The 72089-nt window shown below is 40.2% G+C and overlaps 1 long non-coding RNA gene and 1 other non-coding gene across 2 annotated transcripts; both read left to right on the forward strand.

Annotated features, from left to right (window-relative positions):
- Positions 1 to 20465: 20465 nt before the first annotated feature.
- Positions 20466 to 20572, forward strand: LOC141644980 (small nucleolar RNA R71). Its single transcript, XR_012544578.1, has one exon. It is a non-coding gene; the product is annotated as a small nucleolar RNA R71 (small nucleolar RNA).
- Positions 20573 to 44501: 23929 nt separating this feature from the next.
- Positions 44502 to 46518, forward strand: LOC141631509 (uncharacterized). The gene is made up of 2 exons (XR_012537641.1): positions 44502 to 44609; positions 46316 to 46518. It is a non-coding gene; the product is annotated as an uncharacterized LOC141631509 (long non-coding RNA).
- The last annotated feature ends 25571 nt before the right edge of the window (positions 46519 to 72089 follow it).

Genomic DNA, 72089 nt, shown 5'->3' on the forward strand with positions numbered 1-72089 from the left:
AGCAGACAAACACAAACACAAACACAAAACACACACTTTCTCATCGTCTCTTTCTCTCTTTCTCATCGTCTCTTTCTCTCTTTCTCATCGTCGCTTTATCTTCTCGCCGTCACTGTTGATTTCATCGTCTCTTACTTTCTCTAATTATCAGGTAAATCTCGTCGTCACTGTTGGTTTCATCGTCGTTCATCGTCATTATTTTCTTTTTCTAATTATTTCATTTGCATGTGTATGTGTTTTGATTGACCATTATGTTATTTCTTTAAGTATTATTCACTTAATTAGCTAGTAAAACAAATTAAATAAACTAAAACAAAGAAGAAGCAATTTTTATGATAGAGAGGAATGCATGATAAACATAATTAATATATATATATATATATATATATATATATATATATATATATATATATATATATATATATATATACATAAATTAAAAAAAAATTACATGAATAAAAATGCAATTCTTATATTTTCATAGAGAGTCTTATTCTCCTCTATGATATCCGTCCTCTCCTCCTTGGCTATTTGGAGGTTCCGTTCAGCAGTTGTTATATCGTCATATAGCTGCAACTGCTGCTGCTCTGTCAAGCCATCTTCTTTGGCGTCCTTCTGTATGGATCGAGCATCCGCAAGGTAGCTCCTGAAACTTTCCTCAATGTGGAGCAACCGGCGGATGAAACTGTTGTTGTTCTCGATCATAGTAAGAGTCTTAAGGATGATATCATTAATTTTGTTGGAGTTTGGAGTTTGTTTGAAAGATTAAGTAGGGTTTATTTGGAGTTTGTTTTAGCAGTTAGGGTTTGGAGATGTATAGTGAGATAATGCATGTATTTATACTAAGCAATGTGTGGTTTGAGTTATTTTTTAATTAATATATATGTTAGGAAGTTGTGCCATAATCATCATCATATCTCTCTCTGCTGCTTCAAATCTTATTACTAACCCTTCTCATTCCATATTGACCGTTCATATGCACAGGGATGGCAGTAATAATGCATGCATCGGAATTATAACGGTCCGTAATTATGCATGCATCTAGTAATATTTAATTTAATTTTTTTTATTTTTTAAGAACAAACAACAACGGTTATTTATAAAAAACCTGTTGTCTTTAGTTATAACAACGGTTTTGTATATTAAAACCCGTTGTTATAACTTTCCCCCCAAAATTGAGTCACATTTTCCACAACGGGTTTTTATACTTAAAACCGTTGTTAATAGTTTTAACAACGGGTTCCTTAAGAAAACCAACCGTTTTTAAAACCTTTTACAACAGACGCTTTAACAACATCCGCTTTTTTATTTAACAACGGTTTTTAACCGTTGTTATAGCCTGTATCTGTAGTAGTGGAGGCTTGGCCAACCCAAGGTGAGAAGCAAAGAGGTCCATAGACAACACAAAACTCGTGTTCATAAGACGGAACTCAACAGACTGTTCAGCTGGCTCGTATTTAAACGAGCTCATAAACTCCAAAGTCAGAAAAGGATAGGAATGCTTCCTCAAACGATACAACCCCGTGAACCCCAAGGTCTCAAAGATATGACGGACATCCGTCTCAATTCCTAGGTCATTAAGAAGTGTGGTATCCACACAACGGGTGGGTCTCATCTTGCGTTTCTGTAACGCTACAAATCTCTCTCTCTGTTTGAAGTCTACAAAGACTACCGAAGGATACTCGGGTACGGACGGTACGACCGGTACGCTACCCTCCCCAATTTCGGGCTGTGAAGCCCCCCCCCCCCCCTCTTACTCTGGCGGGTCCCCAAGTTTAGCCTCGGCATTTGTTTCAGTCATACAATTTAAACATACTAGCATAGGCACTTAAAGCATGTAATTTACACAAATTGAACATTGAATAATTATCTATGTACACCATTTCACCAACCAATTCCCAATTTGATATATAAATTCAGTTTATAGCGTTTCAGACGATCTCTATAGCTGTGAAAAATTTAGCATGGATAAACATGGTTTATTCGACTACTTCAACTGTCAAGACATGGCTCAAACACTACTACATATATACTTGAAAACATGTGACACATTCATGTATGCTCATAAAAGGGCAACTAAGTACACACCATTACAAACATTCAACATTAGGAGCAAACTGCTCAATTCAAATAGTCAGACGGTCTCTATAGCTGTAACAATTTGGACATATTTCTCAAGATTTAACATCACCACTACTATATCAAAGGCTTTACTCTTACATATACATTCATATTCGACCCAAAATCTCAATTATAGAAAACGAATTTCAATTTGAGGAACTTTTAAGACGGAGTTTTAAGACAACTTTTAAGGTGAAAATCACAAAATCCAACTTCCAACATGATATATGCAACATATAGTACTCAATTTCATCATCCAACATGTAGGGAACGCCCAAAACCAATTTGATTTCCCAAACCCTAGAAAAATTCGTCTCCAAATTGCAATTTCTATTCTATTTTCTAGTACAATAAACATCAACAATCATGAAAGGAAAGCATGTGGATCATATTACAACAATTACAAGCAATTTTTCGCCCATATGAATCAAAATTTCAGACTATTCTATCATTCCAAATAGATTCTAAGTGATGGAAACATAAAATTAAGAAAGAAATTCATACCTTTATCAAGTAGGAAGTGAAAGAACGAAATTAAACAAAGAAACCCACCCAAATTAATCACCCCAACCACAAAGATATGAGAGTTCTTGAGAGGTTTGAGAGATTAGGTTTCGAAATAAGAAGAGAGAATAGGAAGAATGAGAAGGAATAAGGGTTTTAAGAAACCCATAAAAGCCACTGTACTGTAGCCTACTCGATCGAGTGCCTAGGGTACTCGATCGAGTGCCCTCTACTCGATCGAGTAGGTGCTATTTCGTCGTGTATCCGCAGAAAATTCCTACATCTCGACGTCATAGCTTCCTAACTAGATCGATTGAGGTCTACTCGGTCTAGTAAGCACTCGCACTCGGTCAAGTAAGGTTGAGTACTCGGTCAGAATTATAAGACTAACTGAAGATTCCTGCAAAACAATATCATGTGTCGATTCCAAATCAAGTTCGGAAATTGTCACTGGTTATCGTACTCACTCATATATCACCATTTCTACTCAAATATATCATATGGTCTCATCAGATAGGATTCAAATCACATTACGCTACAACAAACTTTACGCAACATGGTTTACCTGCTATCGAGTCATCCGTATACGCAATTATGTCATTATGTCACGTCTAAGCTCGTCTTACCACATCGCTAGCAACTTATACTTACGTTAATTAAAACATATAATTAACGATGAATTTTCCACATGTCATCCAAGTGTATTACTATCATGTTCCAGTTTCAACATAAACAAATTATTCTACACAAATTAATCACCACGCAAGCGGAAACTTTCAGCCATTAAACATTGCATATACGCATCACTATTTGCTATTTCTCATACTATAACTCAACACTTCTTTAACTATCATCATTATAGCTACGATAAGACTTATAAACTCATATAGGATCACCATCACTAACAACCTGAAGCAACCACCAACGCGACCACTTTTCATACTACAGCACACACTTATACACTTTTCACGCATTTCGATTAAATAAAACCTTTTTTTTTTACGTTTTTCATTATCATCACATATACTCACTAATTCTACCAAAACTTCACCGTGCACGGTCCGGATGCAACTATCATGCCTATATCAACTTCAACAAAGACTCAACCACAGATAGTTCCAACGTAATCAACATACTCGTTAAGCACATACTCACGGACTCCACATTCCCATACCCAGTGACTGGCTTAAGTACAATGGGGCCAAGATTTTGAAATGAGGGCGCCTACTCACCCAAAATCTAGCATCAGCTGGGGCTCCCATCATACATACACCAGGTTCATTTTATTAGACTCACTACGTTCATTAGGTTCATTTGTTACAGGTTCCAAAATCGTCGCTCTGATACCACTTTGTAACACCCTCATATACCGAGGAGCCTTAACTAGACCTTCCTTAGCATATGAGGGCGTTACCATCTCGGTTGCCCGAGGTAAGTAATCATCAAAAGTCGATAAAAGAACAATTATAGTTAAATTACAAGTGTTACATCCAACTAACAAACTAAAGATACAACTCGTCAGCTACACACTATCTCTAGCATAACTCGTGACGACTCATCCCCGCCAGAACTCCAGCTATCAACCATATCAACACCTGCTAAGACTGACTGCTCACCATAAGGGATCACGGCAGACACATAAACAAACAAAACAACCACGCAAGGTCAGCAACTGAGGTAAGACAGAACACAAACCAACAACAATCGTCAACACAATATAAACACAACCAGTCACACACGATCACACCCACTCCAATCAATCTCCATCACCGACTGTCCACTGGACCAGCCCTGCCAGTGGGGGACCGCAGTCGTTCCCACCTAAGCCCCGCTCATCATACCGAGAGATAACCCTGTCCCATTAATGTGCACATCCCCTCTCGTGGCGGGTTCCACGGAGGGCGAAACTAGGGCGTGAAGCCACTCCCGCAAGTGACTCCACTCAGCCGAAGATGCACCTCGAGAACCAGAGACAATCAAACACAGACAGCTGCAATACAACAACAACCAACAAACTGTATACATCAACCGACTACCGCATATACTCTGCCACACAACACAACAACCACGACACAACAACCGACACACTAGACCATCCACAGAAACTGAGTAGGCGAACCTACCTTTAAGCGACTACAACGATTCCATGCCCATATACGCAATACTCAGCAATCAAGCAACACCTATATACACAATACAAACATCTATCGCTACCAAGCTAACCCTAACTTCAAAGACAAAGATACGGGTGATGATGACGACATACCTACAAGAGGAAACCTGGCAAAGGACCGCTACCCGACTCAAGCTATGCACTCCTAAGGCACAAGGAACTTCAATGGCCTCCATGGAAGGTATATGGTGAAGGGAAGGGAAGGAGGCGACCTAAAGGGCTGAAGAAATGAGGCGGAAATGATTTGCGGTTTTAACAAAACGCGATTATAAACCCTCGCTAAAAAGACGCTACTCGATCGAGTAACCCGCTTACTCGATCGAGTGGCCCCTACTCGATCGAGTACCCAAGCTACTCGATCGAGTAGCCTCTACTCTATCGAGTACCACCTATAAAACAAGACACAAGATAACTTTGGTACGCACTTCTAAGGGCTATTACCCCTCCCAAGGTCGGTCAACGCTGGTCAACGGGTCTCTAAAAGGGCGGGTATTACAGGAACACCTTGTTGTTTTTGGGGACCATTTTCCACTATCTCCCAGAGTGCATTTGCTTTTAAGAAGAGCTTCATTTTAATGCACCAATGGTCGTAATTTTCTCCTCTAAATAAATCTAGAAAATCTAGAGGAGCGGGCAATGCAGTGTTTGATGCGGAAGCCATAGTTTTATTTTGTTGCCCTAAGATCTTTAGAGCTCTTGATACCACTTGTTGGTGTATGGGGGAGTATAAGAAGTAGAGTGGAGATTAGTTGTTTGTTTAGTTGATTAGTTGAAGGTTGATTAGTTGGAGTTTAGTTTAAAGGAATTAGTTTGTGTATTGATTTGTTGTGAATTTGTTGGGATACACTTGGTTCATACAAATGAGGGGAGAGGTCCTCTATTTATAGAACTCCTCCTCCTTCTACAACCCAAGAACACTCTAGAATGGAGCATTCTAGAGTGACCTAGACACGGAACTCTCTAGAGTTCCTTATCACTTATACACATGTCTAGAAGGTTCTAGGTTGTTCTACATAAATCTAGAACATACACGACTCTTCTAGATCCTTCTAGACTCTTCTAGATTATTCTAGTTGTTTCTATATTATTCTAGCACATTCCGGATAAATCTAGAACATTCCGGAAACTTCTAGAATACACTAAAAGTCTTATACTTCAACAATGCTTTATTTATTTCCTTTGGGAGGAAGAACTGAGTACACTAGAGCCCCTCTAGTAGCCTGTGATAATGTGTGCTCACCCAAACATGAAGGAAGTTTAGGGCTTAAGAATATTATTTTATGGAACCTTGCTGTGTAGGTAAGTTTAGGCTATTAACACAAAAGCTAAATTAAAGAATCTGGGAATAAAAGTGATAGTGGAAGCTGCTGTCTATGTGAAAGTAAGGAAGAAACAGACTGTGAATACAACTCCCTAATCCTTGCCTACCTGAAGAAGTGGTTGGGACTGAGATAATACTCTTGGGTGGACTATTACAATTTACATGCGGACTTACCAGACTGAAGAAAAGAATCATGTGTGATGTACGTAATGAATACAAGCATATACTATATATGGTATCAAAAAAATTTATGCAGGCTGGAGTGAAAACTTGACAGGTCTCAGACTGTAGAGGCTCAAATTAAGAAGATAATAATGAAGCTCAAATGCCTACCTCTGATCCAACACCCTGGTCCCTGTGAAAGGCTATGACAGTATGACAGGAGATAAGACGGTGTCCCTCTGATTTTGGGCACAAACCAAAAATCAAAGAAGTAATTCAGAAGTATTGTGTGTAGATTGTTAGATCATTCTATGATGCAAATATGAGATTCTTTTTCTGTGTGTCATCTTCACATTCCCCATGTCTATTTATATAGATATGAAGGGGAAAAGGGGAGAATGTATTTATTAATAGTTATTACTCTTCATAAATTCAACCAGATTCAACCCCGTCATAGTTATTCGAATGAAAACTATACCGTAATTCCGTAATAATTATGCAAGTGTACTCTCCGTACTTCCCGAACTCACATTATATCATTTAGAAATTACCCATCGACGAACCAAACTTAAATACGCCAAAATGAACTGGTAATTACACTTAAATTACCAACATTCCTCCCCCATTTAAGCGTAATTCAAGATTTTTAAAAAAGCTAACAAACATACCAATTTATGCATAAATGAAAATGTCACGAAGATTGAATTTCCACTTAGTGAAATTACACATTCCAAATATTCGAGTATCGGGGTGTGACTAAGCATTGAACCCTTTCTACCCATTTTGAATACATGAAGATAACTCACACATAAATTAATTTACTTCTAAAGTTACAAAACCGAGACTTATTTACAAGCCTATCCTAGTGTCCCATATCTATTCATGAACATAGCAGGAGTCAAACCCATACTCCCTTGAAGCGGCTGTACTTCATGTTCACGTAGGTTGATTTTTTTCATCGTGTCCTTGCAAACACACTTTTTCAAAAGATCAACCTTACAACATGCAAGTCTGCGCACACACCTCGGTATATAAATTATCGTGTGCTTCAATCTCTTAACAATAGGCCTTCCACATTGAATTCAACCTCTAATATTGTATTAGAGGGGAATTTGGTATCCTATCGCCAAGTATCTTATACGAGTTTTAGTCTCATCTCGTCAACCGACTTTATAACCAAGTCCCTAATTGATCCGTTATGCAAAATGATCAACTAAAAATGAGATCTCACAAAACAACCAATATCAATTCCCATTTATGATAGTCCACAAACGGTGTTATAACAAACACCTCGGTGCACACCGTTATTCACTATCAAAATTATATTAATGAAATTGGTTAAATACTTTAAGGAACTGATGGGTAAGAATTCAACGGTGAGGGTCAACACACTTACCACCAACAAGAATAACCCAATTTAGTCTAAAATCGGGGTCGAACACGAAGACGGCGGGGGTTTCTACTTAGCCTAATTAAAAGTCAAGTCTAGTCGAAAATAAAGAGAAAGTGTTTTGATTTACCTACTTGATGCAACTAAACAAAGTATTATGAAGTATGTATTCGATTGATTAAAGGACTAGGGTCTTCGGGGTCATCTAAATGGACTATGGGCGACAAGTCGATTAAAGTAGTCTAAGGTGAGGGGTTTGTCCAAGGGGTGGTTACCAACTTTCATTGAGCAACAACTATTTCAAAACATGCAACAAGACCACCAACAAACTTTCATTCAAAGGAGGAATTAAGCTACTAAGACAAAAGGCACAAGCTTTCACTCACACAATTCGTCAAACACCTTGTATGCAATGCTAAGAAAGACAATTTCCTACACCAAAGACTCAAAACTATCAACCTATCATGCCCAATAATCCTATTTAGACTCCCCCTAAACCCTAGAAGGGTAACTACTCACTCATGTCACTAAAGGTAAGATAAAGAATAAAGATGGAGTCTTTAAGCATAAACATGGTGGGAGGATGAATTCTACTTCTAAACATGCAACAATCCAACAATAGTTATAAAGAAAGATGGTTTAATTAAATAATGAGGATGAGTAAACTAAAAGACACAATCTTTAACACAATCAACTCAAAGATAAAATCTTTGGGTGTAAATAACAAGGATGAACAAAGAAAAGATGAACAAGAGTAAAAACAACAACAATCAAACAACAAGGATGCAAATTTAACAAAACAATTAAACAAACTTAAAGGGAAAGCAAATGTAAACTAATGAAAATAGGGAAAGAAATAATACCAACTCAATAGCAAGGAAGGAATTAGGATAGAATAACAAAGAAGGAGAAACCTTCAATCTTCTTACAACCCAATTTCTATTGCTAACTTAATTGAAGAACTTGTCTAATTAAGGAATGATTAACAAAATGATTAACAAAGTTTTAAACTTGGAAAATGAAATAATCTGAGATCTAGGGTTGTATGTACAAAGGGTTTAAGGAGGGGGTATTTATAGTCTTGCCCAAGATTTAGAAGAAAAGAAGAGTAAAGAGAAGAAAAGCCCAAATTCGTCAGCTGTCGCGTCCTGCCGGTGGACCGGCTGCCGGTCCTCCTACCGGCAGGGCGGTCAAAATAACTTCAACTTTGGAAATTTAGCTGACAAGTGTGTTCTGCCGGTGGACCGGCTGCCGGCCTGCCGGCAGAACACTACCTTCAAAGTCTTCAAATTCCTTTGATGTTGCGTCTTGCCGGTGGACCGGCTACCGGTGCTCCAACCGGTAGCGAGGTCAAGCTTCTTTTTCTCTTCCAATTCAATTTAATTCAGGATGCTGTCTTCTACCGGTGGGCCGCTGCCGGCAGAACACAATACTCAGGTCATTTCTTCATTTTCTTTGGCAAGGCTTGGGACGTGTTCTGCCGGTGGCCAGACCGGCTGCCGGTCTGCCGGCAGAACACAACATTCAGTATTTTTCACCTCTTCTTCATGTAAAGGCATTGGAATGCCCTTTCTTGCCCCAATTCCTCTATACTCGACTCGGTTCCTGCAAAAGGATACACAAAATAACAAGTACGGGGATTGGGCACAAAATGCAAGGAAAGGCACACGAAACCGACTCGATATGAGTCGGAATGCATAAAAGAAAGAGGGAAATTAGGTGTAAATAAATCATATATCAAACCTCCCCACACTTAAACCTTACTCGTCCTCGAGTAAGTCCAAAATCAATGTACAAGTCCCTACTATAATAGATATGGCGAGTGGGTGCACAATATAAGCATCACTCAACTAAGCTACTACCTAAACTGATCGAGTATTAGCGCACTCAACGCCCCTTCAACTCACAATTTGACACTCATGAGGGAAAAGCGCCCTATTGCAAGGCAAGTTGGGTCTTGCTACAAAAATGCGATGCAACTATCATGAAAGCATGTAACCAAACAATAGAATGCATCTAACAAAATGGTCCACTTTCCTCATCTAAGTGGCCGAATTTTCAAGCAACTAAACGTGGTCGTGGTCGGGAGTACCGTCTCAGAAGTTCCAATGGAGGTGCCAACCCCCTAAGCATGACTCAAGCAACCCTCGTGTGACCAATGCTCAAGAAACACATTCAAGAGCGGGGAAAGGGGAAGTAGGCAAGTCCGCAGAGAATTACCGAACCGACACGAGATTCAACCAACGGGCCCATGACTAAGGGGACTTAGGCAACGACATCCTCGCGGTTTTCACTCGTCACTCAATGAAAGAACAAGGTGATTTTTGTGCAAAAAGTAACCAAAATCACTCTCCTAACTCGACTAGCGAAAACGTGCCCGCAATCTAATGTGTAAGATCGTCCTATGTCCAACGAAATGCAAACAAAAGTAAAGTGCACACGATATGAAGCAAGGGTTGTAACGGGGCGAGGGAGTAGGTCAAAACGGGATTGGTGCAAGCATCGTTTGGATATGTGGAGTTCAAATCAAGAATTGCCGACACATCATAACCCATTTCTTATTGCAACACATGAGACACGTCTATGCCCTAACATAGCAAGGATCACCCAAACTATGCAAAAATTGCATAAACCCAACTCAAATTGGAAAAACTTTGAAAGTACTCCTCTTATTTCAACAAATGGTAACGTCTACACCGTAACAAAGGCTCGGTTTCCCAAACCATGCAAAAAATGTGTAAACCCGACTCATTTTGGAAAAACATCAATTTGCCCTTTTATTTAGCAACGGCTTTTTCTACCCCGTTTAATGATGAGGAGGGGTGTTGCTTGCCTTTTTCTTTTCTTGACAACAAATATATACAACACGCATGACTTAATTCTTTTGGATTTTCCACAACCTTTTCATTTTTCTATTTTGTTTTCCATTTCTTTTTCAAAACCTCTTATTTATTTACAATGCCAAACATACACCGAATTCCGACCCAAGTGGACATGTACACTATCCACCATCAAGACCCAAATCACCTCCTACAACACAACTACAAGACCGACCAATTCTTGATTAAGGAAGGGTGGTTATGGGATGTAGCTATTTTGGTGGGTTTGCCAAATGAAAAGGCTAAAGCTCAAAGGGGGTGAAACAAAAAGGGAAATAATGGAAGGGACAAAACAAGGCTATTTGGCTATGTGAGGTTCATACAAACTGATTTTCCTTCATATCACGTGCACAAAATGTAATGCAATTTCACGGTCTAAGGACAAAATGACACACTTATGCGTCTTGATGTGACACGCCTCGCGAGGAGGCCTACTCTCAAACCTAGATGAGGGCGGGGTATGAATGTACCCACCCTAGGAGGCTCTACCCTTACCTTTGAGTAGCTAAGTCGAGCCTTAGGTCTAGCCTACGGCCCTAGGCTTCACAAGGTCGGTCCAAACTCGTTGGTCGAGCCCGCCTCCCTCGGCTAACTAAGAGGTCACGGGTGCGAGTCACGGGGAGGGGAAAGGCACAATTGGACGCATAACTCATCACGGGGGTACTTGGTTCCCTTCATAGACCACATTCATGCAAAACATTTATATACAAACGGATGTGAAACTTTAAATTGAAAAACATGTATACTTTGACTAGTCCTAGCATCACATCAACACCAACAATCCACAAGTTCCCCAAGGGAACATCCAAGGCACAAAATCCCATTCTCCTTCATATATTCAGGAGATAAAAAGAAAGAACGGTAAAGGAGTAAGAGATTAGAACGAGTTTACCAAGCGTCTTCTAGCTCCTTTTTGCCTCGAATGGTCGATGTCTATGCCAAAGGTTAGCCAACAAACAACATATATATACAATGCAATGTTTTTTGTAATTTTTAAAAATTTTCAATTTTTAGGCATTTTTTGAATTTTTATCAAATTTAAAGGTATATACAAATATAAACAAATATTCACAAAGTGGATATTTCCCTCCCCACACTTGAAATTTACATTGTCCTCAATGGAACAAAGTATAGGGAGAGAATAGGGAAAATAAACAACATATTTTTGGATTTTCTATTTTTGAAAAAGAAATACATATTTTTTGTATTTTTTTAATATTTGAAAAAGTAAGAACATATTTTTGTTGTTTTGAATTTTTGAAAAAGTAAAGGACTTATTGTTGGCTTTTTGAATAAATGAATTTCCTCCCCACACTTATTTATTTACATTACTTCCAAATGGAAATAAATGTGTAGAGGAAATTAAAATGAAAATGCATGTTTTTGTTTTTTTTTTTTTTTTTTTTTTTTTTTTTTTTGGGCCCTCCCCACACTTATTCATTTACATGGGAGGGCAAATTGGAGAAATAAAAGAACTTGTTTTTTGGATTTTTGAAATTTTTTTGAAAAGAAATAACATGTTTTTGCATTTTTTTTTTAAAAAAATTGGTGGAAATTTATTGTTTTTCAAATGAAATACATGTTTTTGGTGATTTTTGATTTTTCGAATTTTTAGTGGTTTTCAATTAAGAATGCAATGCATGATCTACTCTATATGCAATATTTAAAATACGATGCAAGCTATACTATATGGATGCAATAACTAAATGTGACAATATATTACAAATTTGAAATCTAATGCAATCTTATATGAATGCAATTATATGAATTTCTAACTAAATGCATGCGAAAAATTAAACATGAATGAGAGAATTTGGATTAAGGGAAGGGATCATACTTGTCATTTTGGATTGAAAATGGAGGAAATTGGGCCACCAACTCGGCCCTCAGAACTAGGAGTCCATCTCATCATCATCATCATCATCATTTTCTCCGGTAGTAAACTCGGAGCCATGAATCAAGTCATCGGGGTTGAAGGTGAAGTCACCTCCACTACCGCCGCCCATGAGACCTCCCGTGAAGTCTCCACTCATATTTATCACACCGCCATCACCTCCCGTAGAGACACCTCCCATAAAGCCCCCACCGGACCCCGAAGCACCTACGTCACTAGCAAAGTAGGGTCGGACACCCTCCACCCAATGGGCGTCTTGCCCCTCCGGTCAAAACTCGGGCCTAGGGGGGAAAATCGGGGCGGCAAAGTAGTCCGGTTGGAGGTTGAGACCTCCATGAACCATCTTCCCGTCCGTAGGGTAGTTCCCATCGGGCCAAGTAAAGTAAGAAGGGTGTGGGGGCATCAAAGGGGACGTAGTCCCGTCTACAAAAGTCATCGTAGACCGGGTAGGAACCGGTGGCTTGATCATAGTATATGCGGTCCAATTTCCGCCCCAAAATATCCCTCTCACTAGTGGCCTTGGCCGTAGCAATATCCATCCTCTCCATCCACTCGGTGAGGGAAGGTGGTTAGGGAGGATAGGAAGGTTGGCTCGAGGAGGACCCCTCACCTTGTTGGAATTGCCAAGGTGGGGGTTGGTGGGTTTGAGGCACGGTGTATTGGAGGGTGGAAGGGGTGTCCATTCTACGATCTCGTGTATATACACGTGGAATATTAGGAGGAGGCTGGTCGGTGGGTGGTTCTTCTTCAATATCAAGGAGGTAATAATCCTTGTCCTTCTCAATTTTTATGGCCATGACATTGGGAAGCCGGATAGAATTCTTGTAATTGATTTGCCAATACTCCTTATCATCGATGGGGTTGACCTTAAGCCAACCAAGCTTGGTGCTCAAGTAATGCTTGGTTAAATAAGTGTCCCCGGGTATCCAATTCATGGTAGAAAGGTCTACCGGACGGTCCAAGTTACGGGCAATGCGAGTGATGATGCCACCTACATGTATTGGGACTTTTTGCCCCGGGGAACTAGCAATCTTTGACAAATGAATGGCAAGGTGGTGAGCCACATTGATTTTGAAGGCGGTGGGTTTTTTAAACAAGTAGGACTCCAAAATTTCAAGTTCATTGGTCCGGAAAACCCACGGCTCATCCACCGCAAGAACAGTGCAACCCATAAATCGATGCCACACCCGAATGACGGGATTGTGGCAACTAATCGCGGCCCTCTTCACTCCAACTTTATCCTCTAGGCCGGAGATTGCTTGCCACACTCGGGAATAATGAAAATCAGCGGGTGGGTTATGTGATGGGGCATTTTCCAACCCAAACATGCTAGCCAACCGACCCAACGTAATATTGTGCTCCCGGTTCATAAGGCGGAAACTAAGGGTAGCCACCAAATTTGTTTGTCGGTGCTTTGTAATCCGCAAACTACTCAAAAATTCCCAAGTGATACGGGGGTAAGTATATTCATGCATTGAGTACATTCCCCTCATTCCTACCCCGGCAAAAACGGATTCCGTTTCCCTAGGTAACCCAAGGGCCGACAAGGACGGATGATGAAGAAACTTAGTGGGGGTTAGGGGACGATTTTTGAATAAAATAAACTTACCCTTTTGAGTTTGGGTGGCAAACTCAACCGTAGGGAAATCCGAGTCGGAATTTGTGTCATTGGCGGCTCGAGCAATCAACTCCGCTTGGTCCCTTGCTATGTCGGCTCTAGTCCTTCTTCCCGACATTGTGAAGATTAGAGGAGATTGGTGAAGGTAGGGGGAAGTTTGATTGAGATTTGAGGGAGTTAGGGTTGAAATAGGGGAAAAATGATGGAGGAATGAAAGAGGAATGAAGGAGGAATTTAGGAAATGAAGAAATAAATAAGGGTTTCACGGGTTAAATTTGGGTCTGTTGGGTGTGTTCTGCCGGTATGCGAACCGGCTGCCGGTCCACCGGCAGAGCACAGTCCCATTTTTTTCAATTTTCGTGATTTTTTCTTGAAAATTTTGACCTCGCTACCGGTGGACGAACCGGCTGCCGGTCCACCATTAGAACGCTCCTCTCATTTCCAATTTCCCTTTGACATGTGTGTCCTGCCGGTGAGCCGGCTGCCGGCCTACCGGCAGAACACCACTACACTCATAAAATAAACTTCCTAACATGTTGCCATGAGTGTTCTGCCGGTGAGCCGGCTGCCGGCCTACCGGCAGAGTACTCATCTTCACCAAATGTCTATTTTTCTTCAAGTCTTCACGTGTGTCCAGCCGGTGGGCCGGCTGCCGGCAGAACACACTTATATCAGCAATTCTTCGTGTTTCAGCTTACTCATGTGTGTCCTGCCGGTGGACCGGCTGCCGGCCTGCCGGCAGAACACAATACTCCTTCAATTTTCAACAAAACAATTTGGCCTCGGTGCCGGTAGGGGCACCGGTTGCCGGCCTACCGGCAGGGCCCTACATTCAGCTCTTTTTCACTTATTTTCCTTCAACTTGCTCAATTTTCTTTAACTCGGAATTCGAGCTTTTTCGTTGACCTCGGGATTCGTGTTTTCCACATCTACGCCGACGCATCATGTCGGGATTTCGGGTCAACGAAAATAATGCTTGTTTTCTTCAAATGTGACCTCCGTCACCAATCCAAAGTTTGACAAAGTACGGTTCCAAATCTCTCATTATCTACCTAATATGCATGCTATATACAAGTAGTGGTTCTTGTAGAACTCCACCAAACCAATTCACTTTCAAGAGTTTCAATTTGCCCTCTCCTCGGGGAGGGGTTCCCTGAGATAGAGCACTTCAATCGGACCTTTATTATCACCGTCATAGTAGCACGTAATTCTTTGACCATTGACCCTAAAGGTTCCTCCTTCCTCGCTCCAAAGCTCGAAGGCACCATAGGGGAATATCTTCATCACTTTAAAGGGTCCCGACCATCTTGACTTGAGCTTGCCCGGGAACACCTTGATCTTGGAATTGAAAAGGAGAACAAGGTCTCCAACACTTATCTCTTTCTTCATGATCTTGCCATCATGTCATTTCTTCGTTTGATCTTTATAGATTTTAGAGCTCTCATAGGCCTCCAATCTCAATTCCTCAAGCTCATTCATTTGGAGAAAGCGCACTTCTCCGGCGGCATCAAAGTCAAAATTCATCTCCTTAAGAGCCCACCAAGCTTTGTGCTCTAGCTCAACCGGCAAATGACAAGCCTTCCCGTACACAAGCTTATAGGGGGTGGTGCCAAGGGGTGTCTTGTAGGCGGTTCTCAATGCCCATAAGACATCCGGGAGCTTTTGTGACCAATCCTTCCGGCTCTTGTTTGTGACTTTCTCCAAAATGGCTTTAATTTAGCGGTTAGAAACCTCCACTTGCCCACTAGTTTGAGGGTGGTAGCAAAGGGCGATTTTATGCCGCACTCCATGTGATTCAAGTAGAGCTTTGAAAGTACTTTTGCGAAAATGAGATCCGCCATCACTTATGACTACTCTTGGTGTTCCGAACCTTGGGAAAATCGTGTCTTTGAAAAGCTTCATCACAACCTTGCTATCATTGGTGGGGGCGGCTACCGCCTCAATCCATTTGGACACGTAATCCACCGCGACCAAGATGTATCCGTTTCCACAAGAGTTGGGAAAGGGTCCCATGAAGTCTATGCCCCAACAATCAAAAAGCTCAATTTCCAATATGTTAGTCAAGGGCATTTCACTCCTCTTTCCAATGTTCCCAACCCTTTGACAACCATCACAAGATTTAACCAAGTAGTGGATGTCCTTAAACATGGAGGGCCAATAAAATCCACCTTGGAGGATCTTGGCAATGGTTCTAGAGGTGGCCAAGTGTCCCCCATAGGTGGAATTGTGAACCCGGTCGACAATCTCCAAGCCCTCCTCTCTTGAAACACATCTCCGGAACATTCCATCCCCACACTTACGTAACAAGTGTGGGTCATTCCAAAAGTATCTCTTAGCGTCATTCCTCAACTTCCGCCTTTCCCTTGGTTCCATTTCATCCGGTAAGAACTCACTCACAATGTAATTGGCAAGATACGCAAACCAAGGGGATTTGATGCTAACTTCCATGAGTCCATCATCTCGTAACCACTCATTGATGGGTCCACTCTTGTCTTGTATCCCATGATCTTCAACGGTCAATCTTGATAGGTGATCGGCTACAACATTTTCCGATCCGGCCTTATCCTTAATCTCTAAATCAAATTCTTGGAGAAGTAGGACCCATCTCAAGAGTCGGGGCTTTGCATCTTTCTTAACCATTAATTGTCTCAAGGCGGTGTGATCGGAGTAAACCACCACCTTAGACCCAACAAGGTATTGCCGAAATTTTTCAACGGCATGAACAATAGCTAACATCTCCTTTTCGGTTGTAGCATAGCCACATTGTGTTGGGTCAAGGGTCTTGCTTGTGTAATAGATCACATGATGCTTTCTATCCACCACTTACCCAAGCACCGCTCCAACCGCGAAGTCCGATGCATCACACATTATCTCGAAATGAAGGCTCCAATCCAGTGCCCGGATTATGGGAGCCGTCACCAATGCGTTCTTCAACCTATGAAAAGCCTCAAGACAAGATTCATTAAACACAAAGGGGGCATCTTTGAGGAGTAATGAGGTTAATGGTTTTGCTATTTTTGAAAAATCTTTGATGAAACGCCTATAGAATCCGGCGTGGCCTAGAAAACTTCTCACTCCCTTAACATTGGAAGGAGGTGACAAGTTCTCTATAACGGCAACCTTAGCACCATCAACTTCAATACCCCTACTAGAGACTATGTGACCGAGTACAACCCCTTCCTCTACCATAAAATGGCATTTTTCCCAATTAAGGACGAGGTTGTGCTCCTCACATCTCTTCAACACATTAGTCAAGTTTTCAAGACCATGATCAAATGAGTCTCCATGGACACTAAAGTCGTCCATGAAGACTTCCATGCTTTTCTCTAGAAAGTCCGAAAAGATTGCCATCATGCACCTTTGAAAGGTGCCGGGCGCATTACAAAGCCCGAATGGCATCCTACGGTAGGCATAAACTCCTATTGGGCAAGTGAAGGTCGTCTTCTCTTGGTCATCCGGGTGGATGGGAACTTGGAAAAACCCGGAATAACCGTCTAAGAAGCAATAGTATGCATGGCCCGCGAGCCTTTCTAGCATTTGGTCAATGAAGGGAATCGGGAAGTGGTCTTTGAGGGTGGCGGCATTGAGCTTGCGATAGTCAATACACATTCGCCACCCGGTCACGGGTCTAGTAGGTAGGGTGGTTCCATACTCTTGTTCAACCATTTGTACCCCCCCTTTCTTTGGTACCACGTGGACCGGACTAACCCATTTACTATCGGTAATTTGGTATATAATACCGGCCTCTAAAAGTTTCAACACTTCATTTTTTACCACTTCGGCCATCTTTGGGTTAATCCGCCTAAGACCGTCAACCTTGGGTTTACTCCCCTCTTCCAAAACTATTTTGTGCATGCACAAACTCGGACTTAAGCCCTTGATGTCGTCAATGCTATACCCAAGTGCCCCTCTATGATTTTTCAAGATTTGCAAAAGCCTCTTTTCTTGGGGCTCACTTAGGTTAGCATTAATTATCACCGGGAAAGCCTCTCCCTCATCAAGAAAAGAATACTTGAGGGAGGGAGGAAGAGTTTTGAGTTGTACCTTTGGAGGGAGAAATCCCTCCACTTTCTTCAATAGTTCCTCATCAACTTCATGGTCCTCCTTCATGGCCTCATCATGCAAGGAGATTTGAAAAACTTCTTCCATCTCCGCTTCTTCACGGGTTACCTCTTGTACTACTTCATCTACCAACTCAATTGTGCTCAACCTTTCCATCTTCGGTCCTTTCATCAAACTAGGTAGGTTAAACTCGACATTATTGCCCTCGATTTGGAAGGTTAGCCGCCCATTCTTCACATCTATGAGAACTCCTCCGGTAGCCAAAAATGGCCTACCTAGGATGATGGGGGTGTGACTATCCTCCGGAATATCGAGGACAACAAAATCGGTGGGAATCAAAAGCTTTCCAACTTTGACGGGTACGTCTTCAAGCACCCCCATAGGGCGCTTGACGGACCTATCCACCAATTGGAGAGTCATAGTGGTGGGGGCAAGGGCTTGAATGCCAATCCTTTTTGCAACTTTCAAAGGAATAACACTCACACTTACTCCCAAATCACAAAGAGCTCTTGATATAGGAACACCACCAACTACACATGGGATTGAAAAGCTTCCCGGGTCACCAAGTTTAGGAGGCATTTTATTAAGGATATGAGCACTACATGCCTCTTCCATAGCCACTATTTCTTGGTCACCCAAGACTCTTTTCTTTGTCAAAATATCTTTCAAAAATTTTGAGTAGGTTGGCATGTTCATAATCACCTCCGTAAAGGGTAGGGTAACCTCAAGTTTCTCAAGCATATCACAAAACTTGGCATACTTAAGGTTTTCCCTACTCTTTATGGCTCTTGAAGGGTAAGGTATTTTAGGAACAAGTTGAGAATTGGAAGATACCTTTGGAGGAGCCGAATTCTTTGTTACCTTTTTAGAGTGTTGCAAAGGTACTTCTTCAATAACTTTCTCCTCATAAGGGAGGTATTCCACATATCCATCAACATCCCTATCCACTTGAATTCCACTTCTTGACGAATCTTCGCAAACTTTCTTCCCTTTCTTGTCTTCACTAGCTTTACCCGATGGTTCAATGGGTGAGCTTTCCTCTTCACCATTCATTTCCAACTCATCCCCCTTGGTATCTTCCTTAACTTCATGCTCAAAATCTTTGTAAGGGTCCTCAAGCTCGACACCGCTCCTCAACACTACCGCATGAGCATGGTGGCTATTTGAGGCATCCTTGGAGCTTTGTCCTTGGGCCAATAGACCACCGGGCGGGCGTTGAGGGTTAGCCATAGCATGAGAGGCCATCCTAGATTCCATTTCTCTCATGTCCTTAAAGAAGATAGCCCTCAAGTTTGCTTGTTCTTGTTGAGTTGCCTTAGCAAAATTTGTCATTTCTTGACTATGTTGAAGTTGCATGTTCTTTATCATCTTCAAAAGCTCAACTTTAGAGATCTCACCTTGGGCTTCTTGATAAGGTTGGTTGGCTATGGGTAAAGGGAACCCATAGTCATACCGAGCATTGGAACCTTGATTGTTGTTGCCTTGTCCCCCTTGGAAGTTAGCTCTAGGACCATTGTTGTTGAAGTTTGATCCTTGACCTTGTTCTTGAGACCCTTGAGCATACCCTTGTCCAAATCATTGATTTGCTTGATTCACTTGATTTCCTTGGTAAAATCCTTGGTTGCTTTCGTTTCCACCAAAATCTTGGTACACTTGTTGTTGGTTGCCATAGTTTTGGTTTTGGGGATTAGTTCTTGGGTTGGGGAATATTCCTCTTGGTTGAGCAAAACCGGGTGGATTGTTTGGGGCTTGTTGTTGAAGGTGTTGTGGGTTTTGAACATTGGTACTTTTGTAGCTAAAGTTGGGGTGGTTCCTCAAACCGGGATGGTAGAAGATGGTATTTGGGTTGTACACATTGGGGTTGTTGTAGGGTGGCCTTGGTGGTCTAGGATTGTTGTTATAGCTTTGGAAAGCATTAACATCTTGAATGTTCTCTTCATAGCCACCGGTATAGTTGTTGGCACACAAGTCATAAGTATGACCACTCCCTCCACAAAGCTCACAACTTGAAGCTTGAACCACTTCCTCCATGGGTGGCCCATGTAAGGTCGCGGCTTGGTTCACTTGATTTCTTTGAAACTTCTCAAATTGTTTTGTGAGCAAGTCAAGCTTGGCATTTGTCTCGGAGTTGGAGGAGTTTTCTTTAGGAAACTTCCCATTCCTTCTTAGCATGTTTCCTCTAGACCCATAGTTTGCTTCCGAATCTACCATTTTCTTGATCAATGTCATGCCTTCTTCATCACTCAAATGATCAAATCCTCCCCCCGCGGAGGCATTTACCATTTCCTTAGTCCTTGGTAGCAAAGTTTGAAAGAATGTTTGAGTGATGTACCATTCCGGTATTCCATGATGGGGGCAACTTGCTATCAAGTCTTGATAGCGGTCCCAAGCTTCACCCAAAGACTCCTCGTCCTCTTGTTGAAACGTATGAATCTCATTATGGAGCATCGCGGTCTTTGATGAAGGGTAATATTTGGCCATGAATGCTTTAGCCAAGGCATCCCAAGTAGTGAAAGTATCCGGTGGGTGAATGTTCAACCATCGGTCCGCCTTGCCCGTCAATGAAAACGGAAACAACATCATTCTCAAGGTGTCTTCGGACACCCCATTCTTCTTCATCATTGAAACTTTCCTCTTAAACTTCCGGAGGTGAGCATGGGCATCCTCTTCAATATGCCCCCCAAACAAATCCTTCTCAACTAACCCGACTTGGGCGGGATGCATTTCAAAGTTGTTTGGGGCCAAGGTGCCAAAGTTGGGCCGGTTATGATCTCTAAGAGCCATTTGTGGTGGTGGAGGATTTTGCATGTGATGTGGTGGTGATTTAGGTGGGCTATTTGGAATAGGTAAGTTATGGAAAGGGTTTTCGATTAAAGTCTCAATTGTGATATTTGGTTGAATTGTAGTTGTGGTATCAAAATCTTGTGGTATGTGTGAATTGGGTTGGTCAAAGTTTGCTTGAGGGGAATTATTCCTAACTCTCTCAAGGGTCCTTGTCCTCAAGGTTCTAAAAAGCCTTTTGGGGTCGGAGTTGAAGAGAAGAGCTTGGTGGTTCCTTCTAGGCATGCACTTGACAAATCGTTAGTCTCCTAGTGTTGTTACACACTAGGGGAAGGCAAGAAATCACACACTCTACAAAGAACACACAACTACTAAAACAAGCTAACAATTGAGAAAAGACTAAAGCAAAGACTCTAAGCAAAACTAAGTATAACCTAACGCCATCCCCGGCAACGGCGCCATTTGATGGGTAAGAATTCAACGGTGAGGGTCAACACACTTACCACCAACAAGAATAACCCAATTTAGTCTAAAATCGGGGTCGAACACGAAGACGGCGGGGGTTTCTATTTAGCCTAATTAAAAGTCAAGTCTAGTCGAAAATAAAGAGTAAGGGTTTTGATTTACCTACTTGATGCAACTAAACAAAGTATTATGAAGTATGTATTCGATTGATTAAAGGACTAGGGTCTTCGGGGTCATCTAAATGGACTATGGGCGACAAGTCGATTAAAGTAGTCTAAGGCGAGGGGTTTGTCCAAGGGGTGGTTACCACTTTCATTGAGCAACAACTATTTCAAAACATGCAACAAGACCACCAACAAACTTTCATTCAAAGGAGGAATTAAGCTACTAAGACAAAAGGCACAAGCTTTCACTCACACAATTCGTCAAACACCTTGTATGCAATGCTAAGAAAGATAATTTCCTAGACCAAAGACTCAAAACTATCAACCTATCATGCCCAATAATCCTATTTAGACTCCCCCTAAACCCTAGAAGGGTAACTACTCACTCATGTCACTAAAGGTAAGATAAACAATAAAGATGGAGTCTTTAAGCATAAACATGGTGAGAGGATGAATTCTACTTCTAAACATGCAACAATCCAACAATAGTTATAAAGAAAGATGGTTTAATTAAATAATGAGGATGAGTAAACTAAAAGACACAATCTTTAACACAATCAACTCAAAGATAAAATCTTTGGGTGTAAATAACAAGGATGAACAAAGAAAATATGAACAAGAGTGAAAACAACAACAATCAAACAACAAGGATGCAAATTTAACAAAACAATTAAACAAACTTAAAGGGAAAGCAAATGTAAACTAATGAAAATAGGGAAAGAAATAATACCAACTCAATAGCAAGGAAGGAATTAGGATAGAATAACAAAGAAGGAGAAACCTTCAATCTTCTTACAACCCAATTTCTATTGCTAACTTAATTGAAGAACTTGTCTAATTAAGGAATGATTAACAAAATGATTAGCAAAGTTTTAAACTTGGAAAAGGAAATAATCTGAGATCTAGGGTTGTGTGTACAAAGGGTTTAAGGAGGGGGTATTTATAGTCTTGCCCAAGATTTAGAAGAAAAGACGAGTAAAGAGAAGAAAATCCCAAATCCGTCAGCTGCTGCGTCCTGCCGGTGGACCGGCTGCCGGTCCTCCTACTGGCAGGGCGGTCAAAATAACTTCAACTTTGGAAATTTAGCTGGCAAGTGTGTTCTGCCGGTGGACCGGCTGCCGGCCTGACGGCAGAACACTACCTTCAGAGTCTTCAAATTCTTTTGATGTTGCGTCTTGCCGGTGGACCGGCTACCGGTGCTCCAACCGGTAGCGATGTCAAGCTTCTTTTTCTCTTCTAATTCAATTTAATTCAGGATGCTGTGTTCTACCGGTGGGCCGGCTGCCGGCCTGCCGGCAGAACACAATACTCAGGTCATTTCTTCATTTTCTTTGGCAAGGCTTGGGACGTGTTCTGCCGGTGGCCAGACCGGCTGCCGGTCTGCCGGCAGAACACAACATTCAGCATTTTCACCTCTTCTTCATGTAAAGGCATTGGAATGCCCTTTCTTGCCCCAATTCCTCTATACTCGACTCGGTTCCTGCAAAAGGATACACAAAATAACAAGTATGGGGATTGGGCACAAAATGCAAGGAAAGGCACACGAAACCGACTCGATATGAGTCGGAATGCATAAAAGAAAGAGGGAAATTAGGTGTAAATAAATCATATATCAGGAACATCGTAGATTATTTTCTTCAGCTACCTAGCCTTTTAACCGGCTATATGCTAACACTACGCATACCAACTCCAATGTCAAACTCATAATGCAAATTCGCTTCTTGGAAGTCCATATACTCATGATACTTACCCAAGTAAAATACATTACCACTAGTAGAAAATAACCTTCTACATTGATAATTCAATTTGCATATATATATATATATATATATATATATATATATATATATATATTATCCCTATAAAACTGAAGGAAAATGACATAGGACAAATCATAATTCTGGTTTACTTTATACATTTTCACACTTGCCTAATCGCTTGCCATAGATGAGAGTACTAGCTAAGCTAGTATACTTATTCAACTTGTCAAACCGCAATACTCAAGCCCTTGTGAAAACCCGAGTCATGACCCTTTGGAGTATTAATCGGAGAATAATATTCATACTCTCACCCTTGATCCTATTATCAAGGATCATATTTGTAGATACCTCGTTTCTACACCTTCCGTCAACCACCCAGTGATGATTGGGCCGCATGTTTGGTACGCGAAACGATTTATGACAGTTCGTAAGTTTATCGTCAAGTGATAGCGGCTCAAACACTTGTGTCTACCCCTTGGTCGTCATCTACGCGCCGATACGGTCGTTTTGACAGTAATTAGAGTTCATTTGGAGTCCGGGTCAAAAACCGCTTCATTTTCTAAGAAACCGTTTAAAATGTCGAGCCGGAATGCTCTAGAATATTCCGGATATTTATGCCATAAATTAAATCTATGTCTTTTGGTAAAATATATCTCGTATATCATATTTTAAGGAATAAGGAAGTATAGATCTACCGCAATTCCATAATAGAAACGCGAAAATCTTTCTTCCGCGGGAGGAAACCTCTGGGGAAATGACGCAGCAGGTGTTGCGCCTCTTGGAAGGATCGCATCAACTGATGCGCCTCTTCTCCAGCTTTTTTTCGCTGTTTACAGATTTTTTCCGTGATTTCTTTCCAAAGTTTGAGTCATTCCAAAACTCTTCACATTGTTCAGTATAAATAGAGACCTCTGGTCTCCATATTTTTACGCGAGTGTCCGCCTTTCTCTTCTCTCTTTGCATTCTAGACCTTGCTCTAAGCTTTCGACGCCTACGTGCTTGATCAATCGACCACGTAAGCTCAGATCTTTCTGAGTACCAGTCACGTTGCATGACCGGCCAATTTGACCACTACACATCAATCAATCAATTAATCTAAAACTAGTTTAAATCCCGCTAAATGAATGCGCGGTATTTATAGACTTTTTATTTTTGTATTACTTAATCATGATAAACTAACAGTTTATTAATTTTTCATATTTCACGTTATTATATTTTGAGGAAAAAAATTGAACTGTAAAATTATTCAAAAAAACTAAGTAAAATTGAACTGTAAAATAATAGTGGCATCTCATTAATTGTTCATTTTTCTCGTAATTATATTTTGTTTCGAGCAAAAAATAAATTAAAACCAAAAATTAATCCAAGAGGATTGAATAATGTGCTGAAATACATTTTTTTTAAAGTATTTTTTTATACCAGAACGCTAATGATTCCAATTTATAAATTCTCTCAACTTTTTTTGTGTTATGAAAGTAATCAAAACCAGTTATAGTTTTGTTTATACGTAGTATGAATAGTATGAGTCAAGTCATTATCAAATAATAATATCAATAAAAAATTTAATAGTTTATAGTCTTATATTATTTATACTTTAATTAAAATATTATAGTTTAGTGTTTAGTAAAATTATATAATTTGATAAAAAGATTAATTTTACTGAAAAGAATTATATGATGAAATATATTGTAATTATTAATTTCCTTATTTAGTGAATACACTTAAATTATCAATAACTTCCTTATTTAAAAAGATGCTTTTTGGAGGGAAAGTTTGTGAGTTCACCTATTCATTTAGTAAATACTAGTTGAGATCCCGTGCTAAAGCACGGTATTTGAGAGCTAAAGAACGATATTTGTGAGTTTTGCTTATATAGTGGTCATTTAAGATATTTGTATAAATGAGTTGTACTTATTATAAGTTCTAATGTACGTTATAATGTTAGTGATATATAGCAATAGAAATTTGTATTTTGGGAGAGAATAAAATTTCAGCAAAAAATATTCATAAATAAGTATATGCTACCATCTCAATATATTTTGTACGACATGTTTATGCTACCATCTCTGATTCATCAAAAGATCTTAACTATGGAGAGGTTGTTAGGGGTATATTGAAAGATTTTATTTAGTATAATTAGGAATGTATTTTTACAAAGATATGTAAAATTTTATTGAGTAGTATAATTAGGAATAATTTTGCTGTATATTTTTATTACAAAGATATGTAAAATTTGGATATTTTTAGTGCATATTTTAATTGATATTGGTGGACTTATTTGCTGCATATACATTCCTCTATGATATATTACTCCATTTAGGATTATTTGACAGCGTACTAATGTTATACAGTAGATTTTAGTGGACTTGTATATGTTATAGATAATTTGACAGTGTACACTAAGCCCAGCATAGTAATATGTAAAAAAAGGCCCATTTATAGGTGTGAGCATTTGAGCGGGAAAAAGTTGGTGTTTTCTTATTCTTTTAGTTTTAGGGGGATGGGATCCTCAAACGAGGGCACTTTCTACATACATTCGAGTCGAGCAATCACTAACGTTAACTTAGTTAATCTCGTTTCGTCAAACATGTAAGTCTGAGGGTGTTAAATCCCATCTTTTTTTTATTGTATTTTTATTTTTGTACCGATTAATGTAAGATTCACGTCAAAAATAAATTTAAAACCAATTGTAAAAAACCTTTATTACAAACTGTTTTTACGAAACAACAGTTACCAGACGTCGAGAAGAAACGCGCGAAGAAATGCGCCTCTTCGAAGGGTCGCAAAGACTGCCGCGCCTCTTCCGAGGGTCGCCGCTTCCTCGCTCTTCTTCTTCTTCCTCGGGTTTCTGTGGTTTTGTTCTTTCCATTTTATTTTCCTTATTTTCTTCCATTCCTTTGTATATAAACCAAGTTTTGATCACTCCTTTCAATAATAACGTTTTATTTTCGACTTAAATCTCTTATAAACCGATATTTGCGGGTTTTCGTCACTAAATCAAATTCGGATTTTAGAGACTCGATTTGTCTATATAAAGTCTCTGGAATTCGTCTTTTGTATATATTTCCATTGCTTATTTTTAGATTATCAATTTCTTTCAAAGTTCGTTCTTTTTGTGTTTCCGATATCGTAAATAAATTTAATTCGTTTTTAACTCGTTTTAATTCGTTTAATTCGTGTTTATCGCTTTTATGACGATATCAGTATGTAATTAATATGCTAAATCGCTTTCACTTGAGTTTAATATCGATAATCAATCGTAAAACATACCAAATAACATTAATTACACGCGGTTCTGACTTCACAACCAGAGCTCAACTCAAGAACAGACGCAGGAATAGCTGCGCCTCAGAGTGATAAATAATGCTAAGGCACACTATTTATAGTGGATTTGATCATCTAAGAAGTACAACTTAGGTTAATTAAATCCATTATAAAATAGATAGCCTTTGAGTGATGATAAACGTTAGGTTTTAGACTTAAAGCACAAGTCTTTAATGAAAATCGGAACACTCTTCCCAAAACACTCAACATGTGACATTTTATCAAATTGGCAAAAAACTTTTATAGCTTTAGAACTTTAAAAAGTTTAACCTTTTCATTTTGGTAAAAAGCAAATGCACAAATCTAGAGGTGTTAACAATGGAGATTTGTGAACTTAATTTTCAGATTTGTTTTTAAACTTTGATAATCTAAATGTTAAAACTTTGTGGAAATGAAATTTGTAAAAATTTCAACACTTAAATATTTCGTGTTAAAATTCCTCCATACGGTAGTATCAGAAACCACATGCTGCATTGTTGCATGGTTTTGCAGCCACTTGACTTAAATGAGAATGTTACACTTACTCTTACAACTTTCGACTAAGGCTTAGGGACATATCATTGTCTTGACTTCATGTTAGCTTCATCTTGATCATGTTAAGCCTTCTTGAGAGTCCATTTGATTGCTTCAATCATTAAGCATTTGTAACTAAGAACAAACAATCAAATAATAAGAAGGAAACTTGGCATCATCAACCAAGTGTGTTCTAACAGAGTGATTGAATGGTTAGTTATTCACTATCTGAACGAGAATACCAGTGTTCGAATCCCACTAAAGCTTTAATTTTTAGAATTTTCTTATGGTTGTCACCCTTGGTAGAAGGCATGTGTTAAATGTTTCTTTCATTGCTTGAAAGTTGAACACAAGACCTTATAGTTCTTGTGTATATATGCAAACATAACCTTAAATGCATATTATTGTAGTGAAATGAAATATAACGTTAAAAATAGAAATTCTGTAATTGCCCAATTAGTATCAAATATACTTATATTTAATACATTTGTTCGGAAAAAAATCCAATACCAAACATTATTTTAATAATAAAAAATCGGTGCCTACCCTCGAGTAAAATCCTGCATCCGCCTTTAACACTAACCTGCGAACTCAAAAGCACTATCGTACCCAAAATAATCTTCACTACGAGAGATCAATAGGTATCTTAAATGACAACCTTAACTCCAATCTTATCACTTAAAAAATCTAAAGTAAATACTGCTTCGTTTATGCTAACTGCCTTATAATTAGACCTGTCAAACGGGTCGGGCGAGTCGGGTCCCGGGTCGGGTCATACGAGTCGGGTCAGAATACGGGTCAAGAAATAATTTTTAACGTCTTTTTTAAACGATTTTTTTAATTTAAAAAATATTTTTTTAAAAAGTAAAACATATTTAAAACTATTATTTTAATCATATTCAACATTTACATTAATTATATTGACATAATTATTAAAATAAAGTTTTTTTAATAATTATTTTATTATTAAATATTATAAAAGTTATATAAAATTGACTTTTTAGTTGAATTTGCAATTTAAGTAATAAAAAAAAATTAACTATATTTTCAAATATAATATATAAATATTAATATTTTTTATAAAACACATGATTTTCCCTTGACCCAACGGGTCGACCCGTTCGGATCGGGTCTCGACCCTAAAATAACGGGTCATTTCAGGTTCGGGTCAAACGGGTCACGGGTCGAAAAAACCGGGTTTGTAACCCTAAAAAACGGGTCGGACGGGTCGGGTTTTCGGACCGGGTCAAGTTTTGACAGGTCTACTTAAAATACACCTAACATCAAACACAAATATCAAGATAATACCTTAAAAAGACTTAAAACTCACCCGAAATGGTCGATACTTAACAGTTAGAATTTGGTCAACAATTCGTAGCCTAGCCTTGACCTACACTAACGCTTTATTAACTGAGACTTCAATTTTAAGGAACATAAACCTACATAATGCACCCTTAAATTCCTCATCCATCACACTCAACCGTAAAATAACTCCGATCTTATTCACCGTAAGGTTTGTTTGACCATTTAGACTTGAGGTCAGCCAATTTTTTTTTATAAAAAAAAAAACCACTTGGACTTAAGGTCAACCAACCTTTTTTTTAAAAAAAAAAAACTTTTTTAATCCTATTAATTGATAAGCCAACAACTATATTGGAACAGGTAACATACAATTCATGGACTATACAACCAGTTGTAAATGTTGTACGGTGTATAATCTGAGCTTTGTGATAAAGTATCCGAGTTTTATGTTAAAGAATATGAGCTTTATTAGAAAGTATTGAGCTCATCCATTTACACATTAAAAACATGAACTTTGAATTAGCTCAGAAAGAATACATGAAAGCTCGGATTCTTATATCTTGTTTGTACAATGCTTATGGTACAACTGGATGTATAATCCTATTTGTGGGTAACATACAACTGAAGCAGGCACATACCCGAAATAAGTATACTTCCAGTTTTTTGCACCAAATTCGACTAACAACGCCACCTACACTACAACGAAACAGCTCATTAGCAACTAACACAGTTGGTCGCTAAACCCCTATATTTGGTCGCAAAATGAGTTTAGCGACCAACTTGCGACTATTTTTAGGTAGTTGCTGTAGGCTCAGTCGCAAAATGAGGTTAGTCGCAAAAATAGTCGCTAATTAGCAACTAAATAATATAGTAGCTAATTTGCAACTAAATAATGATGTAGCTGCTAATTAGACCCCAATTTCATTGGACGCAATTTAGCAACCAAATATATCAATGGTCGCTAATGTACGACCAACAGGTTTTTGGTCGCTGATTGGCAACTAAATTTTTTAGTTTCTAAAGTGCAACCAATTATTCTTTTAGTCGCAAATTTGCAACCACATATCATTAGTTGGTTACTAATTAAAATGCGATTAGAGGCTTGAGAAAGACCACCCTCATTGTACTCAAATTTATAAATCAAATCTTAAATACACCAAAAGTGTAATACTACGGTTTTATGTGTCTTTGGGTACTCTATCGAGTGGGGCTTACTCTGTCGAGTAAGTAGCTTTTCACGCAAAACAGTAGTCTGTCTGTAGGGTACTCGCTCGAGTAAGTTGGGGACTCGATCGAGTAAGTCACTTACTCGATCGAGTAAGTGAGTTATACGGGCTGAGTTTGACGGGTTTTGATAGCAACGTGAGAAATATATATAATCTTAATCAGACAGTTTCTTTTCATCTTTACACTTTCCTAAACTTCAAAAAGACAAACCAAAGTTACGTTGCTTCTCTCTCTCTCATTGCTATCAAATCCTAAGGGCTAGAGTCATCAGATCGTTGTGTTCTTTACGCCGTTGAGACCGTCGTATTATGGGTAAGATCCTAGTACAGTTTTTATGTTGTTTCATTTATTTTGGTTGAAACCCTAATTGGGTAGACTGGGGGTTTTGGGAGTATTGTGTTTATTAGATGGTGATTGTATGATTGTATGTTTGATAGGAGGTGATTTCATTGAAGAACGATTTTGATTAGCTGCTAGACCGTCTATGGTGATTGCTTTTCAGGTAGGGTTTCCCTACTCAGTATTAGTTACATAATGTGTGGTGATGGTTGTTGTGATTAAAGATTGATTGTATTGTTGAGTTGTTAGACGGTTGTTGTTTTCATACTGTTGATTGGTTTGTATCTGTCTGTGATCTTCGGGGCGCGTCCCTGGCTGAGTGGAGTCACTTGCGGGAGTGGCTTCACGCCCTTGGTTCGCCCTCTGTGGAACCCGCCACAGGAGGGGATGTGCACATTAAGGAAACTTGGGTTTATCGCTCAGTGGTGATGAGCGGGGATTTGGTGGGTACGGCTGCGGTCCCCCACTGTCGGTGTGGATTACTTGTTGCGATGGGTACTCTGGCAGGACTACACACTTTAGTGTGAAGTCAGTTGTATGGAGATTGGTTATGGAGACTGGGGAATTGTTGTGTTGTTGAGTTTTTTATGCACTTGTTCGTTGTGGCTTTGTTTTATGTAATTAGTATTGACCCCGTTTAAATGTTTTAAAAACTGTGGTGATCCATTCGGGGGTGGTGAGCAGGTATGAGACGATGCGTATGGGATAGCTGGGATGAGTCACCACGTTGCAGTTTTAGAAGTCTTCCGCTGTGTCGAACATTTTGTAGTTGTTTAGTAGTTGACAGTTGAGAACCTTTGTTTTTCCCTTTTATCAGTTTCGGTTTTGGATTGTATCACTTTAAACATTATTACTAAAGTACGTTTCTTTATGGTCTATTTGATTATCATTGCCTTGGGTAACCGAGATGGTAGCACTTCCATGCCTTAAGTGGTCCTGGTAAGGCACTTGGAGTATGGGGGTGTTACAAAGTGGTATCAGAGCGACGATCTTGAAACTTGTAACTAATGAACCTAATGAATCTAGAGAGTCAAAATAAAATAAACCGGGGTAGGAGTTGTTAGGAGCTAATGCAAAGACTTGGGAGACGTCCTAAAGTCGCGAACTCGCCCTACAACTTTAAACCGGTCACTATGGGGTGTCATGGGATCGCTTTGTGTTTGCTAATGTTCTATTGCGTATGTTGGATGATGTGTTGTATAGAAATGTTGGAAAATGATTGTGGTGGAATGAGGAATGTGGTGAATAATAAAGTGTTGTGAGTAGGCATGTTGCATGATAGTTGGTTTACAATGTTGGTTGGAATTGTTGGAAAAGTATATGAGAATGATGAATGATGTGGTGGAAAAAGGAAGTAGTTCATATATGATAATATGTGATGAATAATGATATTGCAGGATGAATGATTTATAATGTGGCAATCTTAGTAACAAGAGATTAGGCGATGTGATATGGTTATACATGATTTTGTTTCCGTCAAGTTATATAATAAAGCTATATACTATATGCATGCGTTAGATAAAGTGTATGATGGGTGATGGATAATGTTGCATAAAAATATGATTTCATGATTTAAGCATGTTTATATGACTAAAGTGGATTTTTATAATGTTGATATGTTAGTAACACATGAATGGGAATTTGATGTTATATATTATGTCATTGTTCTTACGTAAGGTTATAGAATAAAAGCATGCGGGCATTACATGAGTGGTAAGTTCAATAATATATGTGCATGATGGAAGTTGTTGTTTGGATTTTGTAAATAGAAACATGTGGTTAGGGATACTGGTTTTATGAGTATTGAGTTGTTTTTATTTACCTTGTTGTTGTTTAAGTTGTTTGGAAGTAAAAATCGAATAGTTATGTCGTCTGATTAAAGCGAAGTTGTCTTTATACTGTTATAACTTGAGATGCATAAATGATTTTGATGTTATTCCAATTGGAGGTGATACCTTGTTCCTTTACGATTCTAACGATAGGTCACACGCCCAAAATGACCAAGAAACGAGTGAGATATGACTGTTTTACGAAAATTGGACAGTGCTGAGAAATGCGTAGGGTACTCGATCGAGTGGCCCTCACTCGATCGAGTGCACCTCTTGTTACTCGATCGAGTAGCCCTGGTAATTTGTTTTACGTGCCTCTGACCTTCACCTACTCGATCGAGTAAGTCACTTACTCGATCGAGTGACCTATACTCGATCTAGTGACCCCTATTTTGGGTCATATGCTTATCTTTTGACTTCGTTGCATATTATGTTTAATTCAAAGGTGTTCTTTGGCTTATTTATGCATTGTTTTACGTATGTGTTGGTCCTGATGCGTAAGTTACCCAATATTATGATGTAAGGTTTGGCACCTGTGGTGAGTATGAGTTTGGTGGGGAGGACATGAGTTACATGTGGTTGTGATAGATAGTGGAAAAAGAAAAGGAAGATTGTTAAGGCTTATTGAGGCATGGAGCATGTTTTGTGAGATGAGAAGAGTGATATGATTGTGTGTTGAGTAATGTAAAAGTAAGTGAATGTGGGCAAGGGATGATGTGAGTCTAAGGAACGTGAAAATGAAAAGATTGAAAGGAAGGATGTGGATAGTAGCAACTTGAGGTGTCTAAGGAATTATGGAGAGAGACGGTTAGATTGTGTTGGTTAAGAATGTATGTAATGAAAGATCGTTGTAGAGGGATGGAGAAGAGTGATATATAGTGAACTTAGTGGAGACACGCCGCGACGTGGATTTGCAGATGGTGAGTGAATTTGGAAATTTGTAATATCAAGAGGTAAAACTAATGTGTGATTTCCTTGGGCAATTAACGGAATGAAAGGAGTTTTGGGATGCTAAAAAAAAAGTGTGAGTGATAGCATGAGATGGTCTGGACTGATTGGTGATAAGTGTGAGTGATACCATGATAAGAGAAGATCCATGGTAAGAAAGAGTGAGATGATAATGATATGAAATAATGGGACTCGAGTTTTGGAGCAATGAGAAGGTAACCGGAGCACTAAAGAGTTAGATAGAAGCAATAAGGAGTCGAACTATTAATTGGTATTGTTGACTGTAAAGAGAAAAGAAGGATAAAAAGTAAACTGAGAAAAATGTTGACCGGAGTTATGTGATATAAAAGTAAGGAATCGTCGAGATGTATGATACTATCATGAGGATGTGAGTTAACGTTAATATAGGAGTTCCAGGACGACATGTTAATCATGAGTTTCGAGGAATGAAGGAAAGTAAAAGCCGGGTAAAGAATTTGCACGATATGAGATCTTAGTGGTGAGTTTGGTGACGATACAATTAAGGATGTAATTGGAAATAATGTTGAGGTAATTTTGTTGGTGGATTTGATATTCGTTATTTGGGATGTTAACCAAAGATAGGAAAGAACCGTGATGTTGGAGATGAGTGTAATAGTTTTGATGTCCGAACGGTGGTAGTGTTGAGGTGTTGTCACTAGTGGGTAAGGGCGATGATAAATAGGAAAGATAGCCTTCTAAAGAGGTTGATTTTGTAGAGACCCGATTGATGTGTATGGTTGTAAGGAAGTATAAGATGTGGTTATAGGAGGCGGTTACCAGTAGTTGAGTATTATTGGTGTGGTTATATTTGGTAGGAGGTGATGGTTATGCGAATGGGAGAATGTGTTATGAGAGGCATACGAGTTAAGCTCAGGCGTGAGGTAACCTTTATCAGGTGGTAACTTACGTGATCAGGATTAACTAGTTGGATGAGATTACGGGTCTGTTAGGCCCAGTTTAGCCTGGTCTGACCATAACCTGGCCTGACTCAACAAGGCTGACTGATCAAGACAAGAACCGGACAAATCTGATCACTATTTAGCTGCTGAAGAGTATTGTGGCAAGAAGACTACTAATTCTGGAAAGGAAGCCCGATAGTCAAGTATATCCTAGCTTGGCATGAGTACTAAAAACACTGGATTAAGCGAGATAAACAAGAAATGCGATTATATAAGCCAGATAACCACACCCTATTCTCAAGGAAGACCAAGTCCAAACCTAAAACTATCTAATCCATGAATCTGGACGGAAAGAGGAAAAGAAGCTAAGGACTGGTTGATTTGAGAACGGGTCAAGCGAACTAATAGGAAGATTGCCCTATTATTCCGGCAACAACTCCTACCTTTGGGGAGAACGTTATACATTTATAACGTTATTCATTGTAACGTTGGGAAGACGGTAGAGAACTATAAATAAGAGAATTTAACAATTGTAAAAGAGAGGGACGATCAGTCAATCTTACATATACTTTATCTATTTATTCTTGAGCATTCAGATATTCGTACAATATTGTGTCAGGTCTATCAAAATAATAACAACATCATACTTTATACTTATTTCTCTCTTTATCATTCATTTACACTATTCTAATCTTATAGAACTAGATACCCCGATCACTACGTAATTAAGTAGGATCCCTCGGGAAAATCTTGCTAAAACAATTGGCGCCCACCGTGGGGCCTCTAGTTCTTCAACCAATAAAATTCTCCTTATTATCTCTCAATTAATATTCACACACAAAAATGGTGGAACTCACCGCTGAACAACAATTAGTCGCTCTGGCCAAAATCAAGGAATTGGAAACAATCCAAGAGAAAGCGGCTCAGTGGGTAAATCAACAGTCAAGGAATCGAGTCTAGCCTGAAGAAGAAATTGGAAAATCAGGCTTCGGGCTCCAAGACCAGATTCGAACCAGAAACCCCATTCTCATCCATCATCAAAAACATAGACTTCTCTAATTTTGGAACCCCGGAGAAGGATACATTATCCAAGCACTCCAACTATTCCCAATGATGAGACAAACAAAACTGAAGCCGCAATAATGATGGCTATGCTTCAGGAAATCCAAAAACTCCACAACAAAATAGAAAATATACCCGGAGTACGGCACTCGTGGTCAAGTAGAAGTTGACATGACTTTGCGGATTCACCCTTTGCAGATGAAATTGCAAAGATTGATCTACCCAAGAAATTTATTGTCCCATCCATGAGAACCTATGATGGAACTTCGATTCACAAAATCATGTTGCCATATTCAAACAAAAATGTTGGTGCCTCAATACCCAGTGAACTCAGGCAAGTCCGTATGTGCAAAGGCTTTGGCACAACCCCGACTGGGGCAAAGCACTACAATGGTTCATCAATCTCCCAAATGGAGGTATCAAGAATTTTTCAGAATTGATCAATGCCTTCAATCAACAATTCGCAAGTAGCGGAGATATGGCCAAGAGACCAAGCAACCTGTTCGGGATAAAAGCCTTCCGAAGAATCTCTCAAGGAATTCCTGGCCGATTTGTCAAAGAAAAGGTGGCCATTCCAAGATGCGATGAAGAAACAAAGAAGAGAAGCATTGTGCAAGGAGTCTTGCTCGACAAAGTGATATTTATGCAGATCGACCAAGAAAGCATGTCCAACCTTTGCCACCGTTCAATCCATCGCCTTAGAGCATGTCAGATTAGAAGAAGACCTCAACTTCAGGACGAACTCATCCGGAGGAAAGCAGGGCTATGGACATACTAACAGGAAAAGCTCCTACCAGAAAGGAAGCAATCCCAGATCAGCACCATATTCCAGGCCTGAACGATCCGAAGTCAATATGGCACAGGAACATAAAGGTAACCTCTCTAGCCTCCCAACTATTCCTGAATATAACTTCTCTATTAATACTGCAGGATTAATCAAACGCCTGGAAAACCTGGGAGATGCAGTCAGATGGCCAAAGAAGTCCGACAATCCCAGGAAGGATCCAACAAGATGGTGTGACTTCCATCAGGACATCGGACACACCACAGAAGAATGCATTCAGCTCAGGAAACAAGTGGCATATCTTCTAAAGAAAGGCTACTTAAAAGATATAATCCAGCAGCCAAAGAATAAAGATGAAGGACAAAATAAGAGAGACCCAGGAAGCAGCAGAGACCCTCCTCCTCCTCCTCCCATCTATGAAGTTAAATTCATAAATGGAGGATCAGAAATCTGTGGTCTGACCAGCTCTGCAGCCAAGAGGATATCCAGGGAATCCAGACTTCAACCTCCTCCCAAGCCCGTGTCATTGCCTGCTATCACCTTTGATGACTCGGATCTACAAGGAATATCAGGTCTACACCATGACAGCCTGGTAATCACTATGCAAATCGGCAATGACCAAAGTATCAAGAATCCCGATAGATGGAGGAAGCTCAATCAACCTGGTGATGCTTGACGTCCTTAAAGCTATGAAGATAGACGAAAGCAAGATCATAAAGAAATCCAGCGTCCTGGTTGGATTCGGTGGAGAAACAAAAAACACCCTGGGAGAAATCAGCTTGCCTACCTATGTGGAGGGCGTGGCTTCATATGAGAGATTTGGAGTAATGGATTGCTTGTCCTCGTACAATGTAATCCTGGGCAGACCATGGATCCACAATGTCAAAGCAATCCCATCAACATATCATCAATGCGTGAAAATTCCAACAGAATGGGGGATAACCACCATCAGAGGAGAACAAAGGATGCTCAGAATGTTACACTCGGGCTTTGAAACCCTCAAAGTCGTAAGTCCCTTGCATAGCAATTAAAGTCACTGTCAGGGAAGAATATATAGCACAAACACAGATGGAAACAGGAGAAGTCATATTAGACCCAGAATTCCCCGGGGAGAAAGTACTTGTAGGGTCGATGCACCGACTCAATCGGACCAAATCGGTCGACTTTCTTAAAACTAAAATGTCTTGTTTTGCTTGGTCACATTTTGATATGACTGGTATAGATGCTGATGTTATTACTCATAAGTTGAACATTGACAAATCCTTTAAGCCTGTACAGCAAAAGAGAAGAAAATTTGCTGCAGAAAGGCACGAAATTATCAACCAAGAAGTTGACAAGCTATTGGACATGGGAATGATCAGGGAAGTGATGTACCCGATCGGCTTGCAAACGTGGTAGTCGTCCAAAAGAAAAATGGCAAATGGAGAGTCCGCGTAGATTACACCGACTTAAACAAAGCCTGCCCAAAAGATCCATTTCCCTTACCACACATCGATGCAATGGTAGATGCCACCTGCAGCCACGAAATGTTGACATTCATGGATGCCTCCAGCGGATTCAATCAAATAAAAATGCATCCAGCAGACCAGGAAAGCACAAACTTTCATCACCTGAAAGAGGTATATATTGTTATCTTTGCTATGCCCTTTGGATTAAAAAATGCAGGTGCAACCTACCAAAGGCTAGTCAACATGATGTTCAAAGATCAGATAGGAGACACCATGGAAGTCTATATAGATGACATGGTAGTCAAATCAAAAAAGGCAGAAGACCATGTCAAAGACCTGGAAGTAGCCTTTCAAATATTGGAAAAATTCAATATGAAGCTCAACCCACAAAAATGCCACTTGGAGTCTCAAAGAGGCAAATTCTTGGGCTACATGGTGACAAAGAGAGGAATAGAAGCCACCCTGAGCGGATCAAAGCTATCCTGGAGCTAGAACCACCAAAGACAGTCAAAGATATACAAAAACTGACTGGAAGGATAGCGATACTGAACAGGTTCATTTCAAGATCATCGAGAAAGATGCAAATCGTTTTATAACCTGCTAAGGAAAAACAAAGACTTCCAATGGACCCCCGATCATCAGCCGCCTTTGAAGACTTGAAAATATATCTATCCTCCCCCTTTCTGGCAAAACCAGTCAAAGATGAACCCCGACAAAGATATCTCGATACCACACTAAACTGTCAGTGCGAGTCCTGGTCAAAGAAGCAGACGGACAACAAAGACTGTCTACTATGTAAGTAAAAGTCACTGGATGCGAAATCGGTATGGATTACTAGAAAAATATGTTTTAGCTTTAATAATGAGTTGCACAAAATTAAGACCATATTTTGAGAGTCACCCTATAATAGTTAGAACAAATCTTCCTATTAAGTCTGTACTTAGGAGACCGTAATTGTCCGGACGAATGTGCAAATGGTCACCCCAGCTAAGCACATACAATATAACGTTTGAACCAAGGACAAAGAATTAAATCACAAGCACTAGCAGATTTTGTGGTGATTTTAGTCCAACCCTAGAACCGACCTAATAAAAGAAGTAAATAAACCGACCAAAGCGACCAAACGGACCTAGAATGGACCCTATTTGTCGATGAAGCAGCCAATACAAGAGGCACGAGCCTAGGTGTAGTACTAAAAACACCACGGGGGATAAGATAGTACAGCTATAAGTTGTGCATTTGAGGCCACCAACAATGAGGCAGAATATGAAGCCCTAATAGCCGGATTAAAGGTATGTATTGATCTTGGTGTGCAAAATTTAAAGGTACGCACTGATTCCCTTCTCGTCTCCAACCAGGTAAATGGCATATATACTGCAAAAGACCCCAAAATGATGCTTTATCTAGATGTTGTTCAAATGCTAAAATCAAAGTTTAAAAACTTTAATATTGACCAAATTTCCAGGGACTTAAATACCCAGGCCGATGCCTTAGCCGGCCTAGGGTCCAACTTTAGTCCCCTTGATTTTGACAAAATACCCATTGTGCATTTATTAGAACCTGCAATAAACAAACAAGATGAAAGTTTCCCAATCTACATTGCTAACTCTTGGACGAAACCTTACTATGACTGGCTACAACAGGGAATCCTACCCTTAAATAAGCAAGATGCCAGAGCACTGAAAATAAAAGCTGCTTCATATACTATTATTGACAACGTGCTTTTTAAGAAATCGCAGGCCGGACCTTACCTCAGATGCCTGGAACCGCAGGAAGCTGAGCAGATATTATCAGAAATCCATGAAGGATACTGTGGAAATCACAAAGGTGGAAGAAGCCTGGCAAGCAAAGTACTCAGAACAGGATATTATTGGCCCACCTTAAGAGCCGATTGCCTGGATTTCAGCTCTAAATGCAAAGCCTGTCAGATTCACGGACCATATATCCATCACCATCCGAGGAACTACATTCCATATCCGCACCTGGCCGTTTATGAAGTGGGGCATGGATATAGTAGGAAAACTACCTCAAGCACCCGGACAGAAAGTTTTCATGCTAGCAATGACCGATTACTTCTCCAAATGGATAGAATTTGAATCATACTGTGCAAGTCAAGGAGAAAGATGTCATAGCATTCATCAAACATAATATCATATGTAGATATGGCATCCCCTCTGAAATAGTATGCGACAATGGCACACAATTTGTGGGAAAAAGAACAGCAGCCTTCTGTGCTCAATGGAACATCAATCTGGTAACATCCACGCCAGGATATCCAAAAGCCAACGGTCAAGCTGAATCCAGTAACAAAGTGGTGATCAGCTGTATAAAGAAAAAGCTGGAAAGAAGAAAAGGTAGATGGGTCAAGAGCTCCCCCGGTCCTTTTCAATTTTGAGAACCACGCCTAAAACATCCACCGGCCAAACCCCTATTCCCCTGGTCTATGGATGTGAAGCGATGAATTCTACCGAGGTGGACATTCCATCACCAGGTGTAGCCTAAACACAACAACAAACAACATACCTCTAATGGAGGATAGCCTGGACCTAACGGAGGAGCTAAGAGATGCGTGAAGCATCGATTAGCAAAGATACCAAACAAAGAGTTGCGAGAAGCTACAACAAAACGTCAAAGCCAGGGTATTCGGGGTAGGAGATCTCGTTCTCGGAAAGTTTTCCAAAACACAAAAGAAAAGAATCTTTGGCAAATTGGCTCCAACCGGGAAGGCCCCTATCCGATTGATTCAATTGTTGCCAGGGAGCCTATAGACTACAAACCCTGGACGGCGAAATGATCCCCAGAGCCTGGAATATTACACATTTAAAACTATTTCACATATAGAATATATCGCACAATCCAGGTATAACTTTTTACTTCAAATACTTCTTGCCTGGAACCTACATGTATGATACTTGCAATTACATGAATAAATGCCGTATATGATTTCTTCAATTTATATGTCCAAACACTTATCTGTATTCTCACATTCATTTAGCGAAATCTTCAACACTTGTTTTACATATTGCATTTTAGTTAAAACAAATCTCAAAGATTGGGGCCACCCCACCAAATATCCAATGATACCCAAAATTTGATTTTGCAAAATAGGCCTTTAAATATCGAGCTCAACATACAAATCGGAAAATCTATTCTGAATTGTATGACATAGGTGGGTCATAAGCCCTCCAGGACATGTGCAACAACCCCACCCATAACACATTAAATCGCTCGATCGGTCGAATAATCGTTTGATCGAGTCGAATAATCGCTTTGATCGATCGAATAATCGCTCGATCGATCGAATAATCGCTTTGATCGATCGAATAATCGCTGATCGATCGAATAAGCTTGATCGATCGAATAATCGGCAGATCAAGACATATCCAACATCAAAACCTTATCAAAACACAAAAAGAAACAAAACAAAGACCAAATATTTATTCATCCAAAATACTAGTCCCACCTAATAATCATCCATCCCAGGGATATTCCCCCTGGATGGGCCAAAAAATTCCTTAAAAATCTAAATATTCATTCCAGGGACATTCCCCCTGGATAGACCAAAACCAAAAGAAAAACTAAGTTACTTTTGAGCGAAGAATCGACTCACAACCATCCACCATCTCCGATCACCGACTTTGCCTTGGAAGGAGGGGAATCCACTTCTTCTTCTTGACCCATATTGGCCAAATCGGGATACTCGAGCATCCAGAGTGTCTCATCTCGGCCCCGGATTCCAATCGGCCCGATCGATTCTCGGGTCCCTCATAGCATCAACCCGACCTTTTCCGAAGAAGTACCGAGCCGCATCGCCCAACCTCGCCTCCACTAACTCCTTTTCAAAGAAGCAAGCTCTTCATTCTTTTTCAATCGATCCGCATTGCCGCTTCTCGGCCTCCAACTCACCTGACAGCCTTCTCGGCATTTTTTGCGGCCACCTCACAAACTATAGCAGCCCTGGTTGACTCCTTAGCCGCCGCCAACCGAGATGGAGCACCACTTCATTACCCCTGGATGAGTGCAGGTCATGGTTTAGCCTATCCAGCTTTTCCTCCAAGCCGCTAACCTTGGCTCAGGCGTCCCTAAGCCGACAAGCAAGAGCTTGACCCAAAGATCCAACCCCGCATACATACAAAATCAATTAGGCAAATACAAGGTAAAACAAAAAACATATAAACTATAAACAGATCCCTCTACAACTAACCTCCCTAGCCTGGGAAGCGAGTTCAGACCCCTTGTTACAAGAGAAGTCGAATAGAAACCACCCTGGTAGATGAATCAAGGGTACTAGCAGACAACAGTTGATCGCTCATCCTTGCAGAAAACTCATCTATCCGAGCCCGGGCATCATCCATGTCATCAATCCTAGCAGGCACCTGCCTTATACTCCTAAGTGTTTGAGCCGGGATAGGTGTTTCCCTCCTTCCTCCTCTTCCGAATATCATCCTCTCTCTTCCTTTTTGAGCCTGGACGATCTCTCGGGGACACTATCCGGGCGGATCTTGAGGAGGTGGACATCGAAATCGGATATCCAAAGTCTTGTCACTCCCACTAGTTTTCTGGCTCTTGGACTGTTCAGCAATCCTAGCCACCCCTGACCTTCAAATCCTTGGCGAAAAGCTAGCCACCCTAGCGAGAAGACCTAAACACGGATACATAAAAAATATACGTAAATATCAAACCAAAAAGCAACAAGGAGACAATGACCAAAATAAAAGCATGCGAAGACGTACAGAAAGAGCAGAGAACTAGGCTTGCCTTTGGGTACTCTGACCCCAGTCAGCTTGGTCTTCATATACCGGGGCAACAATTCCCTGCCCAAGCAGGCTGGCCAAGTCCTCTCTTCCTCAGGAATGGCAAGGAAAGCATCTATCCTTGCAATGGCCTCCTCATCCAGAGGATCGTGATTCCAATCAGGAGCTACAAACATTACAGAAACAAAATACACAGGTAAGATTTATATACTTCACTCTCACTCAATATAACTGCAAAATAAAAATACAGGAAACCTACCACTCTCCAAAGGAGGATATCTCAGGTAATCAAAGCCTGATCCCAGAGTCTCAGTCCGGATAAACAGGAAAGTCTTTGCCCAACTCTTGTCATCTCCAGAATCCAGGTTAGTAATTAATGGAGTCATCTTTGACTTAATTCTCAAATTAAAACGACCAACAGAAGGATTTTTAAAATGATATAATGCCTTAATATCATTGAGAGTAATCACAAGATTGTGTTTAGCGCATAAATTTTCTATGGAATGAACAAGTTTCCAAACCATCGGCATAATTTGAAAAGGTGACACTTCCATAGCACGGATGGTGTCAATCATTAAGGGAGTAAAAGGTAACTTACAGCCTGCTTTGAATGCCCATTCAAAAATACAGAACCAACCAGGTGATACCCGAGTTAGCCCTAATGGACAAGACTCAGGAATCCATACCTCGTCGATTCGGGAATTATTTTCTTCTCCCTTAATATCTTGTCATAATTAGTTTTCAACAAGTTCTCTTCAGGAAAGTAAGGATCCAAAGATTGAAGGGCGTGAATACTGAGAATCCGATATTTGAAAGCCACACGACCGAGCAGGAGGATCAATTACCCTTACCTCCTCCTCTTGAATATCGTGGGTTCGGGCTCAACAAGAGCAGAGCTCTCTCTCGGGAAGCGGGCGTCTTTTGGCTCCCATATTTTCAAGGTTGTTTGATTTATTGAAATTGTCGAGAATATGCAAAGTAACAGAACAAGATTACTAAGAAGTAGGGAAGAAATTCAGAAGAATTTTAGAAGAGTTTCAGAAGAATATTCAAAGAAAGAAAGTGGAGGAAAATTGATCTTGCCCTAAATACCGTATTTATAGAGAAGTAAATAACGGCATGAAAAACCTAGGAATTGTAAAACTCATCAAAGCATGATGTCATGTAGCCGTTGCGAGTCTTCAACGGTAAATAGGAGTCTAAGAGTCACTAGATGAATGTGATTCTCTTTAATTAGTTAACCCGGTAAAATTGACATCTCACCCCTGGCCGGATCCAAAGACGGGTAAAATGTCAAGGGGCAATTGTTAGGCCGCTTTAGCCTGGTCCGACCATAACCTGGCCTCGACTCAACAAGGTGATCGATCAAGACAAGAACCAGGACAAATCGATCACTATTTAGCTGCTGAAGAGTATTGTGGCAAGAAGACTACTAATTCCTGGAAAGGAAGCCACGATAGTCAAGTATATCCTAGCTTGGCATGAGTACTAAAAACAGCCTGGATTAAGCGAGATAAACAAGAAATGCGATTATATAAGCCAGATAACCACACCCTATTCTCAAGGAAGACCAAGTCCAAACCTAAAACTATCTAATCCATGAATCTGGACGGAAAGAGGAAAAGAAGCTAAGGACTGGTTGATTTGAGAACGGGTCAAGCGAACTAATAGGAAGATTGCCCTATTATTCCCAAGAACAACTCCTACCTTTGGGGAGAACGTTATACATTTATAACGTTATTCATTGTAACGTTGGGAAGACGGTAGAGAACTATAAATAAGAGAATTTAACAATTGTAAAAGAGAGGGACGATCAGTCAATCTTACATATACTTTATCTATTTATTCTTGAGCATTCAGATATTCGTACAATATTGTGTCAGGTCTATCAAAATAATAACAACATCATACTTTATACTTATTTCTCTCTTTATCATTCATTTACACTATTCTAATCTTATAGAACTAGATACCCTGATCACTACGTAATTAAGCCGGATCCCTTCAGGAAAATCTTGCTAAAACAGGGTCTATGATGTAACACCCCGTAATTTCGAACCATTATTATTTTGCGGAAATAATTTATTAATCAAATAAAATTTGATATTAATGTATTTCAAGTATAATAATTCAAAGAAATATCATTTTATTATATTTTGAAGAAAATTATTTATTTTGATAGTTTTGAAATGTTTAAAAATAATTTAAACCGTGTAAAAACTTTTTATTTCGAAAAATGGGCATATCGGGAAAAAAATGACAATTCTATTGAAAATTGGGCAAACGATTTTGGAAATGGGTCGTATGAATACTCAATTTTCTTGTAATCTCGTGTTTAAGAACTTTGGTCTTGTCGGAATTTGCATTTGACCAACGGTTTTAATTATTATCGAAACGAGCCAAAACCGACTCGAAAAATCCCGACTTAAACCCGACTCCCTCCTTTCCTCTCCTATCCCGCGGCACCCTTCCCCCTTTCCCTATCTTTTTTCTGATTTTTCATTTCTTCATCTTCCTTATGTTCTAATCATTCCCAAAAACCAAAAACACCATTTTAACACAAAATTCAAGCCAAAAATCATCATAACTTCCTCGTTTCTTGTCGGATTTTTGCATAATTTATATTTCCGGAATCCTCTCGTCGAGATCTACAACCTGGTATAATTTAATTTCAGTTTTCTTGAAGTTGTTTTAAGACGAATTTTGGGCAAATTTCGGTTTATGTACTTATTATTGTGTTTTTATTGTTTATTTAGGTGAAGAATTGGAGGACGAGTTTGGGGACTCGTATATTGTGGAAGATAGCGGCTAGTGTATATTAGGGTTTGGGTTTTAAGGTGCTAATTGCTCATTTTCTAGCTTAAGGTAACATATTTCGAGTTACTCGACGAATAGTCGTCACATTCTTTGTTGTTTTTGTATGTTTTGTGATTTTTGTTTGAGTAGTAATTTTCACATGATAAAATTTGATGCATGCATGCTTAATTTATGTCTTTTGTTAGTTTATGTTAACATAGTGGTATTGGGAACGATTAATTAGTGTTCAGACGATGTTATAATGAACAAAAATGGAAAAAAAAAAGGTGTAGGGGTGGCGGCAGCAGGCCCGGCAGGCCCACGGCTGGCCCGGGTCAGCCCGTTGCTTGTTTCGCGGTTTTCCATGCATTGTTCGTCATTTTAGGTTCATTAATGATATAATTAGAATAAGTGGCATATGGTTAAACTTAGGAAATGAATCATAATAGTAGTTAAAAATTATGTTAATGGTAAAAAAATTATGTTATATTGATAGTTATCACATGTTAGGATGGTTTACAAAATGAAATCGTAATTAATAGGCTCAAAATGAATTTTATAGCGATAATTGTAATGTTTTGATGATTGTGCCGAAAACTGAGCCTTAGTCCCTTTGACTGATTCGATGTCAGTTAATTGTGTGATTGGTCAGCCGCAATTTAACCCGCACTGTCCGCAGTGGGGTTGCGGGTAAAAATTCGGTTGGATGAAATTTTATATGAATTAGATAATCGGCCTTTTTCTTGTTTTAGGCCATTTATCAAGTTTTAGTTCACATGTATAGTTGATTGAATTTAATAGTGTTTTGTATTGTAGAAACGGCCCTAGATTCCCCGAAACCTTTAATATGGTTAATATTGTTAGAATTGGAAATTTGTATTGAATACTTATTGAGGATACTGTTGGATTGTCTGCTGAATAGACATTTATATAGTCTTTCACATGATAGAATGTTAGCATTTATGTTGGTAAGCTGGACTCTTTGCCCTCTTATGGTTAAGTGGGTGTCTTACTTGTCTTGTGTGGTGTGGGCTAAAGTATTCAAGCTGGGACTAGCTGGGACTAGGTCCTAGGTGAGTATTTCGGCCTTCATCATAGATAGGTCTTTATAGTCTTTGACGAGTATATGTTCACTGCTTGATAGCCTTTGTGTTCCTAACTAGTGGATTTATATCCAAGTTGGGGCATGACCTCGTTACTTATTTTGATAGTAAGTGGTCAGCTTAAGTACTAGCCAACCCTTTGGTGGACTCCTTAGGGTACTCACTTTGTTTTAGAAAAATTGTGGGTCTTGGGTGCGGTGGTGTGTATCCGCATGTCTAGGTCTGCGCAGATTTTAGGCTAGGGTTATGTTGTGTCTTGGCCATGTTTTATTAATATTAACCGCTGAGCCAAGATACCGGTTCGATTACCTTCCCTACCTCGTGGTATAGACTCGAGTTACAGAGTGACTATTGACCGTGCTAAGAACTTATGCCTGTCTTTGATATATTGCCCTTTCTTGTATGGTGACTTTATGAATTGTAATAGGTGAGATGTAAGCCGGTTACAATTGATAAAGTTTGGATTACAATTTGTTATATGTTTCACATGATAGTTTAAATTGGTCAATTTAGTATTCATATGTTATAATACTTGGAAATTAGATTAATTATCATCTTGTTTACATGTTTTACTATATGTTACATTAATTTTGACGATTCGTGGCTGGGAGAACTCGAAGTTACTCCCCACTGAATTGTGGTTTTCGTGTTTGTATAAAATGCGATTTACAGGTTGTTGATGCTTTGTTGGGGTCACAGACGAGCTAGTGAGCATAAGGAACCTTGGACCTAGTTTTGGCTATTCTTATAGTAAACCTTTTAACTTTTGGTTTTGTATATAATTTGAAGGGACATATGTCTCCCTTTTCTATTTTGGGTTTGTATCATTACATTTTCTTATCGTTAGCTATGGCATGTAAATTAGTTCATTAGCATTGCAGGTTTTGGCACCCGCCTCTTGGGAATGTTGGAAATGTTGTGATTGGTTTAGAAATTTTTTTTGAAATTACAGGTTTGTCTAGTTGAACCAAATACAAACATATCCTGTCAGTTTTTCTGTAGAATTTACGCGTTTAATTATCTGGTTATTTAAGGGTGTCACAGTTGGTATCAGAGCTTGTTGCTCCCGACGCACGTTTGTGCACCCCACCTAAAATCAGTTGACCTTTAAATAATAAACTTGAGAGATGGGTAGGATGGGTAGAGTTAGGATTTTATGTGGTAGTCTGTTTGTGATTGCTAATTGTTAGGTACTAATTGATTTTCTCTTTTGTAAGATGGCTCTCCAATAAATGTAGATAATGCAATCTTACCTTAGTCTTCCAATCTCGTTGTTTATTCGTCTTTCAAATTCCTCTTCTCTCGCCTTGGTAACTACCTTTCAATTCTTTCTCCTGATTCATCTTAGGTTCGTTTTCTTCTTATAATAAGAGTCCTTGTGGACACCTTCCTTTTATTCCGCAGGATAGTTTCCTTGTTCAAGAGAACCCAGTTTTGAGAGAATGTATTATTGGAGGGCGTGAACGAGTTGAGAAATTGATTGTTTAGGGTTTGAGTTGTATAGGAGAATATAACTTGGGATCCTTTGGTTAGTCTTGTTAGTTGTGCTTGATATGAGAACTTAGTGAAATAAGAAACACCTTGGGATTTATGTCTATTGAGAGCTTGTTTGTTATAGATGATTGAGCATGGGTACTACCATAGCACATAAGATGGAATGAACCTAAGCTACTTCATTTGAGAGTCTCGGTATTTATTGTGGAGAATTAAAGGAATGATAGTTAGCCCTAATCCTTGTAGGCCTTGAAAGGAATACAATAGGACATTGATGTTGCTCAATGGATTGGTATTGTACTTTGGAATTAGTTAGTTTGTTAAACCTTTTAAGTTGACCAAATCTAGTATAAAGTAGCCCTTGTTGACCTTTTGAAATTTGATAACACGTGGTTGACCTTATTAATCATATCTGGATTTGGGAATTTTGGTGGAATGTTGTTCGATGTAGATCGTGAGTTCAAGGATGTGATTCTAATTTATGGTATCGGAGACTAGAATTATTAAGTGGTGAGATGATGGAGTAGACAAGCTATGGTACTTGGGGATGACATAGTAAGTGAAGTTCAATGACGAGAATTGTAAAGGAGATACTTTGGGACATGGGTGGTAACAAATGAATTTGTGTGGTGAATTGATTTTGGCTCTTAGAACCAATTGAGTTTAGGAATACCTACCATTGTGGAGTCCTTGTTAGTCTTATAATTTGGTAGATTTTTGGGGCTTGGTTGAGCACCTTAGTGATGTAACCTTATCATATCGATCATAAGCTTTGATGAGTGTTTGGTAAGCGGTAACCCTTTCATTGTGCCGCTTCTATTCTCCTTTCCTTCTCTTTAACGTTCGTTGAACCCTGTTTTTATGCCGAATTTTACGTATCTTCTTCTTGCCCGAGATATCTTCTTAACTTGAATACCTCTTATTTATGTCAACCGTTATCTTTACGGACCGACTCCTTAGTTTCCTAATTTATCAGATTCATGCACCCTTCGGAAATGTTTTACCGTTTCTCTATTCCATTATCACTCATTATCTCCTTAGTATAGTTGGTACCTTGTTGACCATGTTTACAGAGTTAGTGAGATGTGACTTGAGGATATAGGATTGACTAAGTAGTCAAGTTTGTGTTTGGCTTCCATAATCACTTTGGAGATGAGGGTTTGATAATGTATATGTTACCGTGTGAGAAATGTTAAATGTGGGATTATTAGTTGGTTTTAGTGAGTGATATTGATTACTACTTGAGGTATGGTATGAGAGTGAGAGTAAGCTACATTATTGGGAGGTTTTAGCACTTGTTTTGGTAACTAGAAAGGGTAATGGTATGGTTGACACCAATTGTTAGGCTAAGGAACATAATTTCAATTTATGGTTTTAGGAACTCTGAGGTGATAAAGTGTTGTTGCAATTATGACCTTGTTCCTTGAGAATTTGATGGTAAGTAAGTTTAGGATATCAAATTTGAAAGAATACTCCTTGGGGATGTTGATGACCAGAATGGATTGGTGATGTGATTTGGTATTAGTTGGCTCATGAGAGTTCTTGAGTTGAGAGAGACTTAGTATTGAGAAGAATTTGTTAATCCTATAGTTTTATAGACCTTGAGGTCGCACTGAGTACTTGAGATGATGGGACGGTGTTGTAGCTGAGTGTAGCTGAGTGTAGTTCCGCTTTTGGCAATCCTTCATAAATAAAAGGATAGAGGAACGTGAGATCCTATTGATTTTTCGGATTTTGGGGTTGGTATGTTACTACCTTGTTTTGAAATGAAAACCTTGTAGAATATTTGAGGAACCCATAGTTGACACTAGTTGGATACGAATATAACTTTGTTGGAAGCCTTGACCTTAGGCTTGTGAAAGTTGTTTTGGAATGTTATTGTAAATTTGGACCTTATATTTAATCCTTTAAGGAATCTTTCTATTGGAATTGGAATATTGTTGGAAAATTGAGTGAAACTTTCTCGATGTACCGATCTTCCTAATTCCGATCTCTGACAATTGTCATTCTTGCTATTCTGGCTTGTTCCGTTGTGTTCGCCTTTATGGAACTCATTTGACCTTTTGAGTAAAGCATCTTGTTCGTTGACATCTTTATTGACTTCATCCAAAAATTCCACCTTTAAGAGTTCAATTCCTTCTTGTCTGTTGGGTGTGAGTTCCCTATCGCGACTTGCACTTCTCGTTCCCGAGTAGTTTTCCATCTTGCATAGATTCTATATAGTTTGAGTAAACTTTTGGCTCATTTTTCCTTAATTTGGAGTTAAATCTACAAATTGACCTCTTTCTATAATATTTGAAAATGATTTCTCACTCTCTTTCAACCCTAGTGTTCAATTGGATACCTAAGCTATTTCTCGTTTTGTGTAATGATTCCTTTTTCTTACTCCTTTTCCGCGTTACTAAGCCGTATTTAATCATAATTAGTAAAGATATTATTCTTATTATAGAATTTTTGTAATACTCCGTATTTATGGTCTTGGGGGTACTCTATCGAGTAGCCCTTACTCTGTCGAGTAAGGGTATGTCGCAGAATAAAATAGTTTCTGACCTGTTGGGCACTCGATCGAGTAGCTGGGGCACTCGATCGAGTAGGGGGGTACTCGATCGAGTACCTTGGGTACTCGATCGAGTGTCAGGTTTATCGGGGGAATTTTCTCGGGTTTTGTTAATTACGCGATTAAGGTATTTAAACATATTCGTCTTTATTCTAAATCACTTTTTACAAAACCTAAAACCTGTTTAAGAGAGAAAGCAACTGGTTCTTCTTCCTAATCGCGTTCTTGACAATTCCCGGAGATCAGACGGTCAGTTTGTATCGTAGTTTGCGTCGTTGGATTCCTTGCGTCGAGGGTAAGCTTCTAGCATAATTTTTATAACGTTTTGTTAAGATTAGTGAAACCCTAATTTAGTAATTGGGGGTTTTTATGAATAGTGTTTGAATAGTAGTATCCGTGTGTTATATGTTAGGAGGAGAATTCATAGAAGAGGCGTTTTGAGACAGCTGTAGATACCGTCTGCGTGTGTGCTTTCCAGGTAGGATTTTCCTACTCAGTATTAGTCCCATAATGGGATATTGGTGATGTGTTGTAGTTAGTTGATTGATATATGATGATTGTAATTGTAATTGTGATTGTGATTGTGGTTGTGTTTGTGATGGCTCTCGAGATGCGTTCTCGGCTGAGTGGGGTCACTTGCGGGAGTGATCTCACGCCCTAGTTTCGCCCTTAGTGGAACCCGCCACGAAAGGGGATGTGCACATTAATGGACAGGGTTATCGCTCGTACGATGAGCGGGGCTTAGGTGGGAACGGCTGCGGTCCCCCAGCGGCGGCTGGTCCGGTGGGACGATCGGTGATTGAGACGGTTGGTTGGATGTGTGTGTGTGTGGCGATTCATTGTCTGTTTGTCTTATTGTTGTTATCTGTTTTGATTGTGTGATTAATCGACCCCGGTGTTGTTTTGTAAACTGCGGTGATCCATTCGGGGATGGTGAGCAGATATTGAGCAGGTATAGAGATTATACGGGGATAGCTGGGATGGCCACGACATGATGATAGAGTCTTCCGCTGTAGTTTAGCATTTATTTATATTTCAGTTTGAGTAGACAGTTTGGAATAATGTATTTTGCTTTCAGTTTGGTTTCAAGGATTGTTTTCATTCATTAAACTATTAATAATAAATGTTGTTTCTTTATCGCTGTTGTTTGATTATCATACCTCGGGCAACCGAGATGGTGATGTCTCCATACCTGAGTGGTCCTGGTAAGGCACTCGGAGTATGGGTGTGTTACAAATGGTATCAGAGCGACGATCCTGAAACCTGTAACCAATGAACTTAATGAACATAGGGAGTCAATTAAAATGAACCCGGGGTAAAAGTTGTAGGAGCTAGTGCAAAGGCTTGGGAGACGTCCTAAAGTCGCGGGGGTCGCCCTGCAACTTTGAACCGGTCACAGGGGAACGTGCTTGTTGAGTCGTCTGTGTGATTGTTAATTCGTGCAATAAAGTGATGAAGTGTGTTGATTGTTTGGTGTTGAAGTAGGAGGTTGAGCATGTGAAAGAGAATGATTATATGTTGAACATGTTAATGAGTGATAACAAGTTGAATGATTTACGATGTGGCTTTTATTAGCGTAATGAAATGATTTCGTAGTTAGTAGAAGGATGCGTAACATGTTTATGATGATATAATATGATTTATAAATTTAGCATGTTAGTATGTGACGTAATATGCGGGTATCTCTTACGTATTGGGGGTACTTGATCGAGTGAGACTGACTCGATCGGGTAGGTTTTTGGCGATTTTGAGTCCAGAATCGAGTTTTGGGGCACTCGATCGAGTAACTAGGGGTACTCGATCGAGTAGGGGGTCACTCGATCGAGTAGCCTAGATACTCGATCGAGTGGGTTAGAGATCAGAAGGTCCGTTTAGTTCTGGAGTTTGGGTACTCGATCGAGTACATGCGGCACTCGATCGAGTAGCCCGTTACTCGATCGAGTGGGTTTGGATACTCGATCGAGTGGGTTCTGGGCAACGCGTGTTCGTGTTTTGAGGTTTAGTACGCGTTTTTATGTTTATCCCTTTCTTCTATAGCTTCAAGATGCCGCCCAAGAGAAATGCCTTGTATGCGAGAGCTGAGCTTATGACTACAGATGACATCGTTAAGATGTTGGAACACCAAGACGCTCTTACAGAGACCCTGAAGAGAGTGAATGAGGACAAGGATAAGAGTAAGGAGAAGGAGGTTGACCACGCTAAAGTCAGCCTCTATATCGCGAGGTTTAACCCGAAGGAGTACAAGGGGGTTGAGGAGCCTAACCACCTTGATAGTTGGTCGAGGGAGATGGAGAACATATCTGGATTTAGTTATTTGTCCCGATGAGATGAGAGTGGATCAGCCGCATTCTATCCGAGGGAGGCACTGGCAAGTGGTGGGATTCCGTAAGAGTGAGTGCCAAGGAGATATATACCAACCAGGGGTTACCTGCTATACCTTGGGAGGAGTTTCGTAGGAAATTTGTGAGGAAGGAGTTCGTACTGAACATGTGAGGAGCAAGTTGAGGGAGGAGTTCGACAAGTTTAAGATGACTTGAGATGTCCGTGGTCGAGTACTACAGCGGTTCAATGAGAAATCCAGATATCCGAGGACATGGGTTTAAGTGAGGAGAATCGGCTTTGAGGTTTGAGAGAGGGCTAACCACGAAGATTATGGATAAGTTACCCGTGGGAGTCCTTACTGATGTGAAGGAAGCATATGAGAGGGCCGGGAGAGAGCGAGAGGCTAGTGGAGATGGCTCGGGAGAGGTCGGGTGGAGAGAAGAGGAAGTCGGAGAGCGAGGGTGGTGGCCAATCTAATTTCAAGAAAGGCAACCACAATCAATCTAAGGGATTTTCTTCGGTTCCGGGTTTAGTCTTTGGAACTTCCTTTGGGCGAGGTCGTGGGAGTGTGAGCAACAAACGGGGGAGTGACTGCTTTGGTTGTGGCGGCGTAGGCCACAAGAGACATGAGTGCACGAGCGCACGGGATCTTTTCGAGACCGCACAGAGCTTTGCGAGCAAACAGACTAGCCGGATCATGGCCAAACCGGGAGGTCGAGCTATCGAGTGGAGGCAACCGCAACGGCGGTAATTCTTATCGAAGACACCGATGAACAACAACAACAATCAAGGGTCGGGTGCTAAGCCGATCGCATCGCCTAGTCTTGTCCGGGGAGGTGGGCGGAAGACCGATGGCAAGTTGTTCATGATGGACAAGAAAGCGGTGAGGAGGATGAGCACGTTATCACCGGTACATTTCTTGTTAATGGTATTCCTACGTTTGTTTTGTTTGATTCGGGGGCTTCTCAATCGTTTGTGTCTTCGAGTCATGTAAAACAGTTGGGTTTGAGAGTATATGAGTCTGTTAGGGAGCAAGTTTTCATACCTTCAAAGTAGTCCGTATCGTGTGGGAGGTTGTTTAGAGATGTATCTTTGATAGTTGGGCAAGTCGATTTCCCTGTAGACTTGCTAGAGTTTCCTTTTAATGGTTTTGAGATGATAGTTGGGATGGATTGGTTAGGAAAGTATAAGGCTAAGATAGATTGTCATCAAAAGAAAGTGTCCCTAAGAGGTCCTAAGGGTGTAAGTGTGTCTTATCGTGGGTTTCTAGTCAAACCCAAAGTTAAGTTGATTGCAGCTGTCACTTTGAAGTCGTATCTGAGGAAGGGATGTCCTCTGATTTTGTGCCATGTGAGAGATGACCGGATAGAGAGCCCGGCAATTGAGGAGATACCAGTGGTGGGAGAGTATGCAGATGTCTTTCCGGAGGAGATTCCGGGGTTGCCACCGAAGAGGGAGATAGATTTCATCGTTGAGTTGAAGCCAGGAACGGGGCCAATCTCTAAGGCACCGTACCGTATGGGTCCTAAGGAGATGGAGGAGCTTAGGAAGCAGTTGGATGATTTGATAGAGAAGGGATACATTAGACCAAGTGTATCGCCTTGGGAGCACCGATTCTTTTCGTGAAGAAGAAGGATGGAACTTTGAGGTTATGCATAGATTACGGAGTCGAACCGTGTGACGATAAAGAACAAGTATCCTTTGCCAAGGATAGATGACCTGTTTGATCGGTTGAGTGGTGCAACGGTCTTTTCTAAGATCGATTTGAGGTCGGGTACCATCGGTGAAGATTAGAGAGGTGGACATACCGAAGACTGACCTTCACGTCGAGGTATGGCCATTATGAGTATGTGGTGATGCCGTTTGGGTTGTCCAATGCACCGGCAGTGTTTATGGATTTGATGAATAGGATCTTTAGACAGTTCTTGGACCAGTTCGTGGTGGTGTTTATCGATGACATCTTAGTCTACTCAAAGACTAAGGAGGAGCATGAGGAGCATCTGAGGATCGTGTTGCAGACTTTGAGGGATCATGAGTTGTATGCTAAGTTGTCCAAGTGTGAGTTTTGGTTGGAGAAAGTTGCTTTTCTGGGGCATGTAATCTCTAAAGATGGGGTAGTTGTGGATCCGGCGAAGATAGAGGCAGTGACAAAGTGGGAAGCACCGAAGAATGTTCTTTGAGGTGAGGAGTTTCTTGGGTTTTAGCTGGATACTACAAAGCGGTTCGTGAAAGATTTCTCCAAGATAGCTAGACCGATGACGGCGTTGATGAGGAAAGAGAACAGATTTCGTTGGGATGAGAGTTGTGAGAAGGCGTTCCAAACCTTAAAGGAGCGTTTGACCACGGCTCCTGTCTTGGCATTACCCGAAGGGAGCGAGAATTTCGAGGTCTATACGGATGCCTCGAAGAATGGGTTGGGATGTGTGTTGATGCAGAATGGTAAAGTGATCGCCTATGCTTCTAGGCAGTTGAAGCCTTATGAGGAGAACTACCCTACTCATGATCCGGAGTTGGGTGCAGTGGTGTTTGCTCTCAAGATTTGGAGGCACTACCTTTATGGAGCAATCTTTAAGGTATTTTCTGATCACAAGAGTCTCAAGTACATCTTCACGCAGAAGGAGTTGAACATGAGACAGAGGAGGTGGATGGAGCTGATTGGTGATTACGACATGGATATCATCTACCATGAAGGAAAGGCCAACGTTGTAGCTGATGCTTTGAGTAGGAAGAGTGTACATTCTTTGTGTACAACTATATCTTTGATGAGGCCGAGGGATGAGGTAGCGAGCTTTGGGATTCATATGTTGCGAGAAAGGAGAGGCTCGGGTGATATGACAAGACACATGGAGTTTTATGATGATATTCGAGGTAAACGGGCTTTGGATCCTAAGATAGTGGAGTGGAGAGCTGGAGTAGAGAAAGGGACAAAGTGTCCGGTTTTCCATTCATACTGAGATGGTAGCTTGAGGTTTGATGGTAGATGGTGTGTTCCTAATGACGAGGAGTTGAAAAAGACAATCATGACAGAAGCGCATTGCACACCATATTCAGTTCATCCGGGTGGAGACAAGCTTTACAAAGATTTGAAGAAAACGTTTTGGTGGCATGGGATGAAGAAAGAGACAAATTTGAGTTCGTGTCCCGTTGTTTGACATGCCAAAGAGTTAAAGGGGAACAGAGAAGACCACAAGGTAAGGTTCAGTCTTTGGAGGTGCCTGAGTGGAAGTGGGAATCCATTTCCATGGATTTCATTGTGGGTTTACCTAAGAGTCAACAAGGTAACAATATGATTTGGGTAATAGTGGATCGGTTGACCAAGTCAGCTCACTTTGTTCCAATGAAAGATACATGGACTAAGGCACAATTGGCTATGGCCTATCGAAAGAACGTGCTTAAGTTACATGGAGTCCCTAAGGACATAGTGTCTGACAGAGATGCGAGGTTTATATCAAGGTTTTGGAAGGAGTTGCAGGAATCGTTGGGAATAACTTTGAAGATGAGTACAACATTTCATCCCGCGACGAGATGGGCGTGACCGAGAGAACAATCAAGACCTTGGAAGATATGTTGCGAGCTTGTGTGATGGATTTTGGTGGTAGCTGGGAGCAGAGGTTGGACTTGATAGAGTTTTCTTACAATAACAGCTATCACACCAGTATTGGTATGGCACCGTTTGAGGCTTTGTATGGAAGGAGATGTAGGAGTCCGATCTGTTGGGACGATAGTGCTGAGGCAGTGGTTTTAGGACCAGAGATGGTACATGAGATGGTGGAACAGATTAAGATGATCAGGGAACGGATGAGAGCAGCTCAGGATCGACAGAAGAGTTATGCAGATCTGCATCGTCGGGACATAGAGTTTCAAGTTGGGGACAAAGTTCTTCTGAAAGTGTCTCCTATGCGTGGAGTCATGAGATTTGGGAAGAAAGGCAAGCTAAGTCAGAAGTTTATAGGGCCTTATGAGATCTTAGAGCGAGTTGGGGAAGTGGCTTATCGTTTGGCTTTACCGGCTGCTTTGGAGAGGGTGCATAATGTGTTTCATGTATCGCAGCTGCGGAAGTATGTGAGTGACCCGTCACATGTGTTGGAGGCAGAGAGCTTAGAGCTGGATGAGTCTTTATCGTACCTCGAGGTGCCTAAGCAGATCCTAGACCGAAAAGTTAGAAAGACCAGGGGTGGTGAGACAGTTTTGCTTAAGATCCTTTGGTCTAACCATGAGACTGAGGAAGCTACATGGGAGGCGGAGGATATCATGAAAGAGCGTTACCCTTTCCTTTTTGATCAGGTATGTATGGTTACGGGGACGTAACCTTGTTTCTTTTAGGGGGGTAGGAGATGATCGCGAGAGTTTTTAGGAGTTTTATACACCTTTTATATATGTTGTGTATACACCTTTTATATATGTTGTGTCGGTATGTTGGTCGGGATAAGTTGGGTTAGTAACATGTTTTACGTTGTGTTTATTTTGACCTTCGAGTCGGGAAGCGTATGGGAGTACCTTTGTTTGGTAGTGGTTTGAACTTCGGGGACGAAGTTCCTTTTAAGGAGGGAAGACTGTAATACTCCGTATTTATGGTCTTGGGGGTACTCTATCGAGTAGCCCTTACTCTGTCGAGTAAGGGTATGTCGCAGAATAAAATAGTTTCGACTGTTGGGCACTCGATCGAGTAGTGGGGCACTCGATCGAGTAGAAGGTACTCGATCGAGTACCTTGGGTACTCGATCGAGTGTCCAGGTTTATCGGGGTTTTTCTCGGGTTTTGTTAATTACGCGATTAAGGTATTTAAACATATTCGTCTTTATTCTAAATCACTTTTTACAAAACCTAAAACCTGTTTAAGAGAGAAAGCAACGAGTTCTTCTTCCTAATCGCGTTCTTGACAATTCCTGAGATCGACGGTCGGTTTGTATCGTAGTTTGCGTCGTTGGATTCCTTGCGTCGAGGGTAAGCTTCTAGCATAATTTTTATAACGTTTTGTTAAGATTAGTGAAACCCTAATTTAGTAATTGGGGGTTTTTATGAATAGTGTTTAAATAGTAGTATCCGTGTGTTATATGTTAGGAGGAGAATTCATAGAAGAGGCGTTTTGAGACAGCTGTAGATACCGTCTGCGTGTGTGCTTTCCAGGTAGGATTTTCCTACTCAGTATTAGTCCCATAATGGGATATTGGTGATGTGTTGTAGTTAGTTGATTGATATATGATGATTGTAATTGTAATTGTGATTGTGATTGTGGTTGTGTTTGTGATGGCTCTCGAGATGCGTTCTCGGCTGAGTGGGGTCACTTGCGGGAGTGATCTCACGCCCTAGTTTCGCCCTTAGTGGAACCCGCCACGAAAGGGGATGTGCACATTAATGGACAGGGTTATCGCTCGTACGATGAGCGGGGCTTAGGTGGGAACGGCTGCGGTCCCCCATTGGCGTGGCGGGTCCAGTGGACGATCGATGATTGAGACGGTTGGTTGGATGTGTGTGTGTGTGGCGTTCATTGTCTGTTTGTCTTATTGTTGTTATCTGTTTTGATTGTGTGATTAGTATCGACCCGGTGTTGTTTTGTAAAACTGCGGTGATCCATTCGGGGATGGTGAGCAGATATTGAGCAGGTATAGAGATTATACGGGGATATTTGGGATGGCCACGACATGATGATAGAGTCTTTCATTTGTAGTTTAGCATTTATTTATATTTCGATTTGAGTAGACGATTTGGAATAATGTATTTTGCTTTCAGTTTGGTTTCAAGGATTGTTTTCATTCATTAAACTATTAATAATAAATGTTGTTTCTTTATCGCTGTTGTTTGATTATCATACCTCGGGCAACCGAGATGGTGATGTCTCCATACCTGAGTGGTCCTGGTAAGGCACTCGGAGTATGGGGGTGTTACAATTTTAAACTAAAAGTTTGAAAATGCTTTTATGATTTTCAATGGTTTTAACATTAGTGAATGTTAAATCTCGTTGTTGGAGACGTCCCAATAATGGGTTTTCTCATTTATTGGTGTAGAAATATTTTTATATCTTGATATGAATGTGGATGTTCTTGTCTGATCAACGAGAGTTTCACCGTTTCATTAAAAAGATACCTATATTTTCTTATAACTATATTATTAAGATTTTGTTTACTCTAATTTCTCCTTCTAAGTTTCGAGGACGAAACTTTTTAAAAGGAGGGGTGATTGTAACACCCCGTAATTTCGAACCATTATTATTTTGCGGAAATAATTTATTAATCAAATAAAATTTGATATTAATGTATTTCAAGTATAATAATTCAAAGAAATATAATTTTATTATATTTTGAAGAAAAGTATTTATTTTGATAGTTTTGAAATGTTTAAAAATAATTTAAACCGTGTAAAAACTTTTTATTTCGAAAAATGGGCATATCGGGAAAAAAATGACAATTCTATTGAAAATTGGGCAAACGATTTTGGAAATGGGTCGTATGAATACTCAATTTTCTTGTAATCTCGTGTTTAAGAACTTTGGTCTTGTCGGAATTTACATTTGACCAACGGTTTTAATTATTATCGAAACGAGCCAAAACTGACTCGAAAAATCCCGACTTAAACCCGACTCCCTCCTTTCCTCTCCTATCCCCCGGCACCCTTCCCCCTTTCCCTATCTTTTTTCTGATTTTTCATTTCTTCATCTTCCTTATGTTCTAATCATTCCCAAAAACCAAAAACACCATTTTAACACAAAATTCAAGCCAAAAATCATCATAACTTCCTCGTTTCTTGTCGGATTTTTGCATACTTTATATTTCCGGAATCCTCTCGTCGAGATCTACAACCTGGTATAATTTAATTTCAGTTTTCTTGAAGTTGTTTTAAGACGAATTTTGGGCAAATTTCGGTTTATGTACTTATTATTGTGTTTTTATTGTTTATTTAGGTGAAGAATTGGAGGACGAGTTTGGGGACTCGTATATTGTGGAAGATAACGGCTAGTGTATATTAGGGTTTGGGTTTTAAGGTGCTAATTGCTCATTTTCTAGCTTAAGGTAACATATTTCGAGTTACTCGACGAATAATCGTCACATTCTTTGTTGTTTTTGTATGTTTTGTGATTTTTGTTTGAGTAGTAATTTTCACATGATAAAATTTGATGCATGCATGCTTAATTTATGTCTTTTGTTAGTTTATGTTAACATAGTGGTATTGGGAACGATTAATTAGTGTTCAGACGATGTTATAATGAACAAAAATGGAAAAAAAAAGGTGTAGGGGGGAAGCAGCAGGCTAAGTGAGCCCACGGCCGGTCGGTCACCCGTTGCTTGTTTCGCGGTTTTCCATGCATTGTTCGTCATTTTAGGTTCATTAATGATATAATTAGAATAAGTGACATATGGTTAAACTTAGGAAATGAATCATAATAGTAGTTAAAAATTATGTTAATGGTAAAAAAATTATGTTATATTGATAGTTATCACATGTTAGGATGGTTTACAAAATGAAATCGTAATTAATAGGCTCAAAATGAATTTTATAGCGATAATTGTAATGTTTTGATGATTGTGCCGAAAACGGAGCCTTAGTCCCTTTGACTGATTCGATGTCGATTAATTGTGTGATTGGTCACCGCAATTTAACCGCACTGCCGCAGGTGGGGTTGCGGGTAAAAATTCGGTTGGATGAAATTTTATATGAATTAGATAATCGGCCTTTTTCTTGTTTTAGGCCATTTATCAAGTTTTAGTTCACATGTATAGTTGATTGAATTTAATAGTGTTTTGTATTGTAGAAACGGCCCTAGATTCCCCGAAACCTTTAATATGGTTAATATTGTTAGAATTGGAAATTTGTATTGAATACTTATTGAGGATACTGTTGGATTGTCTGCTGAATAGACATTTATATAGCCTTTCACATGATAGAATGTTAGCATTTATGTTGGTAAGCTGGACTCTTTGCCCTCTTATGGTTAAGTGGGTGTCTTACTTGTCTTGTGTGGTGTGGGCTAAAGTATTCAAGCTGGGACTAGGTCCTAGGTGAGTATTTCGGCCTTCATCATAGATAGGTCTTTATAGTCTTTGACGAGTATATGTTCACTGCTTGATACCCTTTGTGTTCCTGACTAGTGGATTTATATCCAAGTTGGGGCATGACCTCGTTACTTATTTTGATAGTAAGTGGTCAGCTTAAGTACTAGCCAACCCTTTGGTGGACTCCTTAGGGTACTCACTTTGTTTTAGAAAAATTGTGGGTCTTGGGTGCGGTGGTGTGTATCCGCATGTCTAGGTCTGCGCAGATTTTAGGCTAGGGTTGTGTTGTGTCTTGGCCATGTTTTATTAATATTAACCGCTGAGCCAAGATACCGGTTCGATTACCTTCCCTACCTCGTGGTATAGACTCGAGTTACAGAGTGACTATTGACCGTGCTAAGAATTTATGCCTGTCTTTGATATATTGCCCTTTCTTGTATGGTGACTTTATGAATTGTAATAGGTGAGATGTAAGCCGGTTACAATTGATAAAGTTTGGATTACAATTTGTTATATGTTTCACATGATAGTTTAAATTGGTCAATTTAGTATTCATATGTTATAATACTTGGAAATTAGATTAATTATCATCTTGTTTACATGTTTTACTACATGTTACATTAATTTTGACGATTCGTGGCTGGGAGAACTCGAAGTTACCCCCCACTGAATTGTGGCTTTCGTGTTTGTATAAAATGCGATTGACAGGTTGTTGATGCTTTGTTGGGGTCACAGACGAGCTAGTGAGCAAAGGAACCTTGGACCTAGTTTTGGCTATTCTTATAGTAAACCTTTTAACTTTTGGTTTTGTATATAATTTGAAGGGACATATGTCTCCCTTTTCTATTTTGGTTTGTATCATTACATTTTCTTATCGTTAGCTATGGCATGTAAATTAGTTCATTAGCATTGCAGGTTTTGGCACCCGCCTCTTGGGAATGTTGGAAATGTTGTGATTGGTTTAGAAATTTTTTTTAAAATTACAGGTTTTGTCTAGTTGAACCAATTACAAACATATCCTGTCAGTTTTTCTGTAGAATTTACGCGTTTAATTATCGGGTTATTTAAGGGTGTCACATATGATGTGTATAAATATTTGTGTGAGGTTCCGATCTCACGAGAAATGGTAAGGTGTGATAGTTATAAAGTTGTTATATGAATGTTTTGTGATATATGTTGGGTACGGTAAACTAATGGAATGATGTTCAAAAGTGATAGTTTGGGTGATCTGGCATGGCTAGTTATACTTGTATGTGTATTAATGATACATGTTTATTCCGTGAAAAGGTATGGATGACATTCATGAGGTTCTTATCTGTTTATCCCGTGTAATATGTTGCGTTCTGATCTGGAAAAGCGGTGTTGAGTAAGTTTGCTTGTCCGGGAAGTTGTGTTTATGGGATTGTGTAAGTTGCGATGTCAATCGGTGTGGTTGTGGTGCCTCGGGTGGTGATCCGGGCACGATACTTCGTGTTGTGAAGCGGGTATTTTCGCGCTGCCAGTGCGGCCGTTATTGGCGGTGTTGTGATGCCGTCACCGGTTGTGGTGGAGTAGGCGAGATGATTATGATATGAGTTCTCAAAAGTACATACCAGTTATACATAGATTGTTGTTTTGTTTTCTGCTGCTTCCTGTGAGTTTCAGTTTGTACAGATAGACAGTTGTTTTGTTTATTAATGTTTCTTACCAGTTTCAGTTTGGGAATGAGGGTAGAGTATGATATAAAAGAGAGTTGTGTATGTTCTCGTTGTTGTCATGGTATAGTGATATTATGTTGATGGGGCACAGTTGTGAGAAGTTGTTACAGTAATTTTGATCTTATTTTAAGATGAGGCATCGGTAGACATAGTCATGGTAAGTGATTTGTGGAACATGTGTTGTACTGATCTGGACGCTGCAGGTGGTTCATAATCAGATTTTGGGACAGTGAGTGTAGGGTGTTGGGAATTAGTGTCATGTATGAGTTTTGCGGTAATGAAAGAAAAGAACTTGAGAATCTAGTGTGAGTGTACGTAACAAGTGTGGATCATGAGTTATGCTTTTGACGATAGGAGTTTTATATAGTTTATATAGAAAGGTATGTCGTGTTGCGGTAATGTGGAAGAGTTGGAGTATTGGTTATGATAAGGATTTTGTGGTATTGGTTAGATGGAGTGCAGAATGAATTGAGGTACGAGAGCTGTTTAAGTAAGAGAGCCTTGGATATAGGAATGGTGAGTGTTTAGATTATAGGCGGTCATCTTTGACATGAGATGGTGATGAGGATACTGAGAAGATATGGCCAAGGATTTAGTATTAGTGAGTTACGAGGACGTAACATTTATCTTAAGAGGAGTAGGATGCGGCAAAGAGAGTTTGATGGTTGTAGATGTTGTAATAGATTTGGAAGTTTGAGTCTTAGTGAAGAATAAAGGATGGATTTGTATTGTGGTTGATATTGTTAAAAGGCCATGGCCGTGCTTGTAGTAGTGTGATGTCCAGGAGTGTGAGAATTCTTCGATAGTGTTGACAGTTGGGTGAGGATGTTTATGAGTTCGATAATGTTGACAGTTGGATAATGATGTTATGAGTGGGAGTAAACTTCGAGGACGAAGTTCCTTTAAGGGTGGTAGAATGTAACATTCCGTTTGATGTTTATGAGTGTCTTGATATTGGATTTTTCTTGTGGATGATATGTTACGGAGCTAGCAGCGTTTGTGGACGGTAGTTGGTAGTGCATGGAGTTAGTTTCGAGAGAGATATAATGTAGTTGATACGATATCGTGAGCCATGTTGTGGAGGTAGGAATAGTTGGTGGAATTGGTGTTACGAGTTCATGATCTGTAGGTTGGAGTGTTGTTTTGAGTTTTGGTTATGTTGTTGTGTCGAAGTGGTGTTAGTGTGGTTTGTTTTTGTTTATGGGTTGAACTTCGGGGACGAAGTTCTTTTTAAGGAGGGAAGACTGTAATACTACGGTTTTATGTGTTTTTGGGTACTCTATCGAGTGGGGCTTACTCTGTCGAGTAAGTAGCTTTTCACGCAAAACAGTAGTCTGCCTGTAGGGTACTCAATCGAGTAAGTTGGGGACTCGATCGAGTAAGTCACTTACTCGATCGAGTAAGTGAGTTATACGGGCTGAGTTTGACGGGTTTTGATAGCAACGTGAGAAATATATATAATCTTAATCCGACAGTTTCTTTTCATCTTTACACTTTCCTAAACTTCACAAAGACAAACCAAAGTTACGTTGCTTCTCTCTCTCTCTCTCATTGCTATCAAATCATAAGGGCTAGAGTCATCAAATCGTTGTGTTCTTTACGCCGTTGAGACCGTCGTATTATGGGTAAGATCCTAGTATAGTTTTTATGTTGTTTCATTTATTTTGGTTGAAACCCTAATTGGGTAGACTGGGGGTTTTGGGAGTATTGTGTTTATTAGATGGTGATTGTATGTTTGATAGGAGGTGATTTCATTGAAGAACGATTTTGATTAGCTGCTACGCCGTCTATGGTGATTGCTTTTCAGGTAGGGTTTCCCTACTTAGTATTAGTTACATAATGTGTGGTGATGGTTGTTGTGATTAAAGATTGATTGTATTGTTGAGTTGTTAGACGGTTGTTGTTTTCATACTGTTGATTGGTTTGTATCTGTCTGTGATCTTTGGGGCGCGTCCCTGGCTGAGTGGAGTCACTTGCGGGAGTGGCTTCACGCCCTTGGTTCGCCCTCTGTGGAACCCGCCACAGGAGGGGATGTGCACATTAAGGAAACTTGGGTTTATCGCTCAGTGGTGATGAGCGGGGATTTGGTGGGTACGGCTGCGGTCCCCCACTGGCGGTGTGGAGTACTTGTTGCGATGGATACTCTGGCAGGACTACACACTTTAGTGTGAAGTCAGTTGTGTGGAGATTGGTTATAGAGACTGGGTAATTGTTGTGTTGTTGAGTTGTTTATGCACTTGTTCGTTGTGACTTTGTTTTATGTAGTTAGTATTGACCCCGTTTAAATGTTTTAAAAATTGTGGTGATCCATTCGGGGGTGGTAAGCAGGTATGAGACGATGCGTATGGGATAGCTGGGATGAGTCACCACGTTGCAGTTTTAGAAGTCTTCCGCTGTGTCGAACATTTTGTAGTTGTTTAGTAGTTGACAGTTGAGAACCTTTGTTTTTCCCTTTTATCAGTTTCGGTTTTGGATTGTATCACTTTAAACATTATTACTAAAGTACGTTTCTATATGGTCTATTTGATTATCATTGCCTCGAGTAACCGAGATGGTGGCATTTCCATGCCTTAAGTGGTCCTGGTAAGGCACTTGGAGTATGGGGGTGTTACAAAAAGTAGTCAAAATAAAGAAAAATTTCATATATAAAAAGATTTACAATAGTAGCTATTGTATCACATTACAAAAGATAGGCAATAATTCTTCCTTATACCAATAAGTGATGGCTAGCATGTACGAATCTTAATCTTAGTACTTGACAAAAGTTGTTGAGGCCTTCAAATTCTACCTCCTTACATCAAAAAGTGACGGCTAGCATGTACGAATGTTAAAACTTCTTGAAAATCCAAGAATGTTACAATTTTTTTTTTTTTGGCAGCAATACATAAAGGTTACACATTAACACTACTTACTCATGGCCCTCATAGCGAGGCCATGCGCAATCTTATAAAACGCCTAGGAATAAAAGTAAAACATAAACAATGAAAATACGGGAAGTAGAGACCCATGTCATCAAGGATCCCTTAAGTGCAATGATGCGCCATCTCATTCCCAGCCAGCTGAAGCAACAGCTGCAAGCAGTCCGAAGAAACTTCTAAATAAAGGATTCCCTGTTCACGAGCCCAACTCAACACATCCTTTAGACCTAATGCTTCTGCTTGCAACGCAGATTGCGCATTAATTTTAACACTTCTAGTGAATAAAGAAGCACCATCCTCAGCATAAGCAATCCACCCAATAGCCGCATTCCTAACAGATTTCCATCCCGCATCGACCATTACCTTAACTGAAATGCACGATGTTGCTCCACCGATCACATAAAAGGTTTGTCCATCACGTACCTCCCGGACCAAAGAATCACAACCCCTCCCTATATCCTTACTTGCCACATCTCCTTTATCTCCCATATCTCGTGCCTTCACGATTATATCCACCGTGCTTCTCCATATACAATAAAACATCTGGGGATGAAAACGGTCCCCATTAAAAACCACCATGTTCCGGACCACCCACAAACACCACAGAGTACCCAAGAATTTAACCATTTTAAGTTCAGCATCCTCTGTCTTACCCAGATATGTGACCCAGTTGATAATCCACTCCCCAATATCCATGGAGGGAGCACAATTAACGTGAATACCCAAGTCCGAGCAGGTCCAAATGCGCTGAACCACACCACATCCCCGAAACATATGTGCTCTCGTTTTCAGGACTTCCTCACCAGCCGCACATACTTTACAAGTTGGATCTACCTGAAAATTCCTTTTAGCCAGACTAGACCCCATGGGAAGAGAATCAGAAATAAGTCGCCATAAGAACACTTTCCACTTTTGCGGTACTGGTAATTTCCAAAGGCCCCTTCTACAAAAATTAATCCATGCTCCATTCATCCGCATTTTGTCTTTTGAACTCGCGTGCATCGCCATAAATTTACTAAAAGCAACCCCATATCCACTCTTCACCGAATACACCCCATCTCTCGTGTGCTTCCAATAAATGCAATCGTGAACCTGCGAAACACAGACAGGGATGGCCAATACGTGATCCACGACCTCCTTGTGGATAAGATACCTAACCCGCCTCTCATTCCAACCTCCATCCTCACGACGAAGATCTTTGATCGTCAGATCTTTCAAACCAGCATTTTCTGGTTGTAGAGCTTCAGCACTCGGCTCCGGCGTCTCACCATTCACCCAACAAGTATTCCAAATATTGAGGTTAGATTCTATCCCTGGCTTCCAAGCGACATTTTGAGATAAAAGGTCAACACCATAGCGAAGACTTCTCACCCCCCATGACACATTACTTGATCTGTTGTAATCCAATCCTGTACCCATCCCCTGCCGTCCAAACAACTTTGCTCTAAAAACCTTACAAAAGATAGAGTCCTGACCTGACACAATCCTCCAGGCCTGCTTAGCCAGCAAAGCTTGATTCAGACATTCTATATTACGCATTCCGAGCCCTCCAGAACTCTTCGGCAAACTCAGAAAATTTCTACTACACCAGTGAGTACCCTTTCCAGACTTACATCCAGCCCACCAAAAATGTGATAACAAATAATTAATCTTGTTAGTCACACTTACCGGAATTTTGAAAACCGATAGAAAGTAATTTGAGAGATTTGATAGAACGGATGAAATTAGGGTAAGTCTACCAGCTGATGAAAGAAAAATCCCATTCCAAGAAGAGACCCTCTTCATAACGCTATCAGTAAGCGTCATAAATAAATCCCTCTTAGACCCCTGAAATTCCGTTGGGATTCCAAGGTATTTACCAATCCCTTTGTTTTGCCGAATATTAAAGACCCGAAGACACTTCCTAGCCTGATTCAACCTCATGCTTGGACTAAAAAGAATTCCAGATTTTGCGTCATTAATCCTTTGTTCAGATGCTTCACAATACGCATCCAAAATATCCCTCAAGTGTTTAGCAGAATTTTCTGTGTCCTGGAGGAAGAAAACCGCATCATCCGCGAAGAAGATATGTGTCAAGGGTGGAACCTGATTACATAGCCTAATACCATGTAACAACCCACGATTTTGGGCCTGGATCAGCATCCCCGATAACACTTCCATGCAAAGAATAAACAAATAAGGTGATAAAGGATCCCCTTGCCGAAGCCCACATTTCGGCAAGAAAGGGTTAAGGGGCGATCCATTAAGCAACACCTCGTACGACACCGTCGTGACACAACTCATGATCAATGTAATTAATCTCTCAGGAAAACCAAATTTACCCATGACCTTCGCTAGGAAATCCCATCGAATCCTATCATAGACCTTGCTCATATCAGCTTTCAATGCAAACCTTCCATATTTTCCACTTTTATGCCCATTTATCTCATGTATGGCCTCATGAGCCAAGAATGTTAAAGTTCTTCCCCCTTATATACCAAAAATTTGCTGAATGCTTCAAATTCTCCCTCCTTGTACAAAAAAGTTGCAGAGGCCTTCCAATTAAGTGTTATATACTAAAAATTATTAGCTCAGGAATAACAGTACCTAGACAAAGTAGCACTTATGCTTGTTGGCTTTCGAACTGGCTGGGAGCGCACCTACGCATCTCTTGAGACATCCCATTTAGTGCATCATATAGTCCCTAAATCAACTTCTTGTGACTAGCCAGGTCATTTCCATGTTCATCTGTCTTTTTCTTTTCTTCGGCAAGTTGTCGCTTAGTATCTTCCAACTCTTTGGTAGTGGATGTAAGTTGTTAAGTTGCCAATGCAAGTTGTTCTTCAAGTACTGATACTACACTCGGGGTTGCTTGCCTTAAGTTCTTGGATGACCCACTTGGACGGTCAAAAAATAAACTCACACTGTTTTCAGCTCCATAGAGGTTCCCTTGACGTGAAAATCCGCCTGAATTCTTTACGAATATGTCATTCTTAACTGAGTTTTGGGGGGGAAATTGCCGCCTAAATGGTTGTCTTTAGACTCCCACCAAAACACATAACATTAAAAAAAAATAACATGAAATGCAAATTAGTTCTATGGTAATTAAGTTAGAAACTAATTATAAAATAGTTGCGACTTAGCAACTAAATTAGCAACTAAATATAGGATGGTTGCTAAAGGGCAACTAATTTAGCAACCAATGGACATTCAGTCGCTAAATTGCGACCAACTTAGCAACTAATAGTAAAATGGTCGCTAATAGCGACTAAATAATGATTGGTTGCGAGTTAGCAACTAATATACGCTTGGTCGCCATGGTTGGTCGCTAAGCAGTTGTTTTCTTGTAGTGCTAACCACTCTATACACCTTGATTGACAGTCTAAATAACAATATCTCAAATCCTCAAACGCTTTTACCACAAGTTATTAACAAAATAAGAAGGTACACGCACTATCTCTCATTCATAACCATATACCCAATTATTTCACCGAATACTCTATATCAATATATATATATATATATATATATACTCTCATTCATAACCATAATTTTTGTCGCTAAAATGATAATTAAAATAGAGATTAAATTATTTGTATTAATAAAAAGATAATTAAAATAGAGATTAGTCCATGTTTTGTAAACTACCATCAAAAATTTAAAATAGTAAATTAAAAGATAATTAATATCATAATTATAAAGCTGCATATATTATTCAGTGTAGAGAATGTAAACTGATATTATTGAATGATGATCATAGGATTACATGAGACGTATACTTATACAGATTAGGAGCTAGGTTAGGTAGTTAGGGTTTCCTAAGTACATGGGATTTACATCCTAAAAATATGCAAAGAATATATTGACTAGAACAAACAAGAATAATTAGATATTTCCTAACTATTCTCTAACATCCCCCCGCAAGACGGACGGCCGAGCTGAGAGTCCGATCTTGGATAGCAGCATGTCAAACCGAGGACGAGGAAGGGCTTTGGTGAGTGCATCAGCGAGTTGATCGTCGTTAGCAATGAGAACTATACGCACAAAGCCAGATTGAACCTATTCCCGAATAAAATGATAGTCGAGTGCGACATGCTTCATGCGCGAATGAAAGACGGGATTAGCGCTGAGATTCGTGGCGCCTAGATTGTCACAGTAGACGGCTGGAGTCGAGGATATAGCAATGCGAAGCTCCTTGAGTAAGTGACATAGCCAAGTTAATTCGGCAGTGGCATTGGCTACCGAACGATATTCGGCTTCCGTGGAGGAACGAGCTACAGTGCGGAGTTTCTTAGAACTCCACGAAATAGGAGTGCGACCAAGATACACAATGTACGCACTAGTTGATGAGAGGTCATCCCTGTTACCACCCCAATCCGAATCGGAGTAAGCATGAAGACTGGAAGGGGAGTCACGATGGATAATAATGCCATGAGAAGCCGTGCCAACCAAGTAGCGTAGCAGCCTTTTGAGAGCTGGCCAGTGATAGATAGTTGGTTGATGCATAAATTGCGAGAGTTTATTGATAGCAAACGCAATGTCAGGCCGCGTTAAAGACAAATATTGGAGACTGCCAACAAGCATACGGTATTCTGTGGGGTTGTCATGTGGAGTGTTGTCGCGGAGGCTTAATTTGAAGGTAGCATCCATGGGAGTGGGAGCAGCCTTGGCATCGGTCATGTTAGCTCGCGCAAGGAGATCAGAAATGTATTTTCGTTGATTTAGAAAGAGACCTTGGGAGCATGGTTGGACTTCAACACCAAGAAAATAGGTGAGAGGACCCAGGTCCTTTAAAGAGAAGCGGCTGGCAAGGGAAGCAATGAAGGCAGTAACTTGAGTAGCACAAGATCCTGTAACTATAATATCATCTACATAGACAAGAACAAACAAAGTGTAAGTTCTATGAAGAATGAATAAGGACGTATGAGAGACAGAATTTGTGAAACCCGCGGTGAGGAGGAAGGATCGCAATTCATTGTACCATGCCCGAGGGGCCTGTTTTAGGCCATAAATGGCTTTACGATGACAACACACATGTGACGGGTGTGAAGGATCTTCGAACCCCGGGGGTTGAGCCATATAAACCGTGTCGGTTAGGGTGCCTTGAAGGAAGGCATCGTTGATATCAAGTTGACGAAGGGGCCAATTGTGGGAGACGGCAAGACTTAGTAACAAACGGACCGTGACGGGTTTTATGACTGGGCTAAAGGTTTCATTATAGTCGAGACCGGGTCTTTGATGAAAGCCTTTGGCAACTAGTCTAGCTTTATGTTTGTGAACGGTGCCATCGGTGTTGTACTTTGTGCGGAATACCCATTTGCATCCCACTATATTTTGGTCCGAGGATGGGGGAACGAGTTCCCATGTGCCATTGGCGTGGAGGGCTGCAATTTGTGTCTCCATTGCAGCACGCCAGGTAGGGTGGAGCAGGGCCTGTTTGGTGGTTTTTGGTTCGGGGGAGTGAAGTTGGGCTGTGAGATTAAGTTTGTCAATGGGCTTGAATATATTATGGGAGGCACGAGTGCCATGATGGTGAGTGGGTTGGGTTTGCGGTGGAGGATCAGGGGAGGGTGAAGGGGATGGAGATGTGAGGGGCGTTATGGGTGAAAGAGTAGAGGAGGTGTCTGATGGTGGAGGAGAGGAAGGGGTCGTGGTTGGAGTAGGATTTATAGGAGTGGTGGGAGTACCGTTGATGGGAGTGCGAGGTGAGGAGGGAGTTGGGTTGTCAGGGGGGTTTGGTTGCGGGGCAGGGGAGATGACAGGGATGGGTACTTGACACCAGGTGTCGTAGGTAGGGAGAGATGGTGTGGAGTTGTGCAGCGGAGGTGTGTGGAAGGGGTAGGTCGATTCAATGAAGCGGACATGGCGTGAGCTGTAGATGCGATTGGTGTTCGGGTCAAGGCATAGATATGCGTGTTGAGTTGGAGAGTAGCCAACGAAAATGCAAGCAATAGAGCGGGGATCGAGTTTGTGTGTGGTATATGGTCGAAGCCAGGGGTAGCAAAGACACCCAAAATTGTGGAGGTTGACATATTTGGGTGGAGAGTGAAATAGACGAAAGTATGGGGTGTCAGTGTAGAGAGTTGAGGTAGGCATGCGATTGATGAGATACACGGCTGTTTGGAAGGCTAGAGACCAATAGGTGAGGGGCATGGAAGCGTGTGAGAGAAGCGTAAGACCGGTATCTACAATATGGCGATCTCGTCTTTCCGCAAAACCATTATGCTCGGGGGTGTGTGGTGGTGATGTGAGATGTTGGATACCAAACGAGGCAAGGTCCGGTTTTAATTCTTCAAACTCACCTCCGTTGTCGGAGTAGAGCGTGAGGATAGGACGTGAGAAATGTTTTTCTACAAAAGCACGAAAGTTAAGGAAAGTGTGATGGGTGTCGGACTTCTTTTTGAGATTAAATATCCACGTAAATTTTGTGTGATGATCGACAAAAATGACGTAGTATTTAAATTGATCAAACGAGTGTACGGGGGAGGTCCACAAATCACTGAAAATAACTTCAAGAGGGAACTGTGTTTTGAGTGACGAAACATTAAATATTCCTATTACGCTCCCTCACTCAAATGCCCATTGGGCTTGAAGAGTGGTTGGTTGTGCACCGGCTCCCCCGTACCGTGTGCTGGGTTTTCACTTCGCGTTTTTGAGGAGTTTTGAGGTTGCCAGGATTTGAACCCGTGACCTTCGGTCACACTGGCTCTGATACCATGTAGAGAATGTAAACTGATATTATTGAATGATGATCATAGGATTACATGAGACGTATACTTATACAGATTAGGAGCTAGGTTAGGTAGTTAGGGTTTCCTAAGTACATGAGATTTACATCCTAAAAATATGCAAAGAATATATTGACTAGAACAAACTAGAATAATTAGATATTTCCTAATTATTCTCTAACATTCAGTTGGTTAAAAAAAAGATATGCATTGGCTATTGCTTTTGTTCAATAAATTATGTATATAAAAATCAATATATATAACTATAATAAATTATAAATAGAAATGAATTATATAAAAATAATTTTTGTTATAATGGATAATGCAAAAATTACAATGAGGTGATGGCCGTCGAAGACTTGAATGGAAGTGTGAAACATTGAAACAACTACAATCCACGAGCACAAAAACACAGAAGGCCACGAGCACAAAAACACAGAAGGCTAGATAACTAGATACGGAGTATTAATCTAAGAGGTTGTTTGGTTACCCATTAAATAACACAGGAATTCTAATTCATGTGAATTGCAAAATGGGTAACTTGTTTGGTTACCCCAATTCACATGAAATAGAATTGCCTAGGAACTCTAATTCCTCCATAATGGAGGAAGTTGCTTACCTAGGTCCCCCTAGGTAAGTGGGAATGCCTACATGAATTGCATTTCCTTTATGCAACCAAACAACTTTTCCTAATTCACATAAATTCTAAAATCATGTGATTTATCACTTCCTAGGCAATGCAACTTCCTACATACAACCAAAC

The sequence above is a fragment of the Silene latifolia genome, chromosome 2 (genome assembly GCF_048544455.1).
Source record: "Silene latifolia isolate original U9 population chromosome 2, ASM4854445v1, whole genome shotgun sequence".
Taxonomy (NCBI): Eukaryota; Viridiplantae; Streptophyta; class Magnoliopsida; order Caryophyllales; family Caryophyllaceae; genus Silene; species Silene latifolia.